The following is a 72,089-nucleotide window of genomic DNA, read 5'->3' on the forward strand; positions in this document are numbered from 1 at the left end:
CTATATATACTTTGATAATAAATTTACATTGAACATTGAACTAGTACCGAAGATCGAAGTTCAAAGGTCATTTAGAAGTCCGGAAGCCAAAAGCTGATGTCCAAAGCCTGGGTGTGTGAGTCTAAAGTCCACTGGGGAGGCCTGGGGCCAGCCTGTTGTCCACAAGTCTGCTGGAGGTCGGCGACCTGTTCTGGGGTTGGAGGATTGTAAATGCGGCCGGTTGGGTGGGAGGAAGGAATGGGACTGTTGTTGTTCTGCTGCTTGTTGTGTTCCATGATGTTCTGCTCACCATTGTGGACATGCTATGCTAGTAGCAGAATGTGTGGTGATACTTGTGGGCTAACCTCAACACATTCCTAGCTTGTGTTGGTTATTAACACAAACAGCTTATTTCATTGCATCTTTCAATGTACAGGACTCGTTACAAATAAGTAAATCTGAAGAATATAAATGGGAAAAAAATTCAAAGTACAAAGGAGCTTACATGTTCCTGTGCCTAAATCGCACAGAATTAGGAGTCAGGTGCAGCATGTGGTTAAGATGGCAATTGTTATATAGGTCTGTATTGCAAAAAGGTTGGAGTGTCAAAACTAAGAAAGTATTGTTATAATTCTATAGGACACTGGTGAGACAGGATATCTTAGCCCTAGAGTCAATCAAAAAGAAATTTGCTTGGCTAATTCCTGGATTGTGCAGCTAAAGAAATTCGATCTACATGCTTTGAAATTTAGAAAGGATGGGGGTGATTTTATTGAAAGGTATAAGATCCTAAGAGGGCTTGACAGGGTAGATGTTGGGATGTGTCCACCAGCTGGAGAATCTGAAACAAAGGGACAACAGTAAGGGGTAGATATTTGCTGGGTTAGCTGCACATGAGCTTCTCACAGGTTGGTGAATCTCTGGAGTTCTGTACCCCGGAGAGCTGAGGAAACTATATCACCGGAGACACTTAAAGAGGATATAGAAGGGATGAGCTTTATTTATCATCCATGCATCAAAACGCCGCAACACAGGGGAATGCGTTGTTCTGCGTCAACAACCAACAAGCCTGAGGTTTGTGCTGGGGTCAGCCTACAAGTGTTGCCATGCTTCCTGTGCCTACATAGCATGCCCATAACTCACTAACCCTAACTGTGCATCTCTGTAACGTAGGAGGAAACTGGAGCATCTGGAGGAGACCCCAGTGGTCACAGGGAAAAACATACAAACTCCATCAGAGGGAATCGAAGATCACAGGCGCTATAAAATGCAGTAATTGCTCTAACTGACACTCTACCAAGCTGCCTCAGTAGAGCAGTTTGAAAGATCAGGAAACTGAGGGCAATGGAGACTAGCAGAAAAGAGGTGAAACCTGGGCAGATCGGCCATGATTGTGTTGAATAACAGCACAGGCTTGAGGGGCAGTGGCCTAATACTGTACTTATTTTCTTCTGTTCTTGTATGTTGACACTTACTTTTTCAATCTCCTGCAGATACAAACCTCTACCCTTCCAACCTTTCTTTATTAGGCCATCAATTATTCCACTGAGGTTTGATTCCAGAACTTGGGCTGTCTGTAGAGGACAGTCTTGTGGACACTATAGAGACAGGAACTACCCAAGTTCCAGCAGTGACACTTTTAAGTGTACCACACAGTAGAATGAAGTAAATCTTTTTTAAAAATGACACATTAAATATGTGTCATTTTAAATATAAGAACCTGCAGAAAAAACTAAAATTCAACGAAAGTGAAAAATATGACAGAACATATCCAATCAACATTACCAAGATTATATCATATTAAACGACCCTACCCAGTGCAAGTAAACACCATGACTCTATGCAACTATGACGTTATTTCTGCATTTCAGAGGAGTCCAGGTAAGTACATGATAAAGGATTATGCTTCAGAACAATGGGACCAGAGAGAAAAATTGTTTGGCACAGACTAGATATGCCAAAGTGCCTGTTTCTGTGTTGTAATGCTCTGACTCTAACTGACAAAAATCCTGTTTAAGAAGATTTAGAGTGACATTTCACCTCTATTGGCAGGGTGGGAACAATTTACAAAAGGAGCAGTTTGACACAGACAGCATTTTTGATGATTAGTGAAGATACAAGAATTCCAAATATGGAATGAAATCTGATGAAACGTCTGCAATTGAGTTCCGGTTTCTACAATAGGTCGATCTATGTTAGAAAAGGAGCAGGCAAAGTAATATTTCTAATGCAGCCTCTCAGAAAAATATCAATAATCAACAATAATTATTGCATTCTTTTTACCGAGAGGTACGACTCTAGTAATTCATCTTGTTCCTAGCTTGTTGGTGACAAAATCAGATTTTCAGTAACTATGGTGTCATACAGCACAAAAACAGGCCTTTTGGCCCAACTGGTTTAAACCAACCAACATGCTGATTTAAGTTAGTCCTAGTTTCCAACATTGGTCAACGTCCTTCTAAACCAGGGGATCCCAACCATTTTATGACTTGGACTCCCACTATTAACTGAGGGGTCTGTGGACTCTAGGTTGGGGACCCCTGATCTAAACCTTTTCTATCCTTATATGTACTGTCAATGTCAGGAAGTATAGAGGAGATTTGACCTAACCACAGAGCAGTGAAGCATCTTTAATGGTGAGAGAATCACTTACTGCAAAATAACAAACCACGAGGGGCCACAAAACAAGAGAGAACAGATACTTAACACAACAAGACAACAAGGTAGCTGAAAGCTAGGAGCAACTGACTGAGGTTGGCTAGTTCAGTGGGTGAACAAAGGGGAGGAAGAACGGCAGGCTTGTTGGCTTGTTCTCAGTCTCCGGCCCATTAACAGCTCTGATGGACTGTAGCTATTTGCAAGGGGCGTGGAGCGATAAACTAGCAGAGCTTTGTAGAGACCTTTTGCCTTCAGTAGGAGATTCTTAACAGTTTACGCTGCTCTTTCCACTACACCATTTGCCTGTGGGTACCATGGACTGCTTGTCTGGTGTTTGAACTCATCATCACTAGCAAAGGCTTTGAATTCTGAGCGGCTGAATTGTGGACCGTTGTCTGCGAAGTATCTCTGGTATTCCATGGTGAGTGAATACAGTTTTCAGGTGCTGAATGACTGCTGCTGAGGATGTAGAGGACAGCTTGGACAGCTTATTACCATTCTGTGAGTGGTAACCCACAGTGAGAAGATGTTTAAACGCAAACAACAGGAATTCTGCAGATGCTGGAAATTCAAGCAACATACATCAAAGTTGCTGGTGAACGCAGCAGGCCAGGCAGCATCTATAGGAAGAGGCGCAGTCGACGTTTCAGGCCGAGACCCTTCGCCTCTTCCTATAGATGCTGCCTGGCCTGCTGCGTTCACCAGCAACTTTGATGTATGTTGTGAGAAGATGTTTCTCTCTTTTCAGCTCAAAACCATCTGTGCCTGCAATTTGCCATGGAAAATCTGGGAATTCAGTGGGATGGAGAAGTTCAGCATGATTTTTGTGCAGTTTTTTACATGCTTAATGTTGGTTTACATAATCTCCTCGATGTGTGCTCAGACCAGGCCACCACACAGATTGCCTTGCTCTTAGGTGACATTTTTTGATGCCTTGATGCTCTTTGTGGATTTGACTGATGATTTTGGCATGCATAGAAGCAGGAATTGAGAGTCTGGAGTATTTTAGTAGCAAACCATCAAAAATGGTGAGTGTGTCTCTTTTAAGCCAGTAAGGTCTGAGTTCGTGAGCTCCTTTTGGAACAGTTTGGTCACCCATGCTCACGGTGTTGCATGACCTTGATGCAGATTTGGTCCTTTTTCAACTCAGTACAAATTTCATCCAGTTTACTCTGTGATGCTGCAAAACTTTCACATACTTGAGCTATGTAGATGTTGGTATCTTCCATGAGATTGGAGTCAGCTTCTGTCCACTCACTTTTGTATAGCATCCTCGACAGAGTGTCTGGTGTTGTGAAAGAATTACCAGGGACAGGTTCAACGTCATAATAGTGTTGCACAGGCCTTATTCTGAATCTTTGCAGATGTGGAGGTAAGTCATTCAGGTGTTTCAAGCTGAGGAGACTGACAAGTGGCTTGTGGTCTGTTTCAAGTAGAAACTTAATGCCTATCAAGCAGCCGCTGAAGTATTCACAAGCCCACACGGGAGATAGCGTCTCCTTTTCAATTTGGGTGTAGTGCTGTTCAGTACGACTCTTTATGCATATGCCACCAGTTTCCAAACACCACTCCGGTATTGCATGAAAACTTCCCCGAGACTAAAGGAAGAGGAGTCTGCTGAGATCTTGGTAGTTTCATTCAAATCAAAGAACACCAATGCTGGTGGAGAGGTAAGTTCTGTTTTAAGTGGTGAGAACAACTTCTCTTGTGGTGCGTCCCAGGTCCAAACATTTCAGAGAGAGGAGATCACGTGGTGAGTTTGTTTTCTTTGCCAAATCTGGAATTAACTTTCCCAGCTGGTTTACCATGCCAAGGAAACTGTGGGTTCCTCATACATTCATAGGTTGTTCCATGTTCTGAACAGCTTGTCTGAATCTTGCTGCACTCCCTTTGAGGAAAGTTGGTGGCCTAAGAACTTCACTTCCAACTTTGAAAATTAACATTTCTTTTTGTTCAGGGAGATTCCGGCCTGTTTCACTTTAGAAACATAAAAATAAAGAAAACCTATAGCACAATACAGGCCCTTCAGCTCACAATGCTGTGCCAAACATGTATGTATTTTAGAAATTAGCTAGGGTTACCCATAGCCCTCTATTTTTCTAAGCTCCATGTACCTATCCAGGAGTCTCTTTAAAGACCCTATCGTATCCCCCTCCACCACCGTCGCTGGCAGCCCATTCCACGCACTCACCACTCTGTGTAAAAAATTTACCCCTGACATTTCCTCTGTACCTACTTCCAAGCACCTTAAAACGGTGCCCTTTCATGTTAGCCATTTCAGCCCTGGGAAAAAGCCTCTGACTATCCACACGATCAATGCCTCTCATCATCTTATACACCTCTAATAGGTCACCTCTCATCCTCCGATGCTCCAAGAAGAAAAGGCTGAGTTCACTCAACCTATTCTCATAAGGCATGCTCCCCAATCAAGGTAACATCCTTGTAAATCTCCTCAACACATTTTCTATAGTTTCCACATCCTTCCTATAGTGAGGTGACCAGAACCGAGCGCAGTACTCCAAGTGGGGTCTGACTAGGTTCCTATATAGCTGCAACATTATCTCTCAGCTCTTTCTCCAAGGCAGTTTTCATTCTTCTGCCATGTTCCTTACTTAAGCCCCTGAAGATGAGTATATTGTCCATGTGAAAGACCACTCCTTCTAGTCCCTCCAAATTTTGGTTCATCCTCATGTGAAAGAGTTGAAAGACTGATGAGATACCAAAAGGGAGTCTTTTGAAGGCATAGTGTCCATATGGTGTGATAAAGGTTGTGAGCTTCTGAGTCATGAGCTAAATGAATCTGCCAGAACCCTGAGTTTGCATCTAGTTTGGTGACGAATTTTGCTCCACCTGACATACCTAATGTGTGCTCAATAGAGGACAGAATAAACTTCTCCTGCCTTGCTGTATTATTCAATTTTTGTAGATCAACACAAATCTTCACTGTGCCATCTGGCTCAGGAACAGGAACAATGCCCACACACCAGTCAGTAGGTCCATTCACTCTAGTTATGATGTCAAGCACCTCCACTCCCTTAAGTACAGCTTTGGCTTTGTTCATGAAAGCAACTGGTATACATCTTGCTGTGGTCAGAGAGTAGGGGCCTGGTGGGGGGCCATGGGCGAGTGGTTGGCGACTTGCGCCGGCTCCCCCACCGGACTTAGTCTGGTGAGGAGGGTGTGAGGACACCCAGCAGGACTGAAAAAAAACAAAACATGACAAAGGGCGGATGAGCTCCTTGTGAGCCAACAGCCATCTTCCGTGGAAGAGATTAAAGCTTCACCACCTATCTACAAATCGTATGCTATGCACCTAGTTAGAAGAGACATGATGAACTTTGGCACTGCTCCGTGTGCCTGGACCTGCCCAAGGCCTCTGCCTGAGGAAGGGCCGAGCTCAAAGAAGCGACCGCGGCTGGAGGCCGACACGACCTCCGGCTCGAGTTCAGTGGGGCGGCGGCGGGCGGTGCCAAGGCGGCCAGCGAGAACAAACTGGAGGAGAGCCTGTACTCAGTGCTGTCACAAGATTGAAGAAGATGGAGGTGCATAGCCGCCGATCAATTCGAAGAAGGAAGTCTGAGAATCGGAGCGGGGGTGCAGAGGAAGCCATTTTTGAATTTTTCGGGTTTTTTTCCATCGGCGTTCAGAGAGGCGGGACTGCGCAGGCATGTGACGTTGGGCAGTGAAGCGCGGAAGATTTAAAAGGAACAGAGCCTTATACAGCGGGCAGCGTCGTTTGCGGTTTGCGGAGTGAGCCGGGAGCAGAGTGAAGGCTTAAGGGCTTCGGCTCAACGGGCTTAGGCGGAAACGGGCGAGGCGAGGAAGGTTTGGTATTCATTTTTTGTTGTTATTTGAGGAGAGGGGCAGTATGAGTGTGAGGGCAGTTTGTTGTTCTCGGTGCCGGATGTGGGAAGCCCTGGAGTCTCCAAGCCTTCCGGACATCCACATCTGCGCCAGGTGCGCCGAGATGCAGCTCCTAAGGGACTGCGTTAGGGAACTGGAGCTGCAGCTCGATGACCTTCATCTGGTCGGGGAGACTGAGGAGTGGATAGAGAGGAGTTACGGGGCCACGGGAGGCAGACAAGTGGGTCACGGTTAGGAGGGGGAAGGGGAAGAGTCAGGTAATAGAGAGTACCCCAGTGGCTGTGCCCCTTGACAATAGGTACTCCTGTTTGAGTACTGTTGGGGGGTACAGCTTACCTGGGGGAAGCGACAGTGGCCGTGCCTCCAGCACAGAGTCTGGCCCTGTAGCTCAGAAGGGTAGGGAAAGGAAGGGGAGGGCAGTAGTAATAGGGGACTCAATAGTTAGGGGGACAGATAGACGATTCTGTGGACGCAGTCCAGAGACCCGGATGGTAGTTTGCCTCCCTGGTGCCAGGGTCCGGGATATTTCTGATCATGTCCAAGATATCCTGAAGTGGGAGGGTGAGGAGCCAGAGGTCGTGGTACATATAGGTACCAATGACATAGATAGGAAAAGGGAAGAGGTCCTGAAAGGAGAATATAGGGAGTTAGGAAGGGAGTTGAGAAAAAGGACCGCAAAGGTAGTAATCTCGGGATTACTGCCTGTGCCACGCGACAGTGAGAGTACGAATGCAATGAGGTGGAGGATAAATGCGTGGCTGAGGGATTAGAGCAGGGGGCAGGGATTCAAGTTTTCGGATCACTGGGACCTCTTTTGGCGCAGGCGTGACCTGTACAAAAAGGACAGGTTACACTTGAATTCTAGGGGGACCGATATCCTGGCAGGGAGATCTGCAAGGGCTACTGAGGTGACTTTAAACTAGAATGGTTGGGGGGATGGGAATCAAATTAAAGAGACTAGGAGAGAGGAAATTAGTTCACAACAGGGGGATGGGAACCAGTGCAGAGAGACAGACGGGTGTAAAATGAGGGTAGAAGCAAAAAGTAGAAAGGTGAAAAGTAAGAGTGGCAGGCCGGTAAATCCAGGGCAAAAATCAAAAAGGGCCACTTTTCAACATAATTGTATAAGGGCTAAGAAAGTTGTAAAAGTGAGCCTGAAGGCTTTGTGTGTCAATGCAAAGAGCATTTGTAACAAGGTGGATGAATTAAAAGTGCAGATTGTTATTAATAAATATGATATAGTTGGGATCACAGAGACATGGCTCCAGGGTGACCAAGGATGGGAGCTCAACATTCAGGGATATTCAATATTCAGGAGTGATAGACATGAAAGAAAAGGAGGTAGGGTAGCATTGCTGGTTAGAGAGGAGATTAACGCAATAGAAAGGAAGGACTTTAGCCGGGAGGATGTGGAATCGATATGGGTAGAGCTGCATAACACTAAGGGGCAGAAAACGCTGGTGGGAGTTGTGTACAGGCCACCTAACAGTAGTAGTGAGGTTGGGGATGGTATTAAACAGGAAATTAGAAATGTGTGCAATAAAGGAACAGCAGTTATAATGGGTGACTTCAATCTACATATAGATTGGGTGAACCAAACTGGCAAGGGTGCTGTGGATGAGGATTTCTTGGAATGTATGCGGGATGGTTTTTTGAACCAACATGTCCAGGAACCAACTAGAGAGCAGGCTATTCTGGACTGGGTATTGAGCAATGAGGAAGGGTTAATTAGCAATCTTGTCGTGAGAGGCCCCTTGGGTAAGAGTGACCATAGTATGGTGGAATTCTTCATTAAGATGGAGAGTGACATAGTAAATTCAGAAACAAAGGTTCTAAACTTAAAGAAGAGTAACTTTGAAGGTATGAGACGTGAATTAGCTAAGGTAGGCTGGCAAATGACACTTAAAGGGTTGAAAGTGGATATGCAATGGCAAGCATTTAAAGATTGCATGGATGAACTACAACAATTGTTCATCCCAGTTTGGCAAAAGAATAAATCAAGGAAGGTAGTGCACCCGTGGCTGACAAGGGAAATTAGGGATAGTATCAATTCCAAAGAAGAAGCATACAAATTAGCCAGAAAAAGTGGCTCACCTGAGGACCGGAAGAAATTCAGAGTTCAGCAGAGGAGGACAAAGGTCTTAATAAGGAAGGAAAAAAGAGATTATGAGAGAAAACTGGCAGGGAACATAAAAACTGACTGTAAAAGCATTTATAGATATGTGAAAAGAAAAAGATTGGTTAAGACAAATGTAGGTCCCCTACAGACAGAAACAGGTGAATTGATTATGGAGAGCAAGGACATGGCAGACCAATTGAATAATTACTTTGGTTCTGTCTTCACTAAGGAGGACATAAATAATCTTCCGGAAACAGTAGGGGACAGGGGGTCCAGTGAGATGGAGGAACTGAGGGAAATACCTGTTAGTAGGGAAGTGGTGTTAGGTAAATTGAAGGGATTAAAGGCAGATAAATCCCCAGGGCCAGATGGTCTGCATCCCAGAGTGCTTAAGGAAGTAGCCCAAGAAATAGTGGATGCATTAGTGATAATTCTTCAAAACTCTTTAGATTCTGGACTAGTTCCTGAGGATTGGAGGGTGGCTAATGTAACCCCGCTTTTTAAGAAAGGAGGGAGAGAGAAACCGGGGAATTATAGACCGATTAGCCTAACATCGGTGGTGGGGAAACTGCTAGAGACAGTTATAAAAGATGTGATAACAGCACATTTGGAAAGTGGTGAAATCATCGGACAAAATCAGCATGGATTTGTGAAAGGAAAATCATGTCTGACGAATCTCATAGAATTTTTTGAGGATGTAACTAGTAAAGTGGATAGGGGAGAACCAGTGGATGTGGTATATTTGGATTTTCAAAAGGTTTTTGACAAGGTCCCACACAGGAGATTAGTGTGCAAACTTAAAGCACACGGTATTGGGGGTAAAGTATTGATGTGGATAGAGAATTGGTTGGCAGACAGGAAGCAAAGAGTGGGAATTAACGGGACCTTTTCAGAATGGCAGGCAGTGACTAGTGGGGTACCGCAAGGCTCAGTGCTGGGACCCCAGTTGTTTACAATATATATAAATGACTTGGATGAGGGAATTAAATGCAGCATCTCCAAGTTTGCAGATGACACGAAGCTGGGCGGCAGTGTTAGCTGTGAGGAGGATGCTAAGAGGATGCAGGGTGACTTGGATAGTTTAGGTGAGTGGACAAATTCATGGCAATTTAATGTGGATAAATGTGAGGTGGCAAAAACAGGAAAACAGATTATTATCTGAATGGTGGCCGATTAGGAAAAGGAGAGGTGCAACGAGACCTGGGTGTCATTATACACCAGTCATTGAAAGTGGGCATGCAGGTACAGCAGGCGGTGAAAAAGGCGAATGGTATGCTGGCATTTATAGCAAGAGGATTCGAGTACAGGAGCAGGGAGGTACTACAGCAGTTGTACAAGGCCTTGGTGAGACCACACCTGGAGTATTGTGTGCAGTTTTGGTCCCCTAATCTGAGGAAAGACATCCTTGCCATAGAGGGAGTACAAAGAAGGTTCACCAGATTGATTGCTGGGATGGCAGGACTTTCATATGATGAAAGACTGGATGACCTAGGCTTATACTCGTTGGAATTTAGAAGATTGAGGGGGTATCTTATTGAAACGTATAAGATCCTAAAGGGATTGGACAGGCTAGATGCAGGAAGATTGTTCCCGATGTTGGAGAAGTCCAGAACGAGAGGTCACAGTTTGAGAATAAAGGGGAAGCCTTTTAGGACCGAGATGAGGAAAAACTTCTTCACACAGAGAGTGGTGAATCTGTGGAATTCTCTGCCACAGGACATGAGGCCAGTTCATTGGCTATATTTAAAAGGGAGTTATATATGGCCCTTGTGGCTAAAGGGATCAGGGGGTCTGGAGGGAAGGCTGGTACAGGGTTCTGAGTTGGATGATCAGCCATGATCATACTGAATGGCGGTGCAGGCTCGAAGGGCCGAATGGCCTACTCCTGCACCTATTTTCTATGTTTCTATGACCCCGGATTCGGGACGGCACCCACTGACTGTGGTCAGAGAGTAGAGTATCACTCCTGGCCTCATTTGGGTAAGGAACTCTTCTTTAAGTACCCCCAGGCCTGTGAACAACTCCGGGAACTTCTCCTGCCACTGAACATTGTTTAGCGAATCCAGCGTTGCAATGAGGTTCAGCTTCTTGATGGCATGTCTTCCCAGTAGTGGTGAGAAGAGATTCTGAACAACATAGACATCCTCTTTTAACCCTGTCTGAATTGTGGTCTTCTTTGACCTCCTGAGGAGCTGTTTTTGAGTGTTTTTATAACTGCCAGCTCTATCGCATTGGTGGCATTTCCCTTCTTTTGCTGGACAGAGCTCTTTGATGTGGAATGGAGACTTGCCGCATCTCCTGCAGTTGGACATTTTCCCTGCTCTTTGTTTAACTTGTCTGTTTTGTTTGAGCTGAGCTCTACTGTCTCTTCTTTCTGCAGTCTTTCTGACTGCATCTTATTTGTACCCTTCCTTTTGTACAGCTTTTAGTTTTACCTCAGCATCGTTTTCGTGCCTGAGATTTGCCTGGTGCTGATGAACATTCTCACGCTGCCTGACCATAGTAGTAGCTTTCTCTAGTGTGAGATTTGCCTGCAGCTGGAGGCTCTCTGACAATTTGGTGCCTAGTAGCCTGACAACAATCCTGTCTCTAATGAGCTCATCTCTTAGATTTCCACATGCGCAGTTCTGGTCGACCCACTATAGGAAGGACGCTGAGGCTTTGCAGAGGGCACTGAAGAGGTGTTGCCTGACTTGGCGGGCATGTGCTATCATGATAAACTTGGGCTGTTTCCTCTGGAGCAGCGGACGCTGAAGGGGAGATCAGACAGAGGGTTATAAGATTATGAGAGCCATCGATACAGGGAGTATCTGTTTCCCAACATTTAAGTATCTAATACCAGAGGGTATGCATTGAAGGCAAGAGCGGGTAGATTCAAAGTGGATGTGAGGGCAAGTTTTTTTACTTAGAGTGTGGAGGATGCCTGGAATGAGCTAACTGGTATGGTGGTAGAGGCAAATATATTAGACGCTTTTACGAGACATTTAGATAGGCACATGGATGTAAAAAAGATGGGGGGATATTGACAGAAACAGAATCAGAATCAGGAGAGATTAGTGTTTGGGTGTTGTTGATTTGCTTTTAAGCTGGTTCAGCACAACATTGCAGGCTGAAGGGCCTTTTTGTGTGCTGTACTGTCCTATGTTCTTATTATCGGAGTTTTACTGTAAGATGATGTGTTTTGAGGCAGCAAATATTGCAAAAGTATTTGAGGCATAAGTTATGTGTTATGATGTATCATGGTGAAGAACAGCATGGTGTTTTTCCTAAGGTGCTAGTCAGTATTTATCCTTTGTGTATCTTTGCTAGAACAGGTGATCTTGTTCTCACCACATGCTGAAGGGACTAGAAATGATTGAGTGAAATTGATTTCTACATTTTAGCAGGTGATTGCATCTCAAAATAAGTCGGCTGCTTTAGATGGCCCGAGTCCAAGTGGCACTGTGTAAGTATAAATCGCTCTATTGTTAGTTCTATTAGCAGTGGATTAGGGGAAGAGATGTACAGGGTGTTGAAGAAAGAATACGTAAACATAAATTGTACAAGGCATTGGTGAGGCCATGTCTGATGTATTGTGCACAGCTTTTGTTGCCCTGTTAGAACAAAAGTGTCATTAAGATAGAAAGAATGCAAAGAACATTTAGGAGAACGTTAGGACTTGATTCAGTTTTATCTATCACAAGTACATGGAAACACACAGTGAAATGAGTCATTTGCATTAACTACCAACACACCCAAGGATGTGCTGGGGGCAGCCCGTAAGCGTTGCTGCACATTTCAGCACCAATATAACATGTCCACAGACATAGCATGCTCGACAGATCAACACAGAACACAACTAGCAACAAACAGTAGCAAAACCAACTCCATTCTTCCCTCACAAAATAATCTGCAGATGCTGGGGTCAAAGCAACACTCACAGCACGCTGGAGGAACTCAGCAGGTCGGGCAGCATCCGTGGAAAAGATTGGTCGACGTTTCGGGCCGGAACCACGAATGCTGGCCGACCTGCTGAGTTCCTCCAGCGTGTTGTGAGTGTTGCTCCATTCTTCCCTCCCTCCCACCACCAACCCACACACATACACAACCTTTAACCCCAGAACGGGCCATCTTCAGCCTCCAGCAGACTTGTGGATTCACAGACACTGGGCCCCAACTTCCGCAGCGACTCTGAGATTCGTAGACTCCAGTCTCCAGCCATTGGACCTCGAATCCTGGACTTTAGATCGACCTTCGAGCTTCAGTCCGGACCTCCAATCCACCTGCAGGCTTCGATCTTTGTTGTCAACCCAGGACTCGCATATGGTGATGAATGAAGGCCCAAACTCCGGCCTCAACTTATTCCTTGGAGCGTAGGAGACTGGTGAGTTATCTTAGAGAAGTGTATAAAAATCACAAGGAGCACAGAAGGGGTGAACTCACACCATCTTTTTCTGAGGGAAAGGGAATCAAAGACAAGAGATATTGGTTTAAGGTGGGAAAGGGAAAGATTTAAGACGGATCTGAGGGCAACTTTTTCCATACAGAGTGGTACGTATATAGAAGTGGTTGAGGCAGATGCAATAACATCTAAAAGACATTTGGACAGGTGGATAGGAAAAGTTTAGGCGGATTCAGGCTGTAGGAGCCATGTATCCATTTTCGGCCTATTATATTTTGCGTTGCGCATTCTTATTATGGGTCACAGTGATTCGACACGTGGGTGGGGATGTGGTAGAGGTAAGTGACTATGGTCACGTATGCACCCTTTGTGCATTTAGTTTAGTTAGAGAAAGACTTGGTTGGGTATATTTTGTTGGGCGCTAATGTTACTTTATTAACTTTGCTTACTTTGCTAACTTCACTTGCTGTGTATCATTATTAATTTCACTATCGCTACACTTATTTTTTTTATTTTGTTATTTTGTTTATTTTGCTTATTCTGGTATCATTAATTTTGATCGCTCCTCCTTGCTGGTTTCGTAATAAAGGATGGAATGTACTTTTCTCTACTCGGAACTCGGGTTATTTGGAAGCGCGTCATACAATGTTAATTCCCTCACTCAGTCTCTGAGCAGTTTTGGTTTGTTTTATAAGTAGCTGCTACATGGGCCAAACACAAATGGACTAACTTAGATCGGAATGTTGATTGTCATGGACAAATTGAGTTGAAGAGGATGTTTCTGTGCTGTGTAACTCTGTGACTCTGTAAGAGGAAGGATTAGTTATTCAGACAAAGGCATAACAGATAGAAAATCCCTTACCTCACTCCTTCGGAACGCTCTGCTCTCCACTCCCTCCGCACTAATCCTAACATTATTATTAAACCCGCTGATAAAGGGGGTGCTGTTGTAGTCTGGCGTACTGACCTCTACCTTGCCGAGGCACAGCGACAACTCGCGGATACCTCCTCTTATTTACCCCTCGATCGTGACCCCACTAAGGAGCACCAGGCCATTGTCTCCCACACTATCAACGACTTTATCCGCTCAGGGGATCTCCCATCCACTGCTACCAACCTTATAGTTCCCACACCCCGCACTTCCCGTTTCTACCTCCTACCCAAGATCCACAAACCTGCCTGTCCTGGCCGACCTATTGTCTCAGCTTGCTCCTGCCCCACCGAACTCGTTTCTGCATACCTCGACACTGTTTTATCACCCCTTGTTCAATCCCTTCCGACCTATGTTCGTGACACTTCTCACGCTCTTAAACTTTTCGATGATTTTAAGTTCCCTGGCCCCCACCGCTTTATTTTCACCTTGGATGTCCAGTCCCTATATACTTCCATCCCCCATCAGGAAGGTCTCAAAGCTCTACGCTTCTTTTTGGATTCCAGACCTAATCAGTTCCCCTCTACCACCACTCTGCTCCGTCTAGCAGAATTAGTCCTTACTCTTAATAATTTCTCCTTTTGCTCCTCCCATTTCCTCCAAACTAAAGGTGTAGCTATGGGCACCCGTATGGGTCCTAGCTATGCCTGCCTTTTTGTTGGGTTTGTGGAACAATCTATGTTCCGTGCCTATTCTGGTATCTGTCCCCCACTTTTCCTTCGCTCATCGACGACTGCATTGGCGCTGCTTCCTGCACGCATGCAGAACTCGTTGACTTTATTAACTTTGCCTCCAACTTTCACCCTGCCCTCAAGTTTACCTGGTCCATTTCTGACACCTCCCTCCCCTTTCTAGATCTTTCTGTCTCTGTCTCTGGAGACAGCTTATCCACTGATGTCTACTATAAGCCTACTGACTCTCACAACTATCTGGACTATTCCTCTTCTCACCCTGTCTCTTGCAAAAACGCCATCCCCTTCTCGCAATTCCTCCGTCTCCGCCGCATCTGCTCTCAGGATGAGGCTTTTCATTCTAGGACGAGGGAGATGTCTTCATTTTTTAAAGAAAGGGGCTTCCCTTCCTCCACTATCAACTCTGCTCTTAAACGCATCTCCCCCATTTCACGTACATCTGCTCTCACTCCATCCTCCCACCACCCCACTAGGAATAGGGTTCCCCTGGTCCTCACCTACCACCCCACCAGCCTCCGGGTCCAACATATTATTCTCCGTAACTTCCGCCACCTCCAACGGGATCCCACCACTAAGCATATCTTTCCCTCCCCCCCTCTCTCTGCATTCCGCAGGGATCGCTCCCTACACAACTCCCTTGTCCATTCGTCCCCCCCATCCCTCCCCACTGATCTCCCTCCTGGCACTTATCCGTGTAAGCGGAACAAGTGCTACACATGCCCTTACACTTCCTCCCTTACCACCATTCAGGGCCCCAAACAGTCCTTCCAGGTGAGGCATCACTTCACCTGTGAGTCGACTGGGGTGATATACTGCGTCCGGTGCTCCCGATGTGGCCTTTTATATATTGGTGAGACCCGACGCAGACTGGGAGACCGCTTTGCTGAACATCTACGCTCTGTCCGCCAGAGAAAGCAGGATCTCCCAGTGGCCACACATTTTAATTCCACATCCCATTCCCATTCTGACATGTCTATCCACGGCCTCCTCTACTGTAAAGATGAAGCCACACTCAGGTTGGAGGAACAACACCTTATATTCCGTATGGGTAGCCTCCAACCTGATGGCATGAACATTGACTTCTCTAACTTCCGCTAGGCCCCACCTCCCCCTCGTACCCCATCTGTTACTCTTTTTAATGCACACATTCTTTCTCTCACTCTCCTTTTTCTCCCTCTGTCCCTCTGAATATACCTCTTGCCCATCCTCTGGGTCACCCCCCCCCCCGTCTTTCTTCCCGGACCTCCTGTCCCATGATCCTCTCGTATCCCCTTCTGCCTATCACCTGTCCAGCTCTCGGCTCCATCCCTCCCCCTCCTGTCTTCTCCTATCATTTTGCATCTCCCCCTCCCCCTCCAGCTTTCAAATCCCTTACTCACTCTTCCTTCAGTTAGTCCTGACGAAGGGTCTCGGCCTGAAACGTCGACTGCGCTTCTTCCTATAGATGCTGCCTGGCCTGCTGCGTTCACCAGCAACTTTGATGTATATTACAATAGCTGTTGCCACAGGGATCATATTCCCTGCAATTATATCATTAAGTTCGCTGATGACACAACAGTGGTGGGGCTCATCACCAACAAAGATGAGACGGCCTACAGAGAGGAGGTGGAAGAGTTTGAGTCCTCATACCAGGCAAATAACCTCTTCCTTAAAGGTTACTAGACAAAGGGAATGGGTATCAACTTCAGGAGAACTCACACCACTCTCGTTCCCCTTTGGCAGCACAGCAGTGGAGACTGCAAGCAGTTTCAGGCTCCTGGGAGGGCACATCACGCACTGTTTCTCTTGGGTCCAGAGCACATCCTACACAGACAAGAAAGCTCATCCACACCTCATTTCCAAGGAGGCTGAAGAGAGCTGGATTTGCACATCCATACTCACGTCATTCTACAGATGCAGAGTAGAGAGCTTCCTAACAAGATGCATCACTGCTTGGTACGGAATCTGCACTGTAGCTGACAGAGAGGCTCTAATACAGCCCCAGCGCATTACTGGAACCAGCCTACCCGATAACAAAGAAATACAGTATACAGAGAAAGGTGGGGAAACGGACCAGTAACATCATAAAGCAACCCACACACCCTGCACGTGAACTGTTTGTTGCACTCCCATCAGGGAGGAGTCTACATAGTATCCATGCCAGGACCACCAGAATTGAAAAGTAGTTACTTTCCCCGAGCAGTAAGACTTATCAACACCTCCACCCATTAACTCCACCACTACTTTATTAGTTCTGTCAGTCGCCTTCTGTGCAACCTAGGCATACATTCAAACTATGTACATAAGCTATCTTATGGATTTATATTTATTGTGTGTTCTTTAAATATTATTATGTTCTTTATCTTTTGGGGGGACGGGGGTTTCCGCTATATCAGATCCGCAGTAACAATTATTTCATTCTCTTTACACTTGTGTGCAGGAAATGATATTAAAACATTTTGAATCTTGAATTCACTTTGAAGAAGATTTAGACAGATACTTGTAGAAAATATTACAAGATAAACCATGTGCAAATAGAACGGAAATTGGAGTAAAGTAAGAACATGCACCTCCAGATCTGACACTCCTGCCTTGTAACCCAACCTTTTCTTGGGTCGAGTCCCATTTTAGAATCACAAAAGCTTGGGATGACACTTTTGTGGAAGGAGGCTTGTATTTCCAAAGGAGTTGCCTTTTGGAGAAGGCGTTTAATAGCTGCACTGCCTATATCAGAGGTGGATGTAAATTCTTTTTCTAGTGATCCTCTCTGCTTTTCAGGAAGACAAAATGAAAGGTACTATTTTGGTAAGGCCGTGTTTGAAGCATTGTGTGCCATTCTGCTCGTGCCATTACAAGAAGGACGTGGACACATTGGGCAGGGTGCAGAAGAGGTTTACAGGGATGCTGTCAGGATTAGAGAGTATTAACTATAGAAGTTGGACAACCTTGTTTTCTCTGGGGCATCAGAGGCTGAAGGGAGACCTGACAGAAGTTCATCCAAAGATAAGCTGCATACTATATTTAGAGTAGAGAGTCAGAATCTTTTTCCAAGGGAAAGAAATGTCAGATACTAGAGGACAGGTGATAGCGATAAGTTCAAAGGAGATGTGTGGGGCATGTTTTTAACACAGAGTGATTACTACCTGCAATGGGCTGCCAAGGGTGGTGCTGGAAACAGGTACAATAGTGGCATTTAAGGGCTTTTAAAAAGGCATGTGAAGATGCAGGGAATAGAAAGATATGGATCAGAGTCTAATTTGGCATCATCATCAGCACAGGCGTGATCGTTGCGTCAGTTATTCTCAGTTTCCTAGCCAATATTCGGCTATCAGAGAGCATCACTGATCTGTTCAATAGCACATGGTGTATGACTGTGCCTCGTTGATAATGAGAGCTTGCTGTGGACCTTGGGTACCACTAGCAAGGCAAGCATTTATTACCCATCCCTAAATGCCTTTAAGGTGATGGAGGTGACCGCCTGCTTGTTATTCTTTGGTGAAGGTTCTCCCTAGAATTGCTGGGGAAGGAAGCCCAGGATGTAGACCCAGCAGTGATAAAGAAATGATAATATATTTCCAAGAAAAGGTCATGCACTGCCCTTTGGTTCTCAATGGAGATTGCGGAGTGGCAACTGCTGTTGAAGTGCATTCTGTAGATGGTACACACTGTGTGTGGGTGGTGAAGGGACTAAAAATTAAAACTAATGGACTTCCTTCCAGTCATGCTGCAACTTTGTCTCAGATCAGCATGAGTGATCATCCAGGCAAGTGTAGATTTTTCCAAGCCCGTACCTATCTGTGTCCTGGGCAAGACATAAAACTTCATCTAGGCGCAGGGGTCCGCAAGGGCTACGACGATGATGGTACTCTTAACTGTCTCTGGTACTCCCAGGTGTCCCTTGGGCAAGGACTAGCACCTGTCAGCCTCCCTTACCAGGGTTACGGTGAAGACACTGGCAGCAGGGTGCTGGATGACAGCATCGGCGGAGGAACTCAGCAGCTCAATGGCAATAATGTCAACTGCGCAGGTGGAAGAATGCCATAATGGCATCGACGGCTGGGCAATTTGGTCAATGAGTGACCACTGCACTGTGAGAAGGTCGTGGGGGATCACTCACAGAACCCTCTTTCCTCCAAGACAACCACTTTCACTCTATGACAGGACCAATGAATGACAATAACCCTTCCGTGGGCAGTGGGACCCGCAGGCTGTATCACAGTAACAATGCTATTGCAGAAGAGGCTGGCGGCACTTCAAGTACCTCTGGTCATAATGACCATTCTGGTGGAAATCCTCTTCCAGGAACCCCAGAATCTGACACAACCAGTGCTGGAACGAAAACCCTCAGACTTAACAAACATTATATCAATATTGGCACTTGGGAAATTGTGGAAATCAAAATGCAAACCATTATCATATTTTCTGGGAATGCCTCGTTATCAAAGACTATTGGAGTGGGATACATAATGCCCTACAAGACATCTTTAAATGTGAAATACCCTTAGAGAGTAAGACCATATATTTTGGGTATCTACCTCAAGAATGGTTAAAAAGAGATAAATGTTTAATGAATGTACTGCTGGTGGCTGGTAAAAAGACCCTTACTAGGAAATGGTTATCTCAGGAGAGCCCAATTTTAAATGTATGGATGGCAATTACAATGGACATTTACAAAATGGAGAAGTTAACAGCATCCGTTAATCATAAGTTGGAACAATTTTATTCATACTGGAAAAAATGGTGCAATCAAAAATGACAAAGGAAAAATTCTGACAGAAGATGCAGATGTGAGGGAAAGGTGGCCCGAGTACACCAAAAATCTCTATGAAAATCAGGAGAATGAAAACCGTGACAAAGCCATTGACTGGACGACACTAGAACATGAACCAGAGCCACTACTGTCAGAAGTAGAAAAAGCAATCGAGAGGATTAGAAAGAATAAAGCTCCTGGTCCAGACAACATTCCAGCAGAACTACTGAAAGCAAAAGGCACCTCAATGGCCCACATCTTGCACCACATTGTCTGTGCCATCTGGAAGACTGGCAAATGGCCAACAGACTGGTGTAAATCTGTCTACATTCCAAGTCCCAAGCAAGAGGACCTCCTGCAGTGCAGTAATTACAGAACAATTGCATTGATATCACATACCAGCAAGGTTCTACTCAAAATCACCTCTGAGAGACTAAAGAACTACATAGATAGAGAAATTGCACTCGAATAGGCTGGCTTCAGGAGTGGCCGAGGTACCAGGGACCAGCTCTTCAACATGCGTCTAATAATGGAGAAAATGAGAGAGGTCAATACCCCCCTGTACATCTGCTTCATAGACTACTCAAAGGCTTTTAACTGTGCCCAACACACCAAACTGTGGATGACAATGATTCAACAGGGCGTGGCAACACACCTAGCGACTCTTCTAGAAACACTGTATGCTACACAATCCTCCAGCCCTCGGACCACATCTGGCCAGACTGAATCATTCCGCAATGGAAAGGAGTCCGCCAAAGCTGTGTCCTTTCTCCGCACCTTTTTAACATCTACACTGAGATGATCATGAGACTGGCAATTCCAGACAACACTGGCATTAAAATAGGAGGAAGAACCATCAGTAACTTGAGATACGCAGGTGACCCAGCCCTGCTAGCCACAACGGAAGAAGACCTACAAGCACTACTCAATAATGTTGCAAAAGTCTCTGATGAATTTGGATTGCTGATAAATGGCAAAAAAACCAAAGCTAAAGTGATAAGCAAAACTGCAATTCAAGCTGACATTTACATCGGAAACGACAAGATCGAACAAGAATCCTCCTTTGTGTACCTTGGCGCAGAACTAAATGACACAAACGAATGCAGCAAGGAAATAAGGCAAAGGCGAGCAACGACACGCAGAAGCACTGCCAAACTCTGGAAAGATAGATCTGTGAGCACTGATACCAAGATACGCCTCTTCGAGAGTCTCGTCTGGCCAGTAACCCTATGTGGCTGTGAAACATGGACCCTAAAAGCAGCTGATGAAAAGAAGTTGACAGCATTTGAGATGTGGACATACAGACGGATCCTCAGGGTGTCATACATTGAAAGCAGATCCAACAATTTCATCCTAGAAAAGACTGGCACGAAACCAGTACTTCTGGAAACCATTATCCAAAGGAAACTTTGCTATCTTGGACACATTTCAAGAACTGATGACACACTGGAACGCACTGTGCTTGAAGGCAGAGTAGAAGGAAGCCACTCCCAAGGCAGACAGAGGACAACCTGGATTGACAACATCAAGAAGTGGGCCTGCCTCACTGCCAGAGATGCAAGAGGTTTGACTGCTGACAGATAGCAGTGGAAGAAAGCGTTGCCGAGTCTCTGGCACATGATGATGATGATGTACCTATCTGATTGTGGAAAGGTAATGGAGTGTCAGGAGCTGAGTTACCGCAAGACATCAAGCTTTTGCCCTGTTCTGGTGCCCGTGGCATTTATGTTTAAGGTGGAATTTTTAAGGCGGAAGTTGATTGTTTCCTGATCAGTCAGGGCATCAAAGGATATGGCAAGAAGGCAGGTGTACGGGGTTGAGTGGGATCTGGGATCAGCCATGATGGAATGGCAGAGCAGACTCAATGGGCTGAATGGCCCATATCTTATGGTCTTATGTTGCTAGTGCAGTTGAGTTTCTGATTACTGGCGGGATACAAGGCACAGTCTCAGAATACAGGATATCCGTTTAGAACCGCCATGAGAAGGAATTTCATTGAAAGGCTGGTGAATCCATTGAATGGCTGTGGAGGCTAGGTTATAGTGTCGATTTAAAGTGAAAGTTGATGGATTCTTAATTAATAAAGGCATCAGTGGTTACTGGAAGAAGGCAGGCGAATGGGATTGAGAGGGAAATTGAATGGTGGAGCAGACTCATTGGGCTGAATGGCCTAATTCTGCTTTTATGATTTATGGTCTAAGAAGTTGATGGTGGGAGACTAAGCAACGGTAATGTCAAGAGTAAGAGGTTACACTCTCTCATGTTGAAATTGTCACTGGTATTTGTGTGGCGTGAATGCTGCTTGCCTTGTATCTGCAGCTGCGAATTCTTACATTATTACTGAGAATCCACTTCAGACATAATTCATTGAAGGGGGAGTGCTTTGGGCTACTGTAAGGCATAGTACATGAATGGTGATGGTAAAATCTGCAGAAGATGGAATCTGAAACAAAAAGTAAATTGCTGGAGGAACTCAATGGGTCAGGCAGCATCTGTGGAGGGAAGTGGACAGGCGATGTTCCTCCACATGTTCGCTTGTTGCTATGGTAAATAAATAATTGTTGTTTAGTTTCATAACCATGGTGAACTGCATATTTTGTTTCTCTACTGAAATTCCTGCTCTGAATCCACTGATAATGAGAAAGAACTGAAATAAGAAATAAGAAGTGATTTGTAATGATTCATGAATTGTTTTTGAAGACAAATAGGAAAGGGAAACTAGTTCCTCTAGATTGGGAATCGAGAGTGAAGGGGTAACAGTATGATAAACCTCTTTCCCTATTGAAGGTACAGGCTTCTGTTTGAGACCTACTGTAAGTACTAAAGACCTATATTTTCTTACAACATAGGAGCCTATTTGTCCGTAAAGTCCATGTTGGGTCATTGGGTTATCAATCCTAATCCCTCACTTATTTCCCTGTAGCATATGCAGACAATGGCGGATAAACTAAATAAGTATTTTGCATCAGTCTTCGCCGTGGAAGACACAAGCAGTATGGTGGAAGTTCCAGAGTGTCAGGGGTCAGAAGTGTGTGAAGCTGCCATTAGTGAAGTTGTAAAACTGAGAGGTGTGAAGGTGGGTAAGTCACCTGGACCAGATGAAACCCAGGGTTCTGAAAGAGAGGGCTGAAGAGACTGTGGAGGCATTAGTAATGATCTTTCAAGAATCACTAGATTCTGGATTGGTTAGGAAAGACTGGAAAATTGCAAATGTCACTCCACTCTTCAAGAAGGTAGAGAGGCAGAAGAAAGGAAACTATTGGCTATTTAGTCTGATCTCAGTGGTTGGGAAGATGTTGAAGTCGATTGTTAAGGATGTGGTGTCAGGGTACTTGGAGGCACATGATAAAATAGGCCGCAGTCAGCACAGTTTCCTCAGAGGGAAATCTTGCCTGACAAATCTATTGGAATACTTTGAAGAAATAGCAAGCAGGATAGACAAAGGAGAATCGGTTGATACTGTGTACTTGGATTTTCAGAAGGTGCTACATATGATGCTGCTTAATAAAATATGAGCCCATGGTATTACAGAAAATATACTAGCATGGGTAAAGCAGTGGCTTTTGGCAGGAGGCAAAGAGTGGGAATAAAAGGAGCCTCTTCTGGTTTGCTGCCGGTGACTAGTGGTCTATGTTGACCACAAGGTTCTGTGTTGAGGCTGCTTCTTTTTACATTATACATCAATAACGGATGATGGAATTGATGGCTTTGTTGCAAAGTTTGCAAACAATATGAAGATAGGTGAAGGGGCAGGTAGTTTTGAGGAAGTAGAGAGGCTACAGAATACCTTAGACTTAGATGGGGGAGAAAAAAGGAGAATGTACAGGAGACTTAGGTTCCACACCACCAGGTTCAGTAGATGTTATTACCCTATAGCCATCAGGATCCTGAATCAGTGTGGATAACTTCACTCAACTCAACACAGAAGTGAATCCACAACCTAAAGTCTCACTTTCGAGGACTCTATAACTCATGTTCTCAATACCATTCATTTATTTATTATTGGATTTTTTTTTTGTATTTGCAGTTTGTCTCCTTTCACACATTGGTTGTTAGTTTTTGTTTCAAGCTTTCAAAGTACATTTAATATCAAAGTATGTATACAGTATACAAACTGAAATTCCACGAGACAAAGAAATCCCATTGAAGACTCCCTCCACATAAGCAGCAGCAAAAAGGATTGACTCCCCTTCCACTCCCACCCACACCAGCAGAAGCATCGACCCACCTTCCATGCAAACAACAGCAGAAGCACCAAAGTCCATCCAACTGCAGTCCACAAACCAGTACTATGGTATCCCCCATCAGGAAGGTCTCAAAGCTCTACGCTTCTTTTTGGATTCCAGACCTAATCAGTTCCCCTCTACCACCACTCTGCTCCGTCTAGCGGAATTAGTCCTTACTCTTAATAATTTCTCCTTTGGCTCCCCCCACTTCCTCCAAACTAAAGGTGTAGCTATGGGCACCCGTATGGGTCCTAGCTATGCCTGCCTTTTTGTTGGGTTTGTGGAACAATCTATGTTCCGTGCCTGTTCTGGTATCTGTCCCCCACTTTTCCTTCGCTCATCGACAACTGCATTGGCGCTGCTTCCTGCATGCATGCAGAACTTGTTGACTTTATTAACTTTGCCTCCAACTTTCACCCTGCCCTCAAATTTACCTGGTCCATTTCCGACACCTCCCTCCCCTTTCTAGATCTTTCTGTCTCTGTCTCTGGAGACAGCTTATCCACTGATGTCTACTATAAGCCTACTGACTCTCACAGCTATCTGGACTATTCCTCTTCTCACCCTGTCTCCAGCGTTGTTAATGAGTATAGTTGTGTAAACAGGCAGCATACACAACAATGAACCTACATCTTTTCGGAATGCCGTGTTTTAGTTGATAATGACACTCGGAGGAAGAGCGCAAGGAATGAGCCAAGGAGTGGGAGAAGGAGACAGAGCAAGGCCGTGAGTCTGAAAGCAAGCAGGAGCACAGCCGGGGGTGGGAACATCGGGAGACCAAGAGACACAGACGGAGCCGCAGCACAGCCGGCGCTGACCCCCAGGGGCTGAGGGTCTGCCTGTCCCAGAAGGGAGATAAAAATGAGTGACACACACATCTGGACAGAGTGTGCTCGTGGTGCTAGGAAAAAGGACGCATGAGTCAAAAAGAAAACATGGGGAAAATGGGGCTAAATTAACATAATAAAGATGGCGATGATTGGAACCATTACAGCATTTGATAGTGGCATTGAAGACTGGGCAACTTTCATTAAGAGAGTGGAATTATATTGTGAGGCTAACAAAGTTAATGATGAAAAGAAAGCTAGCGTCTTACTCAGTATTATGGGAGCAAAAACATACGGCTGCTACAGAGCTGGTTAACCCCTGAAAAGCCAGCTGACAAAATGTTCAAGCAAATAGTAGACACTCTCCAACAGCACTTAAACCCCAAACCACTGGTCATTGCTGAAAGATTTAAATTTCACAAATGGAATCAGAGCAAAATTGAAAGCATTTCTGAATATTGTGCTGAATTGCGCAAATTATCAGAACATTGTCAATTTGGAGCTAGTCTACTGGACGCATTGAGGGACAGGTTAGTGTGTGGCATGCACTGTGAAACCACACAGAAGAAGCTCCTGTGTGAAAAACACCTCACCTTAGAGAAGGTGCTGAACATTGCAATATCATTAGAAACAGCAGCATGGGGTGCTTCAGAGATACAACAAAAATCTCTGGAATATGCTACAGGTAAGATGTCACTGAACAGAAATGAAAGAAGAAACGTTACCATTGTGGGAACATGCTGAACGGAATGAAGGAAAGAAATTTTACCCTTGTGGGAACATGTCACATGACCCTGAGGACTGTTGGTTTAAAGACAAAGAGTGCAGAAACTGTGGCAAACTGGGCCACATTGGCAGAGTATGCAAAGCTAGTAAACAGCAGAAAAAGGACAAAATACAGAGAAACAAGAAACCCCAGAAAGGAAAATACAACAATGCGTACAAAATGAAAGAAAACAGTTCTGATGAAAACGATTCAGACAAAAGTGAATTGTCTTGTCTGCATCTTCACAGCGTGATAGAGACAGATGATCGAAGAGTAATATGGATCACTCCACAAGTGGCAAACATGGAAATGAAAATGGAGTTGGACACAGGCTCAGCTTTAACAGTGATCTCTGTACACGACTGCAGATGACTGTTTTCTCACATAACTCTGAAACAAACTAAACTACTGCTAAAGACTTACACAGGACAGAGTGCATCCCAAAGGTAAAATTAAAGTGACAGTGACCTACGGAGACAAAACACAGCAGCTGAACCTCTATGTACTGAAAAATGGAGGACCACCGTTGCTGGGACGTGAATGGCTCAGGAAAATCCAGCTGGATTGGCGCACCATCAAGGCACTAGTTGTTTCAGCAAAGGAGGGCAGCAAGGCTACATCTGAGAGACTGTCACAAATTCTTGCTGACTCTGAGGAAGTGTTCATGAAAGGAATAGGAACACTTCAGGGCACGAAGGCGAAGACTGAAGTTGAGGAAAATGCATGTCCAAAGTTTCACAAAGCCAGACCAGTTCCATATGCAATCTGTCCTACAGTAGAGGCTGAGCTGAAAAATCTGGAGCAGACTGGGGTCTGTCAAAGGTGGATTGGAGTGAATGGGCCACGCCTATTGTTCCAGTGATGAAGAAAACCTCCAGCACAAAACCAGGGAAACCAAGCAAGGTGCGCATATTTGGAGACTTTAAAGTGACTGTTAACCCAGTTCTCCGCACAGTAGAGTATTCTCTACCTTGTATTGAGGACATCTTTGCTTCCCTGTCAGGAGGGGAGCATTTCATAAAAATTGATTTGGCTCAGACTTATCTCCAAATGAAAATCGATGAAGCATCCAAGAAATACCTGACGATAATGTGATGAAAGAGGGTTACAATGAGTACACATAGACTAAGATGTTAACTGTCCTGTGCTGGCACCAGTGGGATCAGCAGTTGGTCTGCCACCTGTCTTCAGGAGAAAGAGAGATAAGGAAGACAATGGAGCAGCATTTGGAAATGTTAATGAAGAGACAGGAGAGTTTAACGGAAGGAGACACCGTCTGAGAGCTGTCAAGATCGGCTCCTTTTTGAACCCTGAACTGTTTGAAGTGTGATGGACAGGCGATACCCCAGCAGGGGGATAAAAAGGGACAGGTCCGCTAAGGCAGGACACACACGACACCACGAGGTAACGAGACCCTGGAAGCGGTGCGCCTCCTACAAGTCGGTGGGAGTTTTGGAGGGCTGGTCGCGGGACCAAGCCATAGACGCACAGGGTGGAAAGGTACCATCGGCGGGAACCTGGTGTGTGTCCGCCCTTGCCTGGGTGCCAGGTTCACTGCAGAGGAACGGTCGTATCTGAAACGGAGGGGTCACAGTCGGTGACCTCAGAAGACATTACAAAGGGCTCGCCCGAAAGCTGACTGCGAGGAATATCGAAGGTCCGTGTGGAAGCCGTTTTGAATATTCATTTGCTTTCTCTCTCTCTCTCCCACGGCAGTGATTACTGTGAACTGAACTGAACTCAATTGAACTGAACTTTGCGTCACTTTGAAACTGGTCATTTACCCCTAGACGACGATAGAGCTTGATTGATCCTATTATCCTAGTTCTGTGTGCATGTGGGTTTATCATTGCTGAACTGTTGTATTTATTATCCTTTTGATTAGAGTACGGTGTTGCTTATTTCTTTAATAAAACTTTCTTAGTTCCAGTAATCCAGACTCCAACTGAGTGATCCATTTCTGCTGGTTTGGCAACCCAGTTACGGGGTACGTAACAATAAATACACACAAAGGACTTTACCAGTACAACAGGTTGGTGTTTGGGAGAGCATCAGCTCCTGCAATCTGGCAAAGGGCAATGGACCAGGTCCTGCAGGGGATTCCAGGGACTCAGTGTTACCTGGATGACATCATTGTCACCGGCAAAGATGACGACAAACATCTTTCTAACCTAAAACAAGTGCTCAGCAGATTACGGGAACATGGGCTCAGAGCTAATCAACAGATATGTGAGTTTTTCAAAAAGGAAATCTCATACTGTGGGCATGTGATCAACAAGGATGGTTTACACATGTCTCAAGACAAGAGAGAAGCAGTGCTTAAGACACCACCACCTGAAAATGTGTCTCAGCTGAGAGCATATCTTGGACTTGTGAACTATTACCACAAGTTCTTGCCTAACCTATCCACAGTCCTACACCCACTAAATGCACTAATAGAGACAGGGACACAATGGAAGTGGACTGAGAGCTGTGAGAAAGTGTTTCAAGAAACTAAAAGACTCATAACTTCAGAAGGGGTGCTCGCACACTTTGACTCCTCCTTATCAATCCGACTGGTTTATATTGCCTCACCCCATGGGAAAGGAGCTGTGTTATCGCACAAGTTTCCAGATGGCTCAGAAAGACCAATAGCCTTTGCCTCAAGAACGCTAACTTCAACTGAACGCAACTACGCACAGATTAACAGAGAGGCCCTAAGCCTCGTGTGGGAAGTCAAGAAATTCAGTCACTACCTGTATGGCCAAAAGTTTACTCTGTTGACTGACCATCATCTTCTCATGTCAATCTTCAGCACAAGGAAAGGTGTTCCAGTGATGACAGCACAAAGGCTGCAGCGATGGTCTCTTTTCTTAGGAGGTCACATGTATGACATTGAACACAAGGGGACCAAGCAACACGGCAATGCAGATGGTTTGTCACGTTTACCACTGCCGACTTCAGAGATAACTACACAAATGGATTCAGCAGAGGCCTTTCACACAACAATAGTTGAACAATTACCAGTGACAAACAGCCTCATTGAAAGTGAAACATGTAGTGACCCTATGTTGTCAAAAGTGTATGACATCATGGTAAAGGGATGGCCAGCGCGGGGTAACACACTGTTCCCAGCCTTCTCAGCGAGGAAGGAGCAGTTGTCAGTATGTCGGGGAACACTGATGTGTGGTTCACTAGTTGTGATTCCTCCCAAGCTACACACCAGAGTGCTGGGGGAACTGCACGAGAGGCACCTGGGTACCATGAAGATGAAAAGTCTGCCTGTGCCTATGTGTGGTAGCCAGGACTCGATAAACAGATTGAGGACTTGACCAAGAGAACTGCTCTGGATGTTAAAAGATCCAGACACACCACCACAAGCCCCTCTCCATCCACGGGAGTGGCCTTCATCACCATGGCACGAGTGCACATCGACTTTGCTGGACCATTCATGGGCTCTATCTTTTTGATCGCAGTCGATGCACATTCCAAATGGCCAGAGGTCATCAAAATGAAGACAGCCACTTCGGAAAAGACCATTACAATTCTGAGGACCATGTTTGCCAGGAATGGCATACCAGAACAAATCTGCACAGACAATGGACGACAATTTGTCCCTGAAGAATTCCAAAGTTTTGTGAAGAACAATGGCATCAAGCACTTTACATCTGCCCCTTACCATCCATCCACAAATGGCTTGGCAGAAAGATTTGTGCAGACATTCAAGAAAGCCATCAAGGCAATGGACAATGAAAACCGACCACTGCAACACAAGATAGAAAACTTCCTCCTTGCCTATCATAATGCAGTACATGCAACCACTAATCAGACTCCAGTGGTGATATTTCTGAACAGGAACCTGAGGTCCCACATGGATCTCCTCAAAGCAGATGTACGGCGGGATGTGGAGAACAGACAGTTCAAACACTTGAATGCTAAGTCAACACGGAGCTTCAGTGTGGGTCAGTCAGTTCTTGTACATGATTACCGGACTGAAAAGTGGCAGCTGGGTACAATTTCCACCATAAACAGGCCACTGACGTATACTGTGAAGGTGGAGAGAATGTATGGAGATGTCATGTGGACCAAATCTGGCATGATCTGGTGAAAAACACAACAACATCTTGCCCGGACTCCCCTGACATAGAAGCAAACACTCCTGATGTGACCACATCAGCCTCATCCACAGATAAGCTGTCATCAGTGCTGATGACCCAACTGATATACCTGTGGAGACTCATTCCCCAAAGCAAACGTTTCAGGACAGACGTTACCCAGAGAGGCAGAGAAGAACTCCCCAGAGACTTGAGTTCTAAATGGGTCTTAGACCAAAAGTAAAAAAAAGCAAAAGAAGGCATGTTATAATTTGATATTATTAAGTTACTTTGTTATAATTTGTAAACAAATAGTAGGTGTTTGTATGTTAAGGGTAAACATATTTGTTTAGCATAGTGCCCCAGTAAAAAAAAAGTTGATACACTATTAAAATAAAAAGGGAAGAGTATAGCCTACATTATAATAATGGACTACTTTATGTTTTAGTAACACATCGTTGCATGTGCTATTAGGCGCATATTGATCTGTATGTGTGTGCCAAGTTTGGATTCTTCCAGTAAAGAACCATGAAATTTAGTTCCCGTCTCCAGCATTTTTATTATTAACTTTGGCTGCATAAACAGGCCACACACACAACACCTCTCATAGACCATACATTCTTCAAGTGATTGTGAATGGGATCATTACACAAGAACACCTACAGGAAATCGGCCAAATATTGTACCCATCTTCCACCTACAGAATTTAACTCCATTGATGCCAGTGGGAAGTGCATGCATTCAGCAGACGTTTCTATGACTGGCATTGACAATTGTTGTCCCTTTGTTGTCCCATGCTATTGAGTGATGTTAAACCTGAGAGCGGGCAGCGCAGTTTGTTTGCATGGCACAGAAAACTGATGAAACAAACACCAGTGACAACTGGTCATACGTCATAAGTTTTATTATAGGTTATTTAAGCTAACCAGATTGAGTCAGTTATCATAGCAATACTCCAGATATAGCCCAGCCACACCTCATGAATCGTGGAGCTATGAATTCCTTGAATGTTGCAGATCTTGTGATGTGTTAAGTAATGACTGGAATCCCTGTAAATTTAGACCATGAAAGTCTCTCTGTATTTCTGTTCAATCAAGGAACTAGGAGGTTGATTGTTTTGTTAACTTAAGCATTTTGACGTAAATTAAGCTCATTCTTTGACTGTGTTGAACACGTAGTGTAGGTGAACTGCAGACAACTGAGGTGAATTGGTACCTAGATTCTGAGTTGAGTCAGAAGGATTCTTGGGTTCATTCTCCGCATTTTCCCACCACCCTCCCCCAACATGCATTCATTGGGTTTCATGGCCTTAGATCCTATTTTGGAGAAATTGATAGTGAAGGCAACACAGAGGTACTTACAAGTAGAGCTGCTGCCTCACAGCACCAGAGACCCAAGCTCATTTGCGATGTCGGGTGCTGTCGGCGTGGACTTTGCACGTTCTCTCTGTGAACATTTTGGCTTTCTCCTGGTGCTCCGGGTTTCTCCCACATCCCAAAGACATGCTGGCTGGTAGATTAATTGGCCACTCTAAATTGCCCCAAGGATGTAAGTGGGAGATTATGGGTGTTGTTGTTAATGAGGGTGTGGAGAAAATAAAATAAGTACAGCATTAATGGTCTGCATTAACTCTATGGGCTGAAGGGCCTGTTGTGTCTATGCTGTATTGCTCTTGCTACAGTATATGATTAGATTAGATTAGATTCAACTTTATTGTCATTGTGCCGAGTACAGACACAAAGCCAATGAAATGCAGTTAGTATCTAACCAGAAATGCAAAGATTATTGTTATTTACTAAATAACTGCAAATAAAAAGTAAGTGCTACAGCATACAAATATAAAAGTACTGAGACAGTACAATACGGATGCAATACTGCTTAGCGCTGTGATGTGAGGTTCAGCAGGGTCACAGCCTCAGGGAAGAAGCTCTTCCTGTGCCTGCTGGCGCGGGAGCTGAGGCTCCTGTAGCGCCTACCGGATGGGAGGAGAGTAAAAAGTCCATGGTTAGGGTGAGATACATCCTTGATAATGCTTTTCGCCCTGCCAGGCAGCGTTTATGGTGTTTATGGAGTCATCAGTTTTAGAATCGCTGCAGCATGATAAATAGCCAATAGTCCTGATGAAGGGTCTCGGCCTGAAATATCAACTATACTCTTTTCTGTAGATGTTGCCTGGCCTGCTGAGTTCCTCCAGCATTTTGTGTATATTTCTTGTTTGTAATAGGATGGGTTTATTTGGTCTGATGTGGGAGGGGTCCAGGGGGATTGGTTTATTTGGTTAATGGGAACAGCATGTTAAATGGTCAATAGGATGAGTTTATTTGGTCTGATGTGACGGGGGAGGTGCTGTCAGGGGGATGGGTTTATTTGGTCAATGGGATGGGTTTTGGGATTTTGTCATCTGTACTATCCATGCATAGCTGAGAAACTCATGGATTTAGAGATGTTAAAGCTGATTCCATTGTTTGTGCTGCTGGCAACGAGAAGACAAAAAAGAACCTGAATTTGAGTCATCATGAGATGGTCTGATGTCAGGAGAATTACAACATAAAAATGCAAGAACAAGTACCATCATTCAATCAGAAAGCAGGATGAGGAATCAGTCAATCCCTTAAAGCAGTATTGCTGGCCATTTAGTCTGCTTCTTCCTGTTACCCATCCTGATGCCATGTCCCTGACTAACCTGGGAAACACCTACAATGGTTGCATAACCATACTTCAAAAGTACCCAGAGTCATAGTCTCACATTGCACAGAAACAGGTTCTTCGGTCCATTAAGTGTGTGTTAACCATCATTCCATTTTCTTTTCTTTAATTCTGTGACCTGTCTCAATGACTTACATCCACAGTGTTGAAGTGTTTTGAGAGATAGGTGATAAAATATATCAGCTCCTGTCTAAGAAGCAGCCTGGATCCACTCCAATTTGCCTAATAGCTCAACAGATCCACAGTAAATGACATTTCATTGGCTCTTCACTCAACCCTGGAACATCTGGACATCAAAGATCTTTATCAACTACAGCTCAGCATTCAATGCCATCATCCCATCAAATCTAATCATTAAATTTCAAGGCCCTGGCCTCAATACCTTCTTGTGCATCTTCAATTTCCTTACTTGCAGACCACAGTCGGTTTGGATTGGCAAAAAATATCTCCTCCACAATCTCTATTAACGCAGGTGAACCATACTCACTTTACTCTTCAGACTGGGTGGCTAAGCACAGCTCCAGTGCCATAGTCAAGTTTGCCAATAACACCATTGTTGTAACTGAATTAAAGGTGGTGATGATTCTGCATACAGGAAGGAGATTGAAAATCTGGGTGAGTGGTGCCACAACAACAACCTCTTATTCAATGTCAGCAAGACCATGAAGCTGATTATTGACTTCAGGAGGAGGATACAGGAGGTTCATAAGCAAGACTGGAAGATCAGAAGTGGAGAGGATCAGCAACTTTAAATTCCACGGTGTTATTTCTTTATTGAGATACAGCGCAGAATAGACCATCCCCGCGCTTTGAGCTGGCTGCATCACAGCCCAGTATGGAAATACTAATGACATTGAATGGAAAATCTTACAAAAAGAGGTGGATAAGGCCTATTCTATCACGGGTAAACCACCCAGCCATTGAGCACATCCACATGGAGCGTTGTTGCAGGAAGGCAGCATCCATCATCCAGGACAGTTATTAACCCTTAACCATCAGGCTCTTGAACCCAAGAGAGCAACTTCACTCAACTCCACCTGCCCCATCATTGAAATGTACCCATAACCTATGGACTCACTTTCAAGGACTCTTCATTTCATGTTCTCGATATTCATTGCTTATTTATTTATTTATTATTTATTTAGTTGGTTAGTTTTGTATTTGCACAGTTTGATGTCTTTTGCCCACTGGTTGAATGCCCAAGTTGGTGTGATCTTTCATTGATTCTATTATGGTTATTATTCTATTATGAATTTGTTGAGTATATCCACAAGAAAATGAATCTTGGGATTGTATATGGTGACATACAAGTATTTTGTGTCATAAGGGCATGGCTGGGGACGGACCCAAGTGCAAGACACAGACACTGAAGTACAAGGGACAGGACTAGGAAACAGAGTGATGGCAAGGACATGGACAGGAAAACAAGGAACCTGGAACAGGACTGGACAAGAGAGCTAGGAGCCCTGGCTTGGACTTCAAGCCAGAGACTGGACAAGGACCCAGTACCTGGGTCTTGCCTCTGGCTCGGACCCCAGAACTAAGCAAGGACCAGGCTTGGCAGGCAGGCAGGTAGAGGCTGGAATCTTCAGGCTTGGGGCTAGAGGCTAAAGACTTGGCTAGGCAAGAGGCTAGAGGCTAGAGACTTGGCTTGACTTGGCAAGAGGTTAGAGGCTAGAGTTTTCAGGCTCGAGGCTAGGCAAGAGATGAGGCGAGGCTTGGCAGGAGGCTGGAGGCGGGAGACTTGAGGCGAGGTAAGGCCCGAGGCCAGAGGCAGGAGACTTGAGGCGAGGCTGGAGGCCGGAGGCAGGAGACTTGAGGCGAGGCTGGAGACAGGAGACTTGAGGTGAGGCTGGAGGCCGGAGGCCGGAGGCAGGAGACTTGAGGCGAGGCTAGAGGCCGGAGGCAGGAGACTTGAGGCGAGGCTGGAGGCCGGAGACCGGAGGCAGGAGACTTGAGGCGAGGCTGGAGGCCGGAGGCAGGAGACTTGAGGCGAGGCTGGAGGCCGGAGGCCGGAGGCAGGAGACTTGAGGTGAGGCTAGAGGCCGGAGGCCGGAGGCAGGAGACTTGAGGTGAAGCGAGGCCCGAGGCCGGAGGCAGGAGACTTGAGGCGAGGCGAGGCTGGAGGCCGGAGGCAGGAGACTTGAGGCGAGGCAAGGCAGGCTCCTCCTGGGCAGGGCGCGGATCACCACCCAACAGAAGCAAGGGACAGGAAGGGACAGAATCAACCCCAGGTAACGGGCAAGACGGCCTGGCTTACCTGGGTGGAGGCAAGGGACAGGAAGGGAGCTAGGTACAGGGTGGCTTCAGGAAAAGACTGCAGGCGAGGCGAGGCGAGTGTTACCGGCAAGACAAGGCAAGGCTTCTGGCAAAGCAAGGCGAGACAAGAACTTCAGGCGAGGCGAGAGTTACCGGCAAGACAAGGCAGGGCTTCAGGTGAGGAAACAAAAGGCAGAGCAAGGGATACAAGGAGTAAGGACAAGAACAATCCAGCAGCCACGCCCTGGTCTCTGGAGGTATTTATGCAGCCAGACCCAACGAGCATCGGCTGCCTCAATTAGAGCTCAACAAGAACAGAAACAGGGTAGACAGGAAAACCTGGATCAAGGGTCGATGGACTGGACCATGAACCGGAATACGGACATCACGGACCGGACCATGACACTTTGATAATAAACCTGCTTTGAACTTTGACTGTGACTGAAATCACCGTAGTGATACTGAAGCATATATATGTGTATTAAATAGTTAAATAAAAATAGTGCAGAAACAGAAATAATAAAACCAAGGTAGTGTTCAAGGGTTCAATGTCCATTTAGGAATCGAATGGCAGAGGGGAAGAAGCTGTTCCTGAATCACTGAGTGTGTGCCTTTAGGCTTCTGTACCTCCTACCTGATGGTAACAATGAGAAAAGGGCATGTCCTGGGTGAAGGGGGTCCTTAATAATGGGCGCCGCCTTTCCGAGACACCGCTCCGTGAAGTTGTCTTGGATACTATGGAGGCTAGTACCCAAGAGGGAGCTGGCTAATTTTACAACTTTCTGTAGCTTCTTTCGATCCTGTACAGTAGCCCACCTCTCCCCCCACTCATACCATACAGTGATGCAGCCTGTTAGAATGCTCTCCATAATATATCTGTAGAAGTTTTCGAGTGTCTTAGGTGAAAAACCAAATCTTCTCAAACTCCTATTGAAGTATAACCGCTGTCTTGCCTTCTTTATAACTGCATCGATATGTCGGACCCAGGTTAGATCCTCAGAGATCTTGACACTCAGGAACTTGAAATTACTCACTCTGTCTATTTCTGATCCCTCTGTCAGGATTGGTTCATGTTTCCTCGTCCTACCCTTTCTGAAGTCAACAATCAGCTCTTTGGTCCTGCTGACATTAAGTTCAAGGTTGTTGCTGCAACACCACTCAACTAGCTGGTATATCTCGCTCCTGTACGCCCTCTCGTCTCCATCTGAGATTCTGCCCACAATAGTTGTATCATCAGCAAACTTAGAGATGGCATTTGAGCTGTGCCTAGTGTTACGTACCCCGTAACCGGGTTGCCAAACCGGCAGAAATGGACCACTTAGTTGGAGTCTGGATTACTGGAACTAAGAAAGTTTTATTAAAGAAATAAGTAACACAGTACTCTAAACGTAAGGATACAAATGCAATGGGTTAGCAATGATAAAACACACATGTACACAGAACTAGGGTAATAGAAATCAATCAAGCTCTATCGCAGTCTAGGGGTAAAATGATCAGTCTCAAGTGACGCAGAGTTCAGTTCAGCTTAGTACAGTTCGCAGCAATCGCTGTTGTGCCGTTGGAGAGAGAATATGCAAATCGGATTCAGACAGACCTTTGATCTTTGCAGTTAGCTTTCGGCGCGAGCCCTTTTAATATCTTCTGAGGTCACCAACTGTGACCCCTCCGTTCCGGATACGATTGTTCTTCTGCGGTGAACCCGGCACCCAGGCAAGGGCGGACACACACACCAGGTTCCCGCCGATCGTACCCTTTTCACCCTGTGCATCTATGGTCGGTCCCGTGATCAGACCTCCAAAACTCCCACCAACTTGTGGGGGGGGGGCACACCGCACTTCCAGGGTCTCGTTATCTCGTGGTGTCGTGGTGTCTCTTGCCTTAGCGAACCTGTTCCTTTTATCCCCCTGCTGTGGTATCGCCTGTCCGTCAAACTTCAAACAGTTCAGGTTCAAAGCCACCGGTCTGACAATACTCGGAACTGTGTCTCTTTTCGTTAATCTCTCTCATTTCTCATTAGCATTTGGAATGTTTCTCTCGTTGTCTCTGTTATCAGCATCAATCTTCTGATAGCTTGGTCTTTTGTCAGACTAGCCACACAGTCATGGGTGCAGAGAGATTAGAGCACTGGTCTAAGCACACACCCCTAAAGTGTGCCTGTGTTGATTGTCAGCGAAGAAAAGATATTAATACCAAGCCGTACAGATTGTGGTGTTCCAGTTCGGAAGTCGAGGGTCCACTTGCAGAGGGAGGTAAAGAGACCCAGGCTCCGTAGCTTATTGATCAGGACTGTAGGAATGCTGCTGTTAAACGCTGAACTATAGTCAATGAACAGCATCCTGACATAGGTATTTCTATTGTCCATGTGATCCAAGGCCATGCAAAAGCCATTGAGATTGCATCTGCCATAGACCTATTGTGGTGATAGGCAAATTGCAGTGGGTCCAGGATCTTGCTGAGGCAGGAGTTGATTCTGGCCAGGACCAACCTCTCAAACATTTCATCACTGTAGATGTGAGTGCTACTGGGCGAGAATTATTAAGGCAGCTCACATTATTCATCTTGGACACTGGTATAATTGTTACCTTTTTGAAACAGGTGGGAACATCTGACAGTAGCAATGAGAAGCTGAAAATGTCCTTGATACACCCACCAGTTGGTTGGCACAAGTTTTCAAAGCCTTACCAGGTACTCCACTGGGGGCTGCCATCTTGTGAGGGTTCACCCTCCTGAACAACAGCTTGACATCGGCCTCCAGGACAGAAATCACAGGGTCACTGGGTGCAGCAGGGATCTTCACAGCTGTAGTTATATTCTCCCTTTCAAAGCGGGCATAAAAGGCATTGTGCTCATTTGGTAGTGAAACATTGCTGGCATTCATGCTATTTGTAGGAAGTAATGTCCTGCAAATCCTGCCAGGGTGGATTTGCATCTGATGTCGCCTCCAACCTCGCTCGGAATCGTTTCTTCGCTTTTAAGATAGCCCTCCACAAGTCATATAAATCAAAGTTGCTGGTGAACGCAGCAGGCCAAGCAGCATCTATAGGAAGAGGTGCAGTCGACGTTTCAGGCCGAGACCCTTCGTCAGGAACTTGAAATTGCTCGCTTTGTTCGCCTATATATTTAAATTTGAGAGGGAATTTACACTTCCTCCCTTACCACCATTCAGGGCCCCAAACAGTCCTTCCAGGTGAGGTAACACTTCACCTGTGAGTCGACTGGGGTGATATACTGCGTCCGGTGCTCCCGATGTGGCCTTTTATATATTGGCGAGACCCGACGCAAACTGGGAGACCGCTTTGCTGAACATCTACGCTCTGTCCGCCAGAGAAAGCAGGATCTCCCAGTGGCCACACATTTTAATTCCACATCCCATTCCCATTCTGACATGTCTATCCACGGCCTCCTCTACTGTAAAGATGTAGCCACACTCAGGTTGGAGGAACAACACCTTATATTCCGTCTGGGTAGCCTCCAACCTGATGGCATGAACATCGACTTCTCTAACTTCCGCTAAGGCCCCACCTCCCCCTCATACCCCATCTGTTACTCATTTTTATGCACACATTCTTTCTCTCACTCTCCTTTTTCTCCCTCTGTCCCTCTGAATATACCTCTTGCCCATCCTCTGGGTCACCCCCCCCCCTTGTCTTTCTTCCCGGACCACCTGTCCCATGATCCTCTCGTATCCCCTTTTGCCTATCACCTGTCCAGCTCTCGGCTCCATCCCTCCCCCTCCTGTCTTCTCCTATCATTTTGCATCTCCTCCTCCCCCTCCAGCTTTCAAATCCCTTACTCACTCTTCCTTCAGTTAGTCCTGACGAAGGGTCTCAGCCTGAAACGTCGACTGCACCTCTTCCTACAGATGCTGCCTGGCCTGCTGCGTTCACCAGCAACTTTGATGTGTGTTGCTTGAATTTCCAGCATCTGCACAATTCCTGTTGTTTGTCCTTCATATCCATTCCTTTTATATATACATATATATATATATACTCACAGGTGAAGTGTTGCCTCACCTGGAAGGACTGTCGGGAGCCCTGAATGGTGGTGAAGGAGGAAGTATAAAGGCACGTGTAGCACTTGTTCCGCTTACAAGGATAAGTGCCGGGAGGGAGATCGGTGGGAAGGGATGGGGGGGACAAATGTTGTTTGCCTCCACAAGTCATACCTGGTTTTCTTCTACAGGCCTGGGTCATCAGACTTCAATGCCACAGATCTACCCCCCAGCAGACAACGTACCTGTCGGGTTTGGGAATGTACAGCAAGTTTTCGTAGGCACACACTGATCCACACAGGTTTTAATGAAGTCAGTAACAACCCTTCCAGATTCGAAGTTGAATCCCTGAGTACAATCCAGTCTACCGTTTCAAAGCTGTCCTGTAAGCACTCCTGTGCTTCCCTTATCCATACCTTCTTTGTCCTCAATGCTGGTGCTGCAGTCTTCAGTCTCCGCCTATACTCAGGGAGTAAAAATACAGCCAGGAGATGAGAGTTTCCAAAGTGTGATCGTGGAATAGCATAGTAAACACTCTTGATCTTGGTGTAACAGTGGTCCAGTCTGTTGTTTTCTCTGGTACTACAAGTGATTTGTTGATGATAACTGTTAAGTGACTTTTTCAAGCCGGTCTGGTTAAAATCCTCCAAAATGATGGTGAAGGCATCAGAGTATGCTGTTTCATGCATGTTGATCCCATCGCTCAGATTATCTAGAGCTTGTTTGATATTGGCCTGAGGTGGAATGTATATTAAAATCTCCCGCGGCAGGTAAAACGGACGACACTTAATTACGAGATATTCCAGGTCTGGTGAGCGAAATTGGGACGTCACCAACACATTGTACACCACAAGGAGATGATCATGAGGCATACACCACCACCTCTACTTTTGAGAAACTCAACAGTCCTATCTCGACGGTGTATAGTGAACCCGTTAATCTGAATTGCTGCATTCAGTACGGAAGAGTGGAGTTAAGATGGCATCAGGAGGCTGCTTCTTCAAGCTCAACTGCAGAAAGCAGCTTAATTCCGCTCTTTAATGTCTCTTGTTTCCTTTTCAAGGTGATTGGGCTTCTGTCGAGGTCCTGATCTGCAAGTGGCACTCAAACTGCACTTTTTTAGGTGGATGAGTTTCCGTTCCTGGAATTCGCGAGCCAACCATTTTCCAACATTCTCCAGGTGCGGCTCGGAAGATGGCGCCTCAGAGGTGCAGACCTGCACGACCATGCGGACGACCGATTTCAGGCCAGTGTTGCCGACAGAGGCATTACGGGAAATGGAACATCAAGATTTTGCTGTGGTGGATGTATAGTAAAGCAACGCAGCAGACTGTAATATCGTAATGGTGGCTGTCATTCTGTGAAAATGGGTGATATCTCTCTGTGCCTTGTTAGTGAGAGAGAGAGCGAGAGAGAGCCTGTGGCATGTCAAACTGACGGGTAAACAATTGCTTTTGTTGACTACAAATCATGGTCTCTCTTTGGGTGCTTTGCTGTTGTTTGGTAGGTGGTGGGCACTGATGCATTTTGCTGAAACGGGAGCTAGGGTGGAAAGGGGAGGTTGTTGCTTTGATCTTGCTGCTGCTTGTGCGGGCAACGGGGTACAGTGGGGCTATGGAATTCTAATGTTTTTCTGCTGCTCATTCTTTTGGGGGTCTTCTGTTTTTCATGGATGTCTGCGAAGACAAGTATTTCATGTTGTATACTGCATGCATTCTCTGATAATAAGCAGAACCATTTGAACCAGAATTCTGTAAAGCAGAGAACACACACTGTCCCATAGCAACCTCACTCTGAGATCATTGATCTTAGAATCTTACAAACTCAAAGTACATCACAGTTTTATACCCGTAAAATCAAAGGAAACAGTAGGAAATTCCATACAATCTCAATAGATACAATGGCATTGTTCAAAGGTTTCAAAGGTACATTTAATGTCAGAGAAATGTATTCAATATATGTCCCGAAATTCTTTTTCTTCGCAACCATCCACAAAAAACAGAGGAGCGCCCCAAAGAATGAATGACAGTTAAATGTTAGAACCCCAAAGCCCCTCCCAGCTCCCCTTCTCCCACGAGTAAGCAGCAGCAAGAAATGATGCCCCCTCCCACCAGCAAAAAAAAGCATCAGCACCTGCCACGAGCACTCAAGTGTGCAGCAAAGCAACAGCAAAGACACAGACTTGCAGTACCCCAAAGACTACTCGTTCACCAAGGTATTTGCACATAAACGGGCTCTCTCTCTCTCTGTCTCTAATAAGGGAGAAAGAGATGTCTCCGTTTCACAGCGAGAGGAGAGACATAACAAACAATTCATTGATTTACGATGTTAACAGTTTGTTTCGTCACTTTTTCCGAGCTCTGTGCCCAAAGATCTCCGGTCTCTGGGCACACAGCCAGAGATCTTCCGTCTCCCACGACACACCAATTTCCTGCCAGGACCACTGACCTTTGGTCTGCCTGTCTCCAGAGCCATGAGATCCCGGAACTCCGAAGGCAAGCTAATCTCTTAAGCCGCATCCTTGGCATATCGAATAACAGCCAGTCGTGAAGCCCCGAGAATGGGTCCCATTCCCGCAAAGAACCAAAGTCAGCGTGTAACTCCAGGTCAGGATCTTCAAAAGAACCCGGAAAGAGAAAAATAGAGATATTGAAGATAGAAATAGAGCTGTTTCTGAAGATGCAAGCGAAGGAGCCACTGTTAGGCACCATTGTCTCCTGCTAAGCTCCTCCTTCAATTACTTCAATATTTAGGATTGACAATTCTTCCTTTGAATTACCTACCTACAGTGGCAGACACCTGCAGATTTACTTCCAGATAAACTCAATGCCTATTTAGCTTACTTTAACCTCCAGAACGGGGAGGAACTAACACACACCCCCTTCTCTCCTGATGATCCCATGGTCTCAGTATCTGAAGATGACATGCAGGTTGCCTTCAAGAGATTGAATCCAAGTAAAGCACCGGTCTGGACAGATTACCTGGCCCGAGTACCAACGACCTCTGCTGACCAACTGGCTGCTGGCTCTTTATCAATTACATCTCAGCATTTAAAACCATCATCCCCTCAAAACAAATCAGTAAACTCCAAAACCTGAGCCTCAATACCCCCTTGTGCAATTGGATCCTGGGTTTCCTCACTTGCAGTCTTCAGTCAGTTCAGATTGGTGAAAATATCTCCTCCGCTATCTCCATCAGCACAGGAGCACCACAAGGATGTGAACTTACACACCCCACTCCCACTCTACTCACTTTACATCCATGACCGTGTGGCTAAGTACAGCTCCAACACCATACACGAGTTTGCTGATGACATCACTGTTGTTAGCTGCATCAAAGGTGGTGATTAATCAGTATACAGGAGGGAAATTGAAAACTTGGCTGAGTTGTGTAATAACAACAACCTCTCACTCAGGCAGGTGGGGCTCGTCAGCCTTGGACGGCAGCCTGCCTAGGAAAAGGAAAACCCTGACTTTAAACCTCTGCTGTCTTGCGGCCATACCCACCCATGGGAAAGGCTTCAGGAGTAAACCCCGAGGAAGAAAACTGGAGCCAGGGTCCCTAAGGCAGTTTGATGTTGTATACAACTTCACTTTGGCCACTGCTGTACGACACTGGTGCCAAGCCTTATCGGTGCTTGCCCTTCCCTTGGACGACATCAGTGACGCGGAGAGGGCGAACCCCCTGCATGGGCAACAGCCAGTTCTTCAAATCTTCTTGCCCAGGCTTGTGCCCTGGAGAAGACACAGGCCACCAGAGGTGCAAACCCATGATCCCCTGGGATCGCCAGCTGCCTACTGTCATTCAATGTCAATAAGAACAAGGAACCGATTGTAGACTTCAGAAGAGGGAAACCAGAAGTCCGTGAGTCAGTAATCATTGAAGGATCAGAGGTGGAAAGGGTCAACAACTTTAAATTCCTGGGTGTCACTATCTCAGAGGCCCTGTCCTGGACCCATCATATGAATATAATCGTGAAGAAAGCATGACAGCACCTCTATTTCCTCAGAAGTCTGCAGAGATATGGCATGTCATCAAAAACCTTGGCAAACTTCTATAGATGTACAGTAGAAAGTTTGCTGACTGGCTGCATTACAGCCTGGTATGGGAACACCAATGCCTTTCAGCAGACAATACGACAAAAGGTGGTGGATTTGGCCCAGTATATCACGGGCAAAACCTTCCCAACCATTGAGCACATCTAATATTAATAACAATAAGTACTTTATTGATCCTGTGGGAAATCATTTCATTACAGCAGCAACATTTAAAAATACACAACAATAATAATAATAATAACTAATAATTAAGTATGGAATAAAAATATATAAAATTATAATTTACCAACGTGCAAAAATGTATGAAGTAATAAAAGAAACTATTGTACTATGTTCTGTGTTCTCCTGTCGCTCAGAGATGAACTGTTGTACATGCTTATTGCATGAGGTAGGAAAGATTTCCTGTAACGATCCTTGTGACAGCTGATCTGAAAGAGTCTGTTTGAAAGGGTGCTCCACTGCTTATTCAGTAGGTCATGGAGAGGATGTGCCAGACTGTCCGTAATGGATAACAGTTTGTTTAGTGACCTCCTCTCCACCACTAACTCAAAAGAGTCCGAGTTGTAGCCAAGAATGGATCCAGGCTTTTTGATGAGTTTATTTAGTCTTTTTGTATCACCGTTACCGATGCTGCTCCCCCAACATAAAGCCACAAAGAAGGCTGTACTTGCTACAACAAACTGGTAAAAGATCTCCAACATCCTGCTGCACACGTTGAAGGATCTCAGCTTCCTTAGAAACTAGAAACTGATCGTTCCCTTCTTATAAGCAGCCTTGGTGTTGGTTTTCCATCAAGTCTGTTGTCGAGGTGAACACCCATGTATTTGTACTCCTCCGCTATTGCAACTTGTTCTCTCAGAATATATACACAACTCGGCGCAGTCCTCTTCCTCCCAAAATCAATCACCATCTTCCTGGTTTTGGCCACAGTCAGGAGCAGGTGATTCCTTCTGCACCACTCCACAAACTTGTCTACCAGTCCTCTGTACTCCAACTCCTGCCCACATCTGATACACCCAACCACGGCAGAGTCGTCAGAGAACTTCTGCAAGTGACAAAACTCAGATCTACATGAAATGTTGCCGTGGAAAAGTAGCATCCATCATCAAAGATCTTCACCACCCAGCTCTTTACCAGCTGCTGCCATCAGTCAGAAGGTACAAATGCCTCAGGACTCACACCACCAGGTTCAAAAACAGTTACTACTCCTCAACCATCAGGGTCTTGAACAAAAGGGGATAACTACACTCATTCTATTACTGATGTTCCCACAACTGAAGTCTCATTTTAAGAACTCTCTATCTTGTTATTTCATGCTCTCATTGTTTATTGCTATTTATTCATAACTGCATTTGCATTGTTTGTTGTTCATTGATCCTGTTTACAGTTACGGTTCTATAGATTTGCTGAGTATGCCCGCAGGAAAAATAATCTCAGGATTGTATGTGGTGACATGTATGTACTGTGATAAAATTTTTAATTTGATCTTTGAACTTTGAATTGCATATCTACAGTGGCAGATGCCTCTGAATATTCAGATACCTTTGCTGAGAGAAAGTAATTCACACAGATGGTCTGAAACATCTGGGCACAGAGATACCAGACAGACAAAAAATAATGTTGTTAGTGCTGACTCTAGATGCACAAATATCCCAAATATTGATTGCAACTACACCTGTGACCATCTTTGTTATACTAAGTGACAACCTTAGTCTTGTCTGCCAGCTTGAAATCAAGTCATGAAGTTGCAAATAACTTAGCTAATGTTGCTTGGTTTGATGCAGGCCAATTAACATAGCCCCATTGTCTTATATTACATACATGGTCATTTCATTTTGTAAACCATATCTCTTAGCAGACAGACCCCACTCTGTGCCAGCCTGTCCTCCACAGACAGGATTGGTTATTTGCAAAGACATCCTTTTAACTTCAAACTGATTACTGCTTGCAATTTCCATTAAGATCTGAAGACTGGTTCCTGCTTGAATTAATATCTGCTGTATCGACAAAATTCCAGAATAATCCCTGACAAATACTAATGTTTTAAATCCTTTATGATATATGTATTTTCAAATGCATACAAATTCCATTAATCTAGCATACTCCAGATTAGTTTGAAGTTAAAAGGATGCCAGCAAATCTGCAGATTTTTCTTCATATTAGATGTTATTCTATAAATATGCCAACAGATTTGTAATTAACTTTTTCTTTAGATGGTACACATAGAACAATAAACTTTCAGTGTCTGCCAATACATCTGCCTTCAGGGATCTATGGATTACTGCCCTGTCCTTTGTATAGTTCCACCATTGTGTATACTCCACCTCTCCTAATGTTGTCAAAGTGCTTCACACATGCTTATGAGGGATAAATTAATATCTGCCATTGCTCAAATTACTTTGTGCTCAATATCATCCTACAGCTTTAGGCTAACCTATAAACACCACCAACAATTTCCATGTTATCTGCAGACTTAATAATCATACCTTCTACATTCACATCTACGTAGATAACAAGCAACAAGTTTCAAATGGTTCTGAATTTAACAAGCAACAAGTTTCAATTAGTTCTAAATATACCGGGCAGCAAGTTTCAACTGGTTATGAATATAACAAGCAGCAAATTTCAACTGGTTATGAATTTAACAAGCAACAAGTTTCAACTTGTTCTGAATATAACAGACAATAAGTTTCAACTGGTTCTGACAATCAAAAACCCTGCCAGCAGAAGTTTGCGCATAAGTTGTTCAAGTATGGAGGTCTGGCTGCAGTAAGTCAATGTAGCCATATTGTCAGTGCCAATGGCCTTAGTGGTTTCAAAGTCATGTTGTCATCAAGAAGTCCATGTCCCTAAATTTCCTGAATAAGAGGACTTAGTCAAAAACTCCTTGTTATCCAGGAAACAGTTCCTTTGGCCCAACTGGTCCCTGCTGACTAAAATGCCCATCCATACTCGCCCCCATCTGCCAGCATTTAGCCCATAACCTTCTAAATTTTCCATCTAAATTCCTGACCAAAAGTCTTTTAAAATTTGTTATTGCGCTTGCCTCAACCATTTCCCTAGGAAGTTGATTCCACATATTAACCAGGTTCTGTGTAAAACACATTGCCCCCCCTCCCCAGGTTCCTTTTATGACTTGCACTGCCTTCTAGTCCTCGATTCCCCAACCCTGGGAAAAAGACTCTATCTTAAGATTAGCTTTATTTGTCATGTACGTCAAAGCATTGAAACATGCAGTGAAATGCGTTGTTTTTGCAACAGTGACAAACACAATCCGAGGACTGTGCTGGGGTCAGCCCGCAATTATCGCCATAGTTCTGACGCCAACGTAGCATGCCCATATTGCACCAACCCCGACCATACATGTTTGGAATGTGCACGAAAACTCCAACACCTGAAGGAAATCTACGCGGTCACAAGGGGAATGTGTAAACTCCTTACAGACGGTAGGAGGAATTGAACCCTGATCAGTGATAGGTGGTACCGTAAAGCAACTGTGCTACTGCACTGCCCTTCTATCCTACCTTAGATTCTTGTACAGCTCTACAAGATCACCTCTTAGTCTCCTATGTTCCAAGAGAAGGAAGTCTAGACTGCCCAACCCCTTCCTATAATTCAGTCCCTCAAGTCCTGGCAAGAATTCTTCTAAAGCTTTTCTAAAATCTTTCCAATTTCATGGCACCTTGCCTATAGCAGGATGATCAGAACCAAGCAGAGTACTCGAAGCCACCAGTGATTTGTACAACTGCAGCATAAATGTTAATTAGTGCAAATGTCATAAAAATATGACCCTGTGGCGACCCACTTTCTGGCACCCACGAACCGGCTCACGAAACAGCGCGCGCAGGCAGAGGGCCGGTAGCAAAAAGGGCGCCAGGCCATCTTCACCAGCAGGGGGAAAGTCCAGCGCGCAGAAAGGGTCTGGGAATATGCATTCCCCACAGTAGTCCCGCCCAGGGAGGGCGGGAACGGGAAGGCTTTAAAGCAGGCCGCGAAGTTTGAATAAATCTCTTTCATCGCAACTCTAACTCACCGACTCCGTGTGGTTATTCTAGCGCTGTGTGTAGCACATCGCTACAATTGGTGACCCCGACGGCCCAAACGATATTTGGACCAGAGATGACCGACGCTGCATCTGTTCACACAGCTTCGTTAAAACTGCCAAGCTTCTGGACGCTGCGACTCCATTTATGGTTCGAACAAGCAGAAGCACAATTCCACATTCGGCAGATAACCTCGGAGTCCACTCGCTACTACTACGTGCTGAGCTCCCTCGACCAGGAGACTGCTGCACAAGTTGAGGAGTTTATACAGTCGCCCCCGGAGGACGGCAAATACACAGCATTCAAAGCCCTGCTCATAAGGACCTTTGGACTCTCACGGCGCGAACGAGCACGCCGCTTAATGCACCTGGATAGTTTGGGAGACAGGCCGCCGTCAGCATTAATGAAAGAGATGCTGGCCCTGGCTGAAGGACACAAACCCTGCCTCATGTTTGAGCAGGCGTTCCTAGAGCAACTGCCCGAGGACATATGCCTGCTGCTGTCCGACGCAGATTTCAGCAACCCCCGGGAGGTGGCGGCCCGAGCAGATGTGCTGTGGAATGCCAGGAAAGAGAGAGGGGCATCCGTCGCACAGATCACCAAGCCGCGTGCCCAACGACAGACCAGACCAGGCCTGGCAGCAGAGCCTACAAAACCCGGCAACGGGAGTGAGGAGCCCAACGAACAATGGTGTTTCTACCACCAGCGGTGGGGCACGGAGGCCCGCCGCTGCAGACCGCCCTGCAAATTCCCGGGAAACGCCAGGGCCAGCCGCCGCTGATGGCTACGGCGGCTGGCCATCAGGACAGCCTCCTGTACGTCTGGGACAAGCAGTCGGGACGCCGTTTTTTGGTCGACACCGGAGCGGAGATCAGCGTCTTACCTCCAACGAGTTACGACACCCGCAACAGAGAACCGGGACCCACCCTGAGGGCCGCTAATGGCAGCACAATACGAACCTACGGCACCCGCACGGTGCGGCTACAGTTCAGCTCCAGCCGGTTCACGTGGGACTTCACACTGGCCGCCGTGGCCCAACCACTGCTGGGGGCAGATTTTCTACGAGCCCACAGCCTGCTGGTCGACTTGCAAGGGAAGCGATTAGTCCACGCCAAGACTTTTCAAACGTTCTCCCTGGGTGAAGCACAGTTGCCAGCCCCACACCTGGACTCCATCACGCTGTCCGACGATGAATTCACCAGGTCCTGGCGGATTTCCCATCAGTACTGACACCGCAGTTCACAGCAGCCATGCCCAGACACGGAGTACAGCACCACATCCCGACCCAGGGACCACCCCTCCACGCCCGTGCTCGAAGGCTTCCCCCGGACAAGCTCCGACTGGCGAAGGAGGAGTTCAAGAAGATGGAGGAATTAGGGATCATACGACGGTCCGACAGCCCATGGGACTCCCCCCTTCACATGGTGCCCAAGGCAACGGGGGGCTGGAGACCATGCGGTGACTACCGCAGACTGAACGAGGCTACAACGCCATACCGCTACCCTGTGCCGCACATTCAAGACTTCGCAGCAAACCTACACGGCGCAAGGATCTTTTCCAAGGTAGACCTCGTCCGGGGATACCATCAAATCCCTGTACATCCGGACAACATCCCCAAAACAGCACTTATCACCCCGTTCGGACTTTTCGAATTCCTCCGAATGCCATTTGGTCTAAAGAATGCCGCACAGACTTTCCAGCGGCTAATGGACGCGGTGGGATGCGACCTGGACTTTGCATTCATCTATTTGGACGACATCCTCATAGCCAGCAGTGGTCGGCAGGAGCATCTGTCCCACCTCCGCCAGCTCTACTCCCGCCTGAGTGAATTCGGCCTTACAATCAATCCAGCCAAATGCCAGTTCGGACTCGACACCATCAACTTCCTGGGCCACAGGATTACTAAAGACGGGGCAACCCCGCTGCCCGCCAAGGTAGACTCGGTCCACCACTTCCCCCGACCCAACACAATCAAAGGCTTGCAGGAATTCGTGGGTACGGTGAATTTCTACCACCGTTTCCTCCCCTCAGCAGCCCGAACCATGCGCCCCTTGTTCACTCTAATGTCGGGTAAGGGCAAGGACATTACCTGGAACGAAGAGGCCGCAACCGCTTTCGTTAAAACCAAAGAAGCCTTGGCAAACGCCGCGATGCTAGTGCACCCCAGAACGGACGTTCCCCCTCACGGTGGACGCATCCAACACAGCAGTCGGTGGAGTGCTGGAACAACTCATCGAGGGTCGCTGGCAACCCCTGGCGTTCTTCAGCAAATGCCTACGACCACCCGAACTCAAATACAGTGCTTTCGACCGGGAGCTATTGGCACTATACCTGGCAATCCGGCATTTCAGGTACTTCTTAGAAGGTAGGCCTTTCACCGCATTCACAGACCACAAACCGCTTACCTTTGCGTTCACTAAGGTGTCCGACCCCTGGTCGTCCCGCCAGCAGCGACATCTGTCCTACATCTCCGAGTACACGACGGACATCCGGCATGTCTCTGGAAAGAACAATGTCGTGGCAGACGCACTTTCCAGACCGACCATACAGGCCCTGTCCCAGGGGGTGGACTATGCAGCGCTGGCAGAGGCACAGCAGGCAGACGCTGAGATCCCCAGTTACAGGACTGCAGTCTCCGGTTTGCAGCTCCAAGACCTCCCCGTATGTCCAGGTGAGAGGACCCTACTATGTGACGTAGCTACTGGCCAACCCCGCCCTGTCGTCCCAGCAGCCTGGCGCCAGCGGGTGTTCGAATCCATTCACAACTTAGCGCACCCCTCCATCAGGACAACTGTCCGGCTGGTCTCCAACAGGTTCGTGTGGCATGGACTTCGTAAACAGGTCAGTGAATGGGCCAAAACGTGTATGCAGTACCAAACGGCCAAGGTGCAGCAGCACACCAAGGCTCCACCGCAGCGGTTCGAACCCACCCGCCGGAGGTTCGACCACATCCATGTGGATATCGTGGGGCCCCTGCCAGTGTCACGAGGAGCGCGGTACCTCCTAACTATGATAGACCGGTTCACCAAATGGCCAGAGGCAGTCCCGCTCAGCGACACCACCTCCGAATCCTGCGCCCGAGCACTGATCGCAACCTGGGTAGCACGCTTCAGGGTACCGGCCCACATTACCTCCGACAGGGGTGCCCAGTTCACCTCCAGCCTGTGGTCGGCTATGGCCAGACTTTTAGGAACACAGCTACACCACACAACCGCCTACCACCCACAGTTGAACGGACTAGTGGAGCGCTTCCACCGTCACCTGAAATCGGCTCTCATGGCCCGCCTGGAGGGGCCCAACTGGGTGGACGAACTTCCCTGGGTCCTGCTCGGAATCCGCATGGCGCCCAAAGAGGATCTACACACCTCGTCGGCCGAGTTGGTGTATGGCGCGCCCCTGGTCGTCCCAGGAGAGTTCATACCAGCCCCAAGGGGGCAAGAGGAAGAACCCACAGCAGTCCTGGACAGACTACGGGAGAGGCTCGGTAACCTGGCCCCCATACCCACTTCACAGCACGGACAGAGCCTGACCTGCGTACCCAAAGACCTGCAGAACTGTAAGTTTCTTTTTGTACGACGGGGCGGACACCGGGCACCGCTACAGCGGCCCTACGAGGGGCCGTTTAAGGTGATCAGGAACAACGGGTCCACGTTCGTGCTGGACATTGGGGGGAGAGAGGAGGATTTCACGGTGGACCGACTCAAACCGGCCCATGTGGACTTGGCGCAACCGGTCCAGGCTCAGGTACCGCGGCGCAGGGGCAGACCTCCCAAACAGAGGCCGATCCAGACTGTGGACATTGGGGGAGGTATCGCCGGTTCTGGGGGGGCGTTATGTGGCGACCCACTTTCTGGCACCCACGAACCGGCTCACGAAACAGCGCACGCAGGCAGAGGGCCGGCAGCAAAAAGGGCGCCAAGCCATCTTCACCAGCAGGGGGAAAATCCCGCGCGCAGAAAGGGTCTGGGAATATGCATTCCCCACAGTAGTCCCGCCAAGGGAGGGCGGGAACGGGAAGGCTTTAAAGCGGGCCGCAAAGTTTGAATAAATCTCTTTCATCGCAACTCTAATTCACCGACTCCGTGTGGTTATTCTAGCGCTGTGTGTAGCACATCGCTACAACCCAACCCTTTACATCAGATCATCTAGATACTATAAGCCAACCTTGTAACAACCTCATGTCGTTTATCTCTACTATGTTTTAATTGATCTTCTAGCAGCCTTGGGGCATCCAGAGATGGTGATAAATAATAAATTCTGTAGTACAAGCTTGTTCTCTCTCTTTTTTCTATTCCCAATTCCAGCTCCTATCTTACCCCTTTTCTTCTGCCATCTCCTAGCCCTGCTGGCCCTCCACTTTCCCTTTCTCCCATGCCCTGCTTCTCTCCAATCTGATTCCTTCTTCTTCAGCCCTTCATCTCTTCCACCAATCACCTCCCAGTTTCTCACTTCATAACCCCCCCCCCACCTAACTTCCCCCTCACCTGCCGGTTTGTACTCCTTCCCCTCTCCTCCACCTTCTTATTCTGGCTTCTTCCCCCCCCCTCCACTTCCTTTCCAGTCCAGATGAAGGGCATCCCAAAATGTCGACTGCTTATTCCCCCCCACCCCACCCCCGTGGATGCTGCCTGACCTGCTGAGTTCCTCCAGCATTTTGTATGTGTTGCTCTGGAGAATCTCTTGTGTTGAATTATCTTCTGCAGACACAGATGTAGATGTGGCTGACGGGATGGTCGGACACTTTGAGCTCATACCTACAGGCATCATTTTTAAAACATATATGTTTATGAGATTTGAGCTTCACTGGCAAATGACTGACTGCTCCTGAACTGAGGAGATAGTTAAGAGCCAATCATATTGGAACATATGGGTTAGACTGGGGTAGCAGGGGCAGATTTCAGGCCCTGAAGTATATCACTGAATGAGAAAAACTCAGTGATTTTGCCATTAAAGGATTGTCCATTGATTCTGAGTCTTTTTTCCAAGAGTTTCATTATCCATATGAATCTAAAATTGCTTGAGGCCAGTTTAGGATTCAGGCTCACATTTCAAGATCATAGTCTAGACCCAGGATATAAGGTCTTATTGCAGGATTAGGGTGATTGTGTGGTTGATGATTGTCTGAAGGGCCTGTTTCCATGCTGTTGACTCTGTGACTGTCTGACAACCCAGAGGATCGAAAAAGGCTGCAGAGGGTCGTAGACTTGACCAGCTCCATTACGGGCACAAGGCTGCCCACCATCGAGGACACCTTCAAAGGGCCGTCCCTCAAGTAGGTGGCATCCATCATTAAGCACTCTCAGCATCCCAGACATGCATTCTGCACATTGCCACATCAGCGAAGAGATACAAGAGCCTGAAGATTCACACTCTACACTTTACAAACAGCTTCTTCCGCTCTCCCATCAGATTCCTGAATGGTCCACGAACCATCGAACACCACCTCTTTTGCAGCAGCTTTATTTATTTATTTATTTTTATTGAAACCTAATGTAATCGTTTTATGTCTTGCGCTGTACGCAGCCACAAAACAAATTTCTCAACATATATCAGTGATAATAATAAACCTGCATCCAGATTCTGATTCCGATTCTGACTCTGGCCTCAGGATACTAATCCAGTAACTCAACCATTACAAACAAAAAGGCGGAGCCGAGTGAAGATGGCGCTAAACGCCGACTCCTTTGCTTGCATCTTCGGAAACAGCTCTGTTTCCATCTTTAATGGCTTTATTTTCTCTTTCAGGGTTCTTTTGAAGATCCTGACCCAGAATTACATGCTGACTATGGTTCTTTGTGGGAATGGGACCCACTCTCAGGGGTTTCATGACTGGCCGTTGAATCTGACTAAATGAAACAATTGGCAGCACCCATCATGAAGGTCTCTCACCATCCAGGACATGCCCCCTTCTCATTACTAACATCCAGGAGGGGGATACAGAAGCCTGAAGACACACACTCAATGTTTAGGAATGTCCTCTTTCCTAAAGGAGGCGGGAGGAGAAGATGGCGGCGCGACGCAGCACGCGCAGCTCTCCGGTGAAATGATATCGTATTTGTAAGTAGGGGCCGTGCACAATTCTGATTTGTTGGAGACAGACGTGAGAAGCAGAGGAACATCTGGAGAAAACTTCTGAAATGCCCGGTTTGCTGCCGCTGCTACTGTGCGATCGAGAATCTTCGGAGGGAAGGCCCCAAAATCCCCGGCTTTGCCTGCTGCTGGCGGCCGAGGGTGGGGTCGAAGCGTTCGGCAGAGATGGTGCTCGGTACTCGGTGTCGGAGGGCTGATCGGAGGCTCGAAGTTTTTAGACAACTCAGAGTCGGACTGTGGTCGGGCATGGCAGGAAGAGTTTTCTTCCTTCTCCCATCTGCATGAGATGTGGGACTTTTGAGAGACTTTGAACTTTTTTACTGTGCCATGGCCTGTACTTCATCAAGTTATGGTATTGTTGCACTGTTGTAACTATATGTTATGATTATGTGGTTTTTGTTAGTTTTTCAATCTTGGTCTGTCCTGTGTTTCTGTGATATCACACCGGAGGAATATTGTATCATCTCTTAATGCATGCATTACTAAATGACAATAAAAGAGGACTGCGTGTCCTCATAATCTAATCTAATCTTCCCCTCCTCCATCAGAACAGTGCCATGGTAGTGCAACAGCTAGTGTGACATTATCACAGCATCAGAGTTCGGAGTTCAATTCCTACGTCATCTGTACAGAGTCCGCATGTCCTCCCTGTCGATTTTCTCCGAGTGCTCCAGTTTCCTCCAACTTTCCAAAAACGTACCAGGTAATAGGTTAATTGGTCATTGTAAATTGTCCCATTATCAGACTAGGGTTAGATCAGGGTTATTCTGTGCTGTATCTCAATAGATTCTGTGAACCCATGAACATTACCTCACTATTCAGTTTTTGCATTGTTTATTCATATTTTTATTGTAACATAGTCAACAGAATCAGAATCATTATCGCTGACAACTGTTGTGAAATTAGTCATTTTGCAGCAGCAAAACAGTGCATTACATTAAAATTGCCATAATTTACAATAAGAAATAGATAAAAGTAAATAAGTCGTGCGAAATGGAACAAAATATTGAGGTCATGTTCGTGGGTTCATGGACTATTCAGATACCTGATGGCCAAGGGAAAGAAACTATTTCTAAAATGTTGAGTGTGTGGTCTCACAAATTTCTACAGATATACTATGGAGAGCATTCTAACTGACTGCATCACTATCTGGTATCAGGAGGGGCTACTGCACAGGATTTAAAAGAGCTGCAGAGAGTTGTAAACTTGATCAGCTCCATCATGGGCACTAGCCTCCATAGTATCCAGGACATCTTTAAGGAGAGATGCTTCAAAAAGGCAGCGTCCATCATTAAGGACCCCTATCACCCAGGTCATGCCTTGTTCTCATTGCTGCCATCAAGAAGGAGATACAGGAGCCTGAAGGCACACATTCAACAATTCAGGAACAATTTCTTCCCCTCTGCCATCTGAACCCTGAATGGACATTGAACCCATGAACACTATCTCACCACATTTTTATTTTTATTTTTTCTCTACATATTTGATTTAACTGTTATATATCTGTAGTCTTACTGTCATTCGTTTTTTCTGTTATTATATATTACATTGTCCTGCTGCCTCACAGATAACAAATTTCATGACATATGCCTGTGATATTAAACCTGATACCGGCTCTGATTCAGGCTCTTGTACATCCTCCCTGATGGTGGCAATGAGACAAAGACATGTCCTAGGTGAAGGGGCGCCCTTTATGATGGACAATGACTTTCTGAGGCATTACCTTCTAAAGATTTCCTCGGTGGTGGGGAGGCTAATGCCCTTGACGGAGCTGGCTGAGGTTACAGCCTTAGGTAGCCTTTTCTGGTCCTGTGCATTAGACTCTCCATACCAGACGGTGAGGCAACCAGTTAGAATGCTCTCCATGGTACATCTGTAGAAATTTGCCATAGTCTTTGGTGACATACCAAATCTCCACAAAGTCCTAATAAAATATAGCCACCAGCATGCCTTCTTTGTATTGCATCATTATTTTGGGCTCAGGATAGAGCTTCAGGGAGGTTGACACCCAGGAACTTGAACCCGTTCCCTCGATGGGGACTGGTGTACGTTTGCTCGGTTTCCCTTTCCTGAAATCCACAACCAATTCCTTGGTTTTGCTGATGTTGAGTACGGTTGTTGTGATGACACCACTCAACCAGCCAACCTACCATATCTCACCTGTAAGCCTCCTCTTTACCATCCAAGGTTCTGCCACCAGCGATTATATCATTGGCAAATTTATAGATGGCATTAGAGTTGTGCTTAACCATACGGTCATGGGTGTAGAGAGACCAGAACACACATCTTTGTGATGTTCATGTGTTGATTGTCAGCAAGGAGGAGATGTTATTTCTGATCCGGACCGACTGTGGTGTCCCAACAAGGAAGTCTTGGATCCAGTTGCAGAGTGGTAGAGAGTGCTGGGGAAAGAAACTATAATTACTTAGTTCCAGAATGCTGTGGTGTAAAATCATGAAAGATCCTATTTAAAAGTGTAGTTATTATCTTCTTATTGCAGCCCTGTGCTGACATACCCTTTTACTAGCACAGTATTCACATCGGGAAATTTAACTGATAATTCTTGAAGCACTGCAAAAAAAAAGCATTAAAGGGTGGTCGTCTTTTTGAACAGGTTGTATTTTCAGTAAAGATCCAGATACACGACAGCAAGGCACAATGGAGGTGTGTCATCACTCCAGAATGGAAACCAGTAGGGTAGACTGGTCATGGTACAAGATCCGGCTATATTATGAGTCATTTCTTCCACAAGACCTCAGAGCAAGGTAAATTAATGGAATGTTTTCATGCAGTTGTTGGCATAGATCGATTATTTCTTGTCCTCCACTACACTGTCAGAAGTAAGTGATTCTTAATTTTAATTTCAGATTCCAGTATCTGCCTTATAAAACACAGAATAGTATATAGCACAATACAGACCTTCAGCTTATGATGTACCAACCTACATAAACATAGTCCACAATCAATTTAACCCTTCCCTCCTACACAGCCCATAGTTCACTGTTTTTTTTTACATTCATGTGCCTAAGAGTCTTTTAAATATCTCTGTTGTCTCAACCTCTACCACCACCCTGGACAATGCCTTTGGTGTTAACTTTGGCTGTGCTTCTGTCTTCACAGATGCTGCCTGTCCCCCTGAGTAAATCCACTTATTTTCTGTCTCATGTTAAATATCCAGTATCTACAGTCTCTTTCATTTGAGTTATAGTTTTTATTCCATTTCTAGAAATCTCAATTTTCAAAAAGTTCTCTGGAATGAGGAATAGTAACAGTAGTTCTTCAGGTCCAGGGCCCTGTTTCTCATGAGGACAGTTCTGTTGAAGGGTACCGCAGGTAAGACATTTATAGAAACCAGTAATTTTAATCATAAATTACCACAGTGGTTGTCTGATCTGCTAAACTCTGCCAGCACTTTTTCTGTTTTTGCAATACAGCACCAGCTGAAAGTTTGGGGTTCAATACTCACCACTGGCCTGTAAAAAATTTGTACATTCTCCATGTGACTACATGGTTTCCTCTGGGTGCCCTGGCTTCCTCCCACATTCCAAAGACGTATGGATTAAAGTTAGCAAGTTGTGGGCATGCTATATTGGCGCCGGAAGCATGGCGACACTTGCGGTCTGCCCCCAGCACATTCCTGATGCAAGTAACACATTTTTCTGAATGTTTCAATGTACTGTACATGTGAGAAATAAAGCTAATCTTTAATCAGATTTCTGGCATCTGCAGTTTCCTTGATTTTCAGAAGCTTTACTTTTCCCTCCAATAATACCTCCATCTGCCTCCAGTTTTCCTTCTTGACTTTATATTTGCAGTTTTGCCGATGTTTCAAGGCAAATAAACGGTGTGTTAATGGATTAATGGGAAGCCTGAGTGGAACTACAGGAACTATGGCCCTGGTGTGGTAGTGGGAGAGTGGGAACTAAAGTCTCTACTATATCTTAGGGGAATAGTAATTGGGCCCCAATGTGTTAGAGGAAGCACAGGAACTGAAGCCTGAAGTCTCACATCACTAGGTTCAGGAACAACCCTTTAGACAGAGTTGGACAGGGCCAATGAACTTAACCTGTCCTTTAACAGATTTGACATTGTGGCCCCTGCCCATCCTACACATGAGTCATCTGTTGTCGGCCCCCAACCATCACATATTCCACTCTCCCCTCCTACCCCTCCTCACAGTCCCCCACCCTGCTCTCATGACTATACCCCTTCCCCACACAAAACCACCACGGTGGGCTTCACAGCTGAACAGGTGAGAAGACAGCTGAAACGTTTCAACCCAAGCAAGGCTGCAGGACCGGATGGTGTCAGTACCAGGGTGCTCAAAGCCTGTGCCCCTCAGCTATTTGGAGTACTTTGCCATGTATTCAACCTGAACCTGAGGCTCTGGAGGGTTCCTGTGCTGTGGAAGACGTCCTGCCTCGTCCCTGTGCCAAAGATGCCGCGCCCCAGCAGCCTCAATGACTACAGACCGGTGGCATTGACCTCCCACATCATAAAGACCCTGGAGAGACTTGTTCTGGAGCTGCTCTGGCCTATGGTCAGGCCACACTTAGATCCCCTCCAGTTTGCCTACCAGCACCGACTAGGAGTTGAGGATGCCATCGTCTACCTGCTGAACCATGTCTACGTCCACCTGGACAAGCCAGCGAGCACTGTGAGGGTCATGTTTTTTGACTTCTCCAGTGCATTCAACACTATCCGCCCTGCTCTGCTGGGGGAGAAGCTGACAGCGATGCAGGTGGGTGCTTCCCTGGTGTCATGGGTTCTTGATTACCTGACTGGCAGAGCACAGTACGTGTGCTTGCAACACTGTGTGTCCGACAGAGTGATCAGCAGCACTGGGGCTCCACAGAGGACTGTCTTGTCTCCCTTTCTCTTCACCATTTACACCTCGGACTTCAACTACTGCACAGAGTCTTGTCATCTTCAGAAGTTTTCTGATGACTCTGCCATAGTTGGATGCATCAGCCTTGGAGGGTCAGACACCCTGAGCCAATAGGCTGGTCCTGGACTTATTTCCTGGCATAATTTACATATTACTATTTAACTATTTATGGTTTTATTACTATTTATTATTTATGGTGCAACTGTAACGAAAACCAATTTCCCCCGGGATCAATAAAGTATGACTATGACTATGACTATGACTATGACTATTATCATGATAATCAGGTGCTTGAATCAAGCTTCACAACTCTAACCCTAACTCCACCTCAGAAAAGCGCTACAGACCACCTCTTGGACTTTTCTCGTATTGTGTTTTTGTACTGATATCTTGCCTTTGCACAATCTTCTTTATCTGTCCTGTATAATTTATGCATAATGTACATTCTCTGTGTAGTCCGAATCTACGTGCTTATGTTTCTGCTGAAGCAAATCTTTCAGAAGACCTGACTGTACTTTTTACAGATGACAGTAATCTCAGCTTGTTGCCTCAGAGGGAGTTGGGAATGTGGGGAGTGGCGAGTGGAAAGGGATTGCAGTAAACGTTACCTGGTGGGTCAGATATAACTGAGTTTTCCAAATAATTGGATAGTGGTCAACGGGAGTGTGACTGCATTGCTCTTCCACATGTTTTTGTCTCATGTTGAGGACTTACAAGCAGCTAAATGGAAACTATTTTATTTATTTAGAGACACAGCCCTTCCAGATCAACATCCATGCACTGTCCAATTATACCCATCTGACCAATTAACCTGGTAACCGTATCTCTTTGGAATGTGGGAGGAAACCAGAGCACCCAGAGGAAACCCATGCATTCACAGGGAAAATGTGCAAACTCCTTACAGACCGTGGTGGGAATTGAACCCGGGTCACTGGACTGTAATGGTGCTGCACTACCATCCCACCCCATCTTCTTCTTCTGTGAAAAAGAACTCTCTTCTTCAGTGTCTTCTTACACACCGTCTGAGGTTCCCATCTTACAACCAAATGCATCAGTGTCAGTGCCGGTAAGTGACCAAGTTGGAAGTGAATCTTTGTGTGAATATTTGCCTGGGTCCAGTTCAAGACTGTGCTCAATGAATCACCTAACCATAGACTCCCTTCATCCTTAATGTTTTAGCCACAGCAGTTTTCTCTTGCTTTCTGCTCCCTATCCATTTGAAAGTTTGCACCCATTATCATTCCTACCATCAGGGTGGAGATACATGACCGTGAAGATCCACACTCAATGTTTTACTAACAGCTTCATACCCTGGGCCATCTGGTTTCCGAATGGTCCAGGAATGCATGAAGACTGCCTCGTTATTTGTCCTTTGTTCTCATGGCTTATTTTTGTAAAATATTGGTTGTTATGTCTGGCATTGTACTGCTGCTGCAAAACAACAGATTTCACAACATACGAGGGGTGACTGATAAGTTCGTGGCCTAAGGTAGAAGGAGTTGATTTTAGAAAACCTAGCACATTTATTTTTCAACATAGTCCCCTCCTACATATACACACTTATTCCAGCGGTCATAGAGCATACGGATTTTGGACCTCGGGAAAGTGTCCACAGCAGGGGTGGTTGATAAGTTTGTGGCCTAAGGTAGAAGGAGGTGTTATAACAGCTCTCGTCGCATGCATGTGCAGTTCAACACTTTGAGTGTTTACGCAGAAAGTTTGAAGTTAATAACTCATCTCCTTCCGCCTTAGGTCACGAATTTATCAAACACCTCTTGGGCATCAGGCCTTGACTTCTGGACTCCCTAAAGGAATCTAAAAAAAAAATCTCAAGTGGATAATATCTATTTCCATATTAGGAAAAGGAGTAGAGCGTGTAACCTTGCAAATGTAGATGTACTACTCACCGGGGCTGTTAATCCCTATGCTCTGAAATAGAATTGTGCTGATCAGACTGAAGGGTCTGTTTCTGTCCTGTATAACTGTCTGATCTAAGGTACCAGAGGCTGCAAAGGGTTGTAGACACAGCCCCTTCCATCACGGGCAACAACCTGCCTTCCACCGAGGACATTGTCAAGAGGCAGTGCCTTAAGAAGGTAGCATCCATCATTAAAGACCACACCATAGAAACATAGAGATTTACAGGACATTACAGGCACTTTGGCCCACATTGAAATCCACCCTCCCCGCCCCACCCATTCTTCTGAATTCCAGAGAGGACAGGCCCAGAACCATCGAATGCTCCTCACACGTTAACCCTTTCATTCCCAGGGTCATTCTTGTGAATCTATTCTGGACCCTCTCTAATCCAAAACTGCTCACGATACTCCAAGTGTGGTCTGACCAATGGCGACAAATCCAGCAGTAATTCTGGAGATAAAGGTAGGGGTTACAAACATAACAAAAAGGGGAAGACCAAAGGATTTGTATCTAAATGCTTATTCATTTGAAACATGCCTAAGAGCTAAGAGCAGAAAAAAGAAATAAGACTGCCCCAAAAATTGAAAGATCAGGAAGCTAGGCAGAGGTGAAGGTGTGGTCCTGTTAGTTACAATAACCTGATGGAGAAAGATGACCTAAATTCAGCAAACCAGGATGTACAGTTAACTTGAGTGGAGATCATAAATAATAAAGACAGGAATTCAGCAAAGAGATGGTGAACAGTGCCCCCCCCCCACACCAACAGTTAACACTAAATGGATTATAAAGAAAGACTCCAGGTGCCAGGGTCTGGCCAACTTGGATCGAGTCCTCAGCATTCTTAAGTGGGAGGGTGAGCAGCCCGAGGTCGTGGTCCATGTAAGTACCAATGACATAGATAGGAAGAGTGATGAGGTTCTACAAAGTGAATTCAGGGAGTTACAAGCTAAGTTAAACAGCAGGACCTCCAGGTTTGTGATCTCTGATGTTTTACCTGTGCCACCTGCTAGTGAGATCAGAACTAGGAAGATGAAACGGTATAACACATGGCCAAGGAGTCGGTATAGGAGGGACAGTGTCAGATCTATGTACCATTGGGCTCTCTTCCAGGGAAGGTGGGACGGTGGGACCTGTACAGAAGAGACAGATTGCACCTGAACTGACCAATATACTAGTGGGTAGGTTTGCTAGTGGTGCATTGGTGGGGTGGGGGTGGGGGTGGGTGGAGAGTTGCAGGGGCTTGGGAACTAGAATGCCAGAACAGATAATGGAGAGCTTGTGGAGGCAGATGTTGTTAAGACCTCAGACAAGGTCAGGAATCAAAAGGTTGAGCATGGTGCAACTAAAGTGCTGAGCTGCGTATATTTCAGTCGGAGTAGGCAGTTTAAGTGGTTCGGTACAGACTGGATGGGCCTGTTTTTGTGCTGTACTTTTCCATGACGTTTTGAGTAAAAATAGGAGCTTACCAGAAATGTTTTATAATAATCATAGGTATTTGTAATCTACTGTAAGTGTAGATGTGGAGATAGTCAAGACTAGAGGTCTGATGTTGTTCGTCATCTTTATCAATGATCTGGATTGAATATGTGGTTATCTGGACAAGCAAGTTTGCCGATAACACCAAGAATGCGGGGTGAGGAAGACTATCAGAGCATGCAGTGCATGGACTTTCATAAATCAAAGTAGTGAGTACGGGAGATAAGATGATACGTTGAATTTGTATAAGACATTGGTGAGGCCTGATTTAGAATATTGTGTGCAGTCTCGGTCACACACCTATAGGAAAGATGTAAATAAGATTGAAAGAATACAGAGAAAATTTACAGGGATGTTGCTTGGTCTGGAGAATCTGAGTTATAAGGAAAAATTAAATCGGTTAGGACTTTATTCCATGGAACATTGAAGACTGAGCGGAGATTTGACAGAGTTATACAAAAATTATGAAGGGTATAGACTGGATAAATGAAAGCTGGCTTTTTCCATTGAGGTTGAGTGGGACTATAACATGAGGTCATGGGCTAAGGGTGAAAAGTGAAAAGTTTAAGGGGAACAGTAGGAAATTTCTTCACTCAGGGTCGCAAGAGTGTGGGAATGAGCTGCCAGTGCAAGTGGTGAATGCAAGCTCAACTTCAATGTTTAAGAGAAGTTTGGATCTGTACATGGGTGGTAGGGATATGGAGAGCTATGGTCCCAGTGCAAGTCAATGGGAATAGGCAATTTAAATGGTTTGGTACAGACTAGATGGACCTGTTTCTGTGCTGTACTTCTCTATGACTCTATGACTAAAAATGGGAACTTGTCATGTTTCACAATAATCATACGTGTTTTGCAGAGGTAGCCAAGATTAGGAGTCCAAGTAATAGTTTCATTGATAGTATGCTCTAGAATCAAACAAAGAGCAAATCATGCTTGACCTAGTATTATGAGATAGAACAAGGTCATAGTGAAGGCACTCCTTAGCAGTAGTGATACTATGATTAAAGTTTGCATTCAGTTTGAAAGAGGGAAAAGCTATGAGGTCATAAAGGTAGGGCTGACTAAAGTAAATTGGTCAATTGAGATGCAGTACATAATGTTTAAGTGAACCTTTCAAAATACCCAGAATAGGCATAGACATAGACATACTTTACTGATCCCGAAGGAAATTGAGTTTCGTTACAGCTGCACCAACCAAGTATAGAGCATAAATATGGCAATACAAAAACCACAAACATTCAAACAGCAATAACTATGCCAGATGGAAATAAGTCCAGGACCAGCCTTTTGGCTCAGGGTGTCTGACCCTCCACGGGAGAATACACACAGTAATTCCAATGCAATAGTAAATCTCGAAGATGAAGCACTAAGAATAATTCAAGGTGATCAGGCAAAGACATCGTGGCATTGTGAGGGGGGAATTCCATTTGACTAACACTGGAGTTCTTTGAAGTAGCAAGTGCCATGGGTAAAAGGGAACTAGTGCATGTACTAAACCTGGATTTCCCAAATATCACATCAAAGGTTATTGATCTAAAAGTAACATCTTGGTTTGGGTAGAAGATTGTAGTGGGGACGAGAAGGTAGCTCATCCTTTTACACACTGTGGGTTTGTGAAGAGGGTGTGGAGAAAGATGCAAGGGCCAGCGTCGTGAGTCATCCTGAGCAGCTGCACGCAGAGGACCCTCTGATCTTCGGGTTGTGCCCAGGGACACACACACAGATGAACGTCACAGACTGCTGGCAGATCATCAACTCGGCGAAAGACACCCTTTGATCTGCCCGAAAGATGTTGGTCTGCCAGCGCATCAAGATGTGCCAGGAGGGAATATTCCAGGCTGCAGGAGTACGTGCTGAGGGGTGCACTGAATCTTGGAGCAGACACCACAGGGGCTCAGTGGAGAAAGACCACAGGGTAGGGTTCTCCTGCTACTGGAGATGCTGGGGGCAGGTTGGGCACTTATTTATTATAGTAGTGTACCACCACAGGGAGCCACATGGGTAGCAACAATGCAATTGACATGTACGAAAAGTACTAAAAGCATTGAATATGAATGGAAAGAATGAAAAGACATTGCACAGTTTATTGTAAATATTTTTATTATGAATAAAGTTTATTGTGATATTTTTTTTGAATTGCTGGTTTGGGTAGGAGACTGGCTGGCTAACAGAAAATGGGGAATCAGCATAAATGAATCTGTTTTTGGCTGGAAGATGAAAAACATCAGGTCACACATGACTGCTGCTAAGGCCTCAAATGCTGACAATACATCTAAACGACTTGAATGAAGGTAGAAGAGGTATTGTTGCAAAACTTTCTGATAACACAAAGAAAGTAGCAAAGTGGGTTCTTAAAAGGGAACTATGAAGGGAGACAGGTAGGTTAAAGATCAAAGATAAAGATTAGCTTTATTTGTCACATGTACATTGAAACTAACAGCAGCATGAATCAAATCAAATCAGCAAGGATTGTGCTGGGTGACTGCAAGTGTCACCATGCTCCTGGTGCTAACATAGCATGCCCACAACTCACTAACTCTAACCGTGCATCTTTGGAATGTGGGAGGAAACCAGAGCACTTGGAGGAAACCTATGCGGTCATGGAGAGAACATACAAACTCCTTACAGACAGAATTGAACCCCTATCGATGAGTGCCAGCGCTGAGATAGTGTTTTGCTAACTGCTACACTATCATGCCATCTTTGTATGTACACCAAGTACACAGAGATCTGACAAATGCAGTATGATGGGGAAAAATTAGTTATGGTCATTATCTCGTAAATGAAGAGAGTGCAGAGCACTGCGGTAAGGAATTGTGTGTCTTAGGGCATGATTTACAACAGATTAGTGCAATTGTATATCAAGTATATCAATTGTGACATTGGAAAAAGAGAAGCCGAAATCTGATGTGTCAGTATTTCAGTGGAGTAAAGGAAATTACAGTGGCATGAGAGAGGAACTGGCCAAAGTTGACTGGAAAGGGACACTGGCGGGAAAGACGGCAGAGCAGCAGTGGCTGGAGTTTATGCGAGAAGTGAGGAAGGTGCAAGGCAGGTATATTCCAAAAAAGAAGAAATTTTTGAATGGAAAAAGGATGCAACCGTGGTTGACAGGAGGAGTCAAAGCCAAAGTTAAAGCAAAGGAGAGGGCATACAAGGAAGCAAAAATTAGTGGGAAGACAGAGGATTGGGAAGTTTTTAAAACCTTACAAAAGGAAACTAAGAAGGTCATTAAGAGAGAAAAGATTAACTATGAAAGGAAGCTAGCAAATAATATCAAAGAGGATACTATAAGCTTTTTCAAGTATATAAAGAGTAAAAGACAGGTGAGAGTAGATATAGGACCGATAGAAAATGATGCTGGAGAAATTGTAATGGGAGATAAGGAGATGGCAGAGGAACTGAACGAGTATTTTGCATCAGTCTTCACTGAGGAAGACATCAGCAGTATACCGGACACTCAAGGGTGGCAGGGAAGAGAAGTGTGCGCAGTCACAATTACGACAGAGAAAGTACTCAGAAAGCTGAATACTCTAAAGATAGATAAATCACCCGGACCAGATGGAATGCACCCGCGTGTTCTGAAGGAAGTAGCTATGGAGATTGCGGAGGCATTAGCAATGATCTTTCAAAAGTCGATAGATTCTGGCATAGTTCTGGAGGACTGGAAGATTGCAAATGTCACTCCGCTATTTAAGAAGGGGGCAAGGAAGCCAAAAGGAAATTATAGACCTGTTAGCTTGACATCGGTGGTTGGGAAGTTGTTGGAGTCGATTGTCAAGGATGAGGTTACAGAGTACCTGGAGGCATATGACAAGATAGGCAGAACTCAGCATGGATTCCTTAAAGGAAAATCCTGCCTGACAAACCTATTACAATTTTTTGAAGAAATTACCAGTAGGCTAGACAAGGGAGATGCAGTGGATGTTGTATATTTGGATTTTCAGAAGGCCTTTGACAAGGTGCCACACATGAGGTTACTTTACAACATAAGAGCCCATGGAATTACGGGAAAGTTACATACGTAGATAGAGCATTGGCTGATTGGCAGGAAACAGAGAGTGGGAATAAAGGGATCCTATTCTGGTTGGCTGCCGGTTACCAGTGGTGTTCCACAGGGGTCCGTGTTGGGGCCGCTTCTTTTTACATTGTACATCAACAATTTGGATTATGGAACTGATGGCTTTGTGGCTAAGTTTGCTGACGATATGAAGATAGGTGAAGGGCCGGTAGTGCTGAGGAAATGGAGAGTCTGCAGAGAGACTTGGATAGATTGGAAGAATGGGCAAAGAAGTGGCAAATGAAGTACAATGTTGGAAAGTGTATGGTTATGCACTTTGGCAGAAGTAATAAACGGGCAGACTATTATTTAAATGGGGAGAGAATTCAAAGTTCTGAGATGCAACGGGACTTGGGAGTCCTTGTACAGGATACCCTTAAGGTTAACCTCCAGATTGAGTCGGTAGTGAAGAAAGCGAATGCAATGTTGGCATTCATTTCTAGAGGATTAGAGTATAGGAGCAGGGATGTGATGTTGAGGCTCTATAAGGTGCTGGTGAGACCTCACTTGGAGTACTGTGGGCAGTTTTGGTCTCCTTATTTAAGAAGGGATGTGCTGACGTTGGAGAGGGTACAGAGAAGATTCACTAGAATGATTCCGGGAATGAGAGGGTTAACATATGAGGAACGTTTGTCCGCTCTTGGACTGTATTCCTTGGAGTTTCAAAGAATGAGGGGAGACCTTATAGAAACATTTTGAATGTTGAAAGGCATGGACAGAGTGGATGTGGCAAAGTTATTTCCCATGATGGGGGAGTCTAGTACGAGAGGGCATGACTTAAGGATTGAAGGGCGCCCATTCAGAACAGAAATGCGAAGAAATTTTTTTAGCCAGAGGGTGGTGAATCTATGGAATTTGTTGCCACGGACAGCAGTGGAGGCTAAGTCATTGGGTGTATTTAAGGCAGAGATTGATAGATATCTGAGTAGCCAGGGCATCAAAGGTTATGGTGAAAAAACGGGGGAGTGGGACTAAATGGGAGAATGGATGAGCTCATGATAAAATGGTGGAGCAGACTCGATGGGCTGAATGGCCGATTTCTGCTCCTTTGTCTTATGGTCTAAGTACTCAGGAGAGCTAATGGAATGTTCTTTAATTGCTAGACGAATTGAATACAAAGTAGGAAGTTTATATCTTAATTATATTGATCTTTTGTAAGCTCACATCAAGAAAGCAATGTTAAATTAATCTTCTTATTTAAGGATGGATGTAAATACATTAGAAGTAGTTCAGAGAAGATTCACCAGACAAATACCTGAAGTGTGCAGTTGGTTTATGAAGAAGGTTTGGTCAGTATAGGCTTGCGTCGGTTGGAGTTTAATGGATTGAAAGGCAAAACATATAAAATTTTGAGATGGAGACACAAAATTCTGGAGGAACTCAGCGGGTCAGGTAGTATCTATGGAGAGAAATAAACAGTTGATGTTTCAGGTGAAGATGAAGTGTCTTGATTTGAGACGTTGACTGTCCATCTCCCTCCTTGGTTGCTGCTTGATCACTTGAGCTCCTCCAAGATGAGGATATAACAGAAGGATGCAAGGCACACACACTAACTAGGGACAATTACTTCACTGACTTTGAAGTTTCATGTGATGTTAGCTTGTATTTTCAACTAACTTTTATTGTGAATGGCCATTGATCTTACAAGTAAGGAATTTAAACATACACAGTCTAGAAAATTGTCAATATTCGTAACTGCTATATAAGAATGGCATTTCTCTCTTCAGGCTTCAGAACGGTGTGGTGATATGGTCCATTCTGTTCTCCTAGTACACAAATAACTAATATGTGATCAAGGAATGAGTGGGAGTCCAATTAATCAGCGATGACAAGGTTGGATGTCGGCTAAAGAGAAGAAAACTAAAATACCAAACTAACAAAATCTTCCCCAGATGTTTTCCAACTCATGACAGAAGGAAAGGACATTTGCCACAGAATCATGTTGTAATGCAGCACAGAGTAGGTTCTACAGCCCACCAGCCAGCCAAGAAGCCCATCCAAGCTAGTCCTACTTGCCTACATTTGACCCACATCCCTCGAAACCTTTCCTATCCATGTACTTATCCAAATGCCTTTTTTAAATACTGTTATCGTGCCTTGGGTGGTGGGGTGGAGATACGTCTCTACCAAAGGAGGCATGAGGCGCTCCTTCCCTCTGCTAGCCTGCAGGTCACCCTTGGGCAGGGAGTAGCCCCTGCTGAGCACCCGCACCCCCCACCCGCAATCAGGGTCATGTGAAGCAATGAGAGCAGGTGGTGGATGGTCATATGAGCAGCTGATGCATATCACTGCTCATGTTATGTGACCATTGATGCCAGGCAGACAATCTCTGAAGAGTATTGATAATGCTGGGGTCACCCATCTTGGAAAGACACTGCCCAGAAGAAGACATTTGCCAAGAACAATCAGAACAATCATATTCATGGAAAGAACATGATCGCCTAGGTCATATGACACAGCACATAATGATGATTAAGATGATGATATCATGCTTGCTTCAACCAATTCATCTGGCAGGCTTGTTCCATATAATTTCTGAATGAAGAGGTTTAAAATCAGTTCCCTTTTAAATCTTTCCCGTCAATCATTAACTCATTTTTGATCCCATTTCCCTGAGAAAGGGGCTCTGTGCATTCACCTTATCTGTGTCCCTCATAATTTTGTATACCTTCGTCCTCACACACCAAGGAATAGATTTCTAGTGTAAGTATTGTGTAAGTAATGTGCTAGTATCAAGATAATTTACTAATGTCATACAGCTTGTTTGTGTGGATCCTGTACTGTATCTAAGTTAACATTATGACACCACTGTTGTTGGCCAAATCAAAAGTGGTGACGAATTGACGCATAGGAGGGAGATAGAAAATTAGGTTGCATGGTGCCAAAAGAACAACTTCTCATTCAACATTAGTAAAACCAAAGAGCTCATCATCAGCTACAGGAGGAAGAAAACCAGGGCTCCATGAGCCAGTCCTTGATAGGTGAACATAGGTGTAGAGGGTCAATAGCTTTAAATTCCTTTGGATTAACGTTTTAGAAGATCTGCTCTGGAATCGGCGTATATGTGCATTAAAAAGAAGGCACAGCAGCACCTTAACATTCTTAAAAGTTTGCATAGATTTATCACGCGATCAAAAACTTTGATGAGCTTCAACAGATGCACAATGGAGGGCGTTCTAACTAGTTGTATCACAGCCTGTGTAGTGTTCTCGTGCAGTGTGTTGAAACTCTGACTAAACACCAAGTTAAACCGGAGCCAATGAAGACAGAGTCGTAGTAAGGTTAACCACTTACTGTTCATTCTTCCCCATTAACATTGTATGGTGAAAACTGTTGATAAAAAAAAATACAAACATATATAGCGTCTGTTTCATTCTGGAGACCACGCGTGCTCTCTTCTTTTATCGAGTGTCTCCAGCCGCCCCGAGTAGCGGGCAAGGGGGGTCGCATCAAACTGCCGCCGGGCTTGAGCCCACCCCGCGCTTGAAATTGAAAAGCCGACACGCGCGCCACCCAAACCGTCGCTTCTTAACAGAAACCGCGTTAATATTTTTACTTCAAATACTTTCATAGGAACTTACGGCGTTGCTTCTATAATGTTTCTTTGTGGGTAGAAACGCAGCTCTTCATGATCATGCTGCATGCATGGCACCCGCCTTCACACCTTCACCGAATCTGAGGTTGCACATAAGATGCGGCGAAACCGGAGGTGACGTCATCACATGCCGCGATATACCATAAACAATGAATTTACCTTTGTTAAACTGTAACATAATTATCAACCTTTAACTTTAACTAGAAAATAGTTACAAACAATCATTTAAAGTGTAGACCCAACAAAGTCAAATAAATGCCTTAAGGGCAACACAGCCTGGTATGGAAACAACAATGCCCAAGAAAAGAAAAAGTTACAGAAAGTAGTGGATGCAACCCAGTCCATCACAGGCAAATCACTCTCCACCATTGAGTACATTTATATGCCACAAGAAAGCACCATCCAGGCCATGCTCTTGTCTTGTTACTACCATTGATCAAGGCTTGGGTCCCACACCACCATCTTCAGGAACAGCTATTACCCTACAACCATCAGGCTCCTGAACTGGTGTGGATAACTTCACTCACCACAACTCTGAAATGAATCTATAACTCACTTTGAAGGGTTCTTTATACCTCGTGTGCTCTGTCTTATTTTTATTAGCTCTGCCTGATTTCTTTCACATGTTGATTGTTCATCAGTCTTTGCCAGTTTATGTATAGTTTTTGTGTAATATTGTACTTCTTTTTCCTCTAGATGCCTGCAAGAAATTTGATCTCAAGGTAGTATATGATTATATATATTTACTTTGATTATAAGTTTACAGTACTTTGAACTTCAAAGCTATGGACGGAACAATGGGCACTACCTGTAATTAATCCAATCTTCCAGCTCCTCACTCTTCCTATGCAAAGGTGATTCAAATGCACATTGAGACGAATCTAAAATACTGTCAACAACTCTGCTTCTAACCCTCTGTCGGGCAGTATGTTCCAGGCCCTTAACTCTACCAAATTTTAATACTCTACCATGTCTCGGATTTCTCAGAATACCTGGATCTTGATGACTGCTGTAATTGGTAGGGTCACTGTTCACAGTGAATTGTTAATCATATGTTGGTCTTCAGGAACGAAAAGCCAACTGGTTATTATTTCAATTCAGCGGAAATTAATGAATAGCCTAAAGAAAGTGCAACATTCTATCAACTTTTCATTCCTCCTTGTCATGGTGAGAGTTTATAAATTAAACCACAAACCTCCTTCTTTACTCTTACCTTCCTCCTGTTCTGGTTTGCCTAGTCCAGTCCCTACCAGTATTATACATCAGTGTTATACAGCAACGTACCTACCACCAAAATTGTACCCCAATGTTATACAGGAACACACCTAACACCACTGGTACTGTATCCCAGTGTTATACAGGAACATACCCATCCCCACCAGTACTGTACCCCAGTGTTATACAGTAACACACCCATTACCATTACTGTACCCCAGTGTTATATAGTAACACACCCATAACCGTTACTGTACCCCAGTGTTATATAGTAACACACCCATAACCATTACTGTACCCCAGTGTTATTACCTATCACCATTACTGTACCCCAGTGTTATATAGTTACATACCCATCACCAGTATTGTACCCCGGTGTTATATAATTACACACCTATCACCAGTACTTTACCCCAGTGTTACACAGTTACACACCCATCACCAGTACTGTACCCCGGTGTTATATAGTAACACACCCATCACCATTACTGTACCCCAGTGTTATACAGTAACACACCCATCACCATTACTGTACCCCAGTGTTATACAGTTACACACCCATCACCAGTACTGTACCCCAGTGTTATACAGTAACACACCCATCACCATTACTGTACCCCAGTGTTATACAGTAACACACCCATCACTATTACTGTACCCCAGTGTTATACAGTTACACACCCATCACCATTACTGTACCCCAGTGTTATACAGTAACACACACATCACCATTACTGTACCCCAGTGTTATACAGTTACACACCCATCACCATTACTGTACCCCAGTGTTATACAGTAACACACCCATCACCATTACTGTACCCCAGTGTTATATAGTAACACAGACATCACTATTACTGTACCCCAGTGTTATACAGTAACACACCCATAACCATTACTGTACCCCAGTGTTATATAGTTAGACACCCATCACCATTACTGTACCCCAGTGTTATATAGTAACACAGACATCACCATTACTGTACCCCAGTGTTATACAGTAACACACACATCACCATTACTGTACCCCAGTGTTATATAGTTAGACACCCATCACCATTACTGTACCCCAGTGTTATACAGTAACAGACCCATCACCATTACTGTACCCCAGTGTTACATAGTTAGACACCCATCACCATTACTGTACCCCAGTGTTATACAGTAACACACCCATCACCATTACTGTACCCCAGTGTTATACAGTAACACACCCATCACCATTACTGTATCCCAGTGTTACATAGTTACACACCCATCACCATTACTGTACCCCAGTGTTACATAGTTACACACCCATCACCAATACTGTACCCAGGTGTTATTAAGGTGAATGTTTCTCTTGAACTAAAGGGCAGAATCATCACTGCACCATGACACTCCTGTAATTGGTTCCAGTTCTGTGTTGCTGGCAGCAGTTTCAATCTTAGAATAATATGGGAATTGTTTTAAAATGAAAGTTCATGCAGTGATATACACCCTTTGTAATTTCAGTTCATCTTACTCAGTTCAGTGCTTGTACAAACATGTCATATTATACGCATTTGCCAGTGCCAGCAATCTCGCACTGACTTTTCTTCAGGTTACTCAACTTATTCTCAGTTTTTCATCGTTTATTGATAGATAAATCTAGAATAAAATGACACAGAGAATTGTATATTGGAGACTGCAGCTGTACTTTTGCATCTCTTTGGCCATGCATGTCCTATCTAATAAACTTCGAAATTAGAATGTAGAATGGTGGGGGGCTAGTGCGCGGGGATTGGCATGAGGGACAAGGAATGGGGTGTGGACAAAATAGTGTGCTTTGTGTAGTGGGTTCCTCGAACTTTGGCCTGGGGCCTCTGCACAATGGATTATCACAGCAGAACAGAACAGAAGTTAAAGAGGGACTCTATGTTCACAGAGGGACTTGTAATTGATTGTTTGTAAATTATTATTTAATTTTTGTGTACAGGAGAGAGGCTTTGGCAGCAATAATGTTCCCCAGTATTATAAAGTGACAGACACATCCCCACCTGGACTGTTCCACAGAGTTATACAGTGACAAACCTGTCTTTTTCAGTGCTATACCTGTGTGTTATACAATAACATAACTGTTACCAGTACTGTTTACATCTTTAGAAAGAGGTGACATAGAAGAGGTGTCAGAGAATGTTGAATCTTTATGGGTCGAGTTAAGAAATTGCAAGGGTAATAAAAAACATTATGGGAATCACATATAGGCCTCCAAATAGTAGCCAAGATGTGTGGTTGAGATTGCAAAGGGAGCTTGAAAAGGAGTGTAATAAGGGTAATGACACAATTGTGATGGGGGACTTCAATATGCAAGGGGATTGGGAAAATCAGGTTGGTGTCAGATTGTAAGAGAGGGAATTTGTTGAATTCCTACAAGATAGCTTTTTAGAGCAGTTTGTGCTTGAGCCTACTCAGGGAAAGACTATCTTAGATTGGTTGTTGTGTAATACCCCAGATCTTATTTGGGAGTTTAATGTAAAGGAACCCTTAAGAGGCAGTGATCATATGATTAAATTCATACTGCA

The 72,089-nt window shown here is 45.2% G+C and overlaps 1 long non-coding RNA gene across 1 annotated transcript; it reads left to right on the forward strand.

The window, feature by feature from the left end:
- Positions 1-20,963: 20,963 nt before the first annotated feature.
- LOC134358338 (uncharacterized) lies at positions 20,964-52,175 on the forward strand. The gene is made up of 3 exons (XR_010020860.1): positions 20,964-21,006; positions 38,393-38,513; positions 52,048-52,175. It is a non-coding gene; the product is annotated as an uncharacterized LOC134358338 (long non-coding RNA).
- The last annotated feature ends 19,914 nt before the right edge of the window (positions 52,176-72,089 follow it).

Source organism: Mobula hypostoma, chromosome 18, assembly GCF_963921235.1.
Source record: "Mobula hypostoma chromosome 18, sMobHyp1.1, whole genome shotgun sequence".
NCBI lineage: Eukaryota > Metazoa > Chordata > Chondrichthyes > Myliobatiformes > Myliobatidae > Mobula > Mobula hypostoma.